Here is a 72089-nt window from a genome sequence, read left to right on the forward strand (position 1 = left end):
GACGTCGTATTCCAAAGTTTTCACAACATTCCATTTCCACAGTACCTACCACCGCGTTGTTGTACTGTGTTTATTGATTTAATGAATTATACAACAAAAAACACAGCACTTCAACTATTCCTTTACTAGTCTCACGTTAAGTGGCATAATACCCGTGGCTTTATGATTCTTAATAATCAGATAAACAAATCGTACGTGTACGAAAACTAAATAGATGCCACGTCTGATGGTATCACTCAAATTTGAGTTTGATGTAATCACTAAAGTTTTAAAAAAAAAGTACCTCCCAATATTGTCTATAAAATGTACGTAGGTCAATCAAACCCAATACCACGAAAACAATTATAAGAAAAAATAAATTCGCGTGCGCATTATACGTTAACTGCAAATTCATCAACAGGTATGCACAGCAGTTGTATCAGTCTACGATAGTTAAAAATATATTACTTACTATATTTTATCTAAATAACAGTAAACAACAATGGTTTTGAGAGCTATCTCATCAGCGTTTCAATATAGAAAACGAGTGCGATAAAATCCCGTCTAGTTAAAAGTCTTTGCCTAATAGCGCTGTCGTCGCTTTGTTTTGGTCCTCTCTCGGATGAACGCAATATTTATAATACTATATAATGTAATACGCACTCATATAATATAATGTTTATACGCTTTTATATTATCCTCGACAAATTAAATCACACAAAGAATAATACATATGATTATAGTATATCATTATAATATGAAATATTATGATATGATTTAAGACCTAATTTAAAAACGATGAAATCACACGCTAATTTTATTCAAAAATTACGATTATATTGAAATTACCACTATCATATTCATAAATTACTCATTAAAAAAGTAATAGTTTCGATGTGAAAGTTTATAGTTGACAATAAATTATTCGTCGGAAATCGGTGCTTATCGTTACGCTAGAAATTAATAAAATAATAAAACTGTTGATTATACCTTTGGTTTCAATATTTACTATACAAAATATTGCTTTGTATATTTTTATGTTGGTACCTACAGGTTTTTTGCTTTAATGAACATATTATACACAATATAAGGATAATATTATATAATATAACGGGATTAAAATAGTAAAAAAAACGTCTCGTTTGAAGTTTAACGTGACAAAGGGACGTGACGTTCGAAAAAGGGACAATTCCGTTTTAAACTTTTAAACGGGACTTATGGTCACCCTACATTTTACTGACCCGGAACCTGTAATAATTATAATTTATATATAATACCTATGTACATATTTTGTGATATTTTCGTACGACAATATGGTTTCCGATTCTGATTCTAAAATCACATATTATTTTATACGATATGATGATCAAACGATAATATTACGTACATCAACGAGGAAAGATTAATTTTAATGCTTTACAAGTTTGCGGAACGATCATTATTAAAATGTATAACATTGAAAAACGACGCGTCTAATTTAGAACTATTTTATTACACCCGTGAAAGCTTCGGCGTACAAAATATAATAAATATTTCGTACCCTACAGTGCACCTAGCTCACTGTAAACGTGTTAGCCGCGCCGCCTCGCTGGTAACCGCAGCTTCATGTCACGTTGTACCTATATAAAATGAATTATTTTGGCCGATTCGACCACCGTCGAGAGGCCCTACTGATTCGCACTGATTATCCGTTTGTACAGATCGGTCGGGTAATGCGTTTTGGCGACGGCGGGAAAAAGGAGAAATTACACACCGGCCGGACGACCGGCGGGAAGTAATAAAAATCGGCCGAGGCGTGTGCGCCCTCGCAATAAATAAGTATACGAAACGACCAGATACGATACATAGCGTGTGTGTGTGTGTGTGTGCGTGTGTCCAAGTCGGGGTCCAGGCCGGTCGGAAACGGACGACAGATTGTCGAAAGCAATATTCGCCGGCGATGACGGCCGCTTACGTCCCCGGCGGGGGTTCGGCAGCGGAGAGGAACCTTGACCTGGCCCGGCGAATACATTGTTCCCGTGGGAAGAGGGGCATATGATGTGCGTTACGTCGGACCGGATAGACGCGGAGGAAGCAATTCGGGAAAATGAATCGTTTCCTAAGTGCACCCCGACCGGACAGATATATTATATATATATACGAGCGCGCGGGCGCGCCATCGGATACGTCGCATCCTCAACCCATCCCCCCCACTGACCCACCGCCACCGCCCGTCAAAGGTCACTTAAAAAATATCGCCTGACCTATGTGGGGAGTGACCGGCGCGCAGTGTACGATATATGTAATATTATATATATATATATATGTATATACGACATATACGTATACTGTATAGCTGCTACAACTCGACCAGACCATTATTTCCGCAAAATATATCTTTTCGAATGTGTTTAGCTAGGTTATATATAGGGTAAATATAGGTATATATTAATAATTTCGTCCTGCTGTCCGTCTAAAGATGTGTCCGGATAACAGGCCGTCAAACTGGTGAAACGGAAAAAAGGACTCGGCGCATACGTCTTCAGGACTGCATCCACAGCTTTTTATTATAATAGTAGGTATAGTAGATATTAGATTTTTATTTTTTTATATCTATTGCGAGAATATTGCTGCTGCACCATGGTTGTGTATTGAAATTTTCGATCGAGGCCCTAAAACGTACACGGACTGCAGAGAAAATAAAATTTTGAATAATCGTTTCACATATTTTTTACAGTTAAAAACGTATTACGCGAAATAGTTAGTGTACATCATCGCAACTACTTACTACGTTTACTCCAAAAATGAAATGTTTGTTACATCATCCAATTTATTTGTGGATTTATATCCAGTCTTTAAGTTCTTAACGCACTGGATACAGCAGCTCGACAACACCGTTTTTTCACCAAATAACCATTTTGCTTTATGTCTATAATTTTCAGTGCATATAGATGTGTAAATATTTTCATCTTACCACCAAATTTACGTGGTATGCCGACAATAGTTTGTTTGTCGTTGGAACATCACAGTCGAGCAAGAGAAAGAATACAATTGTTTATTTTACCCCGTACAGTAATTTTTAGAGAAAAAATAAACTAATTTAATCGACAAAATATAATCAAATTGTAAAATGAACGTAACATAATGTAAATCTCCATAAATAACCATAAATAGTATTAAGAGCCTCTGTGACTAACGGCCCTTGTTGCCGAGTTGTAATATAGAACAATAATAAAAAAAAAAGAATAATCGATTAAAATATTTTATTAGTTTTTTAAAATATGTATTAAACGAAGTAATAGATAACTATGAGATTTAAAATAGCGTTATTCGTCGTTTAATTGTTTGTGTACCTTATAAGTGACAATCGCAAAGAATGAGCGATTTGTTACGTTCGTCCGACAAATTAATATAATGACATGGCTAAGTATAATATACTATTGAAATCCGATAAAAACTTTGTCACTTATGTACGCCGATCGTTTAATTTATTTTATTATAACCGATGAAAAAATAAGAAGAAAAAAAACGGCGCTCTCGAGAATCGTAAACGGATTGTACACTTTTCCCGTGGCTCATTTTCAAAACAATAGTGTACCCACAGGCATCGACAAGATACTTGAAAAGTGCGTATATAGATACATCAATGTTTACCACCATAGCGGCAAGATAAAAGACACAATAGGTACTAGATGGTGCAGTACCTATAAGATCCTATTTCGTTTTAAATAATCATTTATGGTGTTACATATTATATTATGGCGAATGAATTTCAATTACGATTATAAATATTGTCTAGTAAAAAAATTGAATAACAATCGTACACAATATTATAGCTATTATATCGAAAATATTCGATCTATCGCGATAAATTGTTTTTGCGTTGATATGATGTTTAATATCAATGTCGTAGTATTCATTGCCTAATTATACACAGTCGGTATATTTCTTATAGTTGCTCTTTTGTTTTGTTACTATTGTACATTTTCACCCTTCAAAAGTTCAGTTCCGAAACTCACCGAAATTAACAAGACATAGTGTATATAATATAATATTATAACCATCGTATACAGAAACGAGCGTTTCGAATAGCCATTTTGAAGGTGTGTGATAAAACATCTTTTCCGTGCAAATGATTCGATTGACTGTTATTTTTAAAATGGTAATTGCGAGCAGGGTGAGTGCTAATTTATTTTTCATGCGACAGACACCATAAAAATCTGTGATTTCCTATACTTAACACTGTCGGTACTCGCGTTCCGTGTAGATAATTTTGGCAATGTTAGATAGTCGACTTTCTGTCCACAATCTAAAATGTTAAAAATCGTAATAATGACTCTTATGCCCTTATCACACATTTCAATTATAGTACTGAATACAATTAGTATATTATTATAACATGCTACGCGTGTGAGTTGCACAATAGGCAGTAGGCACTCATATATTCATACAGAAATGTATAATACAGAATTGACTTTTCAAACTTTTCGGCGGATTGCTAAATGATATGAGTGGCACTGACGACGAATGAAAAAACAGCACTAACGTTTTTGTAAACAATTTTAAAATTTGACAGTTCCAGTCATTGATTTTTTTTTCTTAAATTTATATAATATAATAGGCGCATACAATCAAAAATGTATAATACTATGCACGCATGCGCATTTAACAATACTGTCCATTGAATCCTCACAATTGTAATATATTATCATATTACTATTATATATTTGAATATAACACGGGACTGAGAATAATTTAACGTAATCATCATAAGTAAGTTATGGTAAAATAAATAAATGAAATATCAACATTTTTTTTTCAAGACGAAAATTATGAAAACAACCTTAGATGATTAATCAAAAACACTTTTATTCTTCGCCCGCCGTACTTCTGTTTCGTACACGACCTTCGTCACTGTTCTGCCCGTTCCACGTCAATCTCTTCGGCCTATACCTCTTGACCCTTTTACCACTCGTACATGTCAGGACGACCTAGTCCGTCTTCAAAACTGACGTTATAATCACATGCGCGCATACAATCACACACTCGCCCGTTTCCCAATTAAACTGTACAATTGATTAATAGCAGACAGTCGAGAATCAACAAGACTACGAGAGTTTTCACTACGGCGTTTTTCAAGAGAGGACGTGAATATTTCATTTGTTTATCTTTACCCCGAGCGGGTGCGTATAACATATAATCACATGATATAATATATACGATTATGTTTTGATAATATGCGTGTATAATTTTTATCTTGTGGGTACGTTTTCGTCGTTCTTCCGTCAATTTGTCATGCTGGAGAATATTCATCGTCACGGGGTTGATATTAGACGGATATCTGAAAATAATCAAAACGAAAGTTAGCCACGAAGGTATTCTTTTGACAACGTCGGTTCATTAGTTCTGAATTGAAAACATATTTTTCAAATAAGTAAAAGTTACTTACATATCAGTTATGCAGTACTTTCTAGTTTTTTTTTAGTTTTCAATAAAGTTCTTATTATGACTTATGTTGCTTATGAGTGGACGGATTATTAAAAAATAAACATCCACTTTAAAAAACTTAAAAAAAAATCGCCATAATATATGTATATTGTCTGCTGTTATCTTGAGCTAACTAACATTGAAAATGCCAGAGCCTCGTGTAGCAATGATACATGAAGTAAACACAAGATAAGCAAAAACCAATTTCATCACTAAAAGACCGAGATATAATACATTTGGTAAACATTTTGAAATAATCGGTATCAAATTATGTAATTAAAAATTAAAATATCATTCTGTATAACAAGTCTTCCAATTAATTTATTCAAAAAAAGCATTTTGCAATGGTTATTGGAATTCCCTGACGATTTAATTTATTATACTAGGTATAGCAATTAGCAACTATATTGCATTAAGTATTGTAATCAATCTTAGATTTTAAATTTCCGTTATTCATACCGGATATTATATCTAATTCGGAATTTATTTTTAAATATCTATTATTTTTGAGATTTTATCAATATAAACAATGTAAGATAACTTTAAGTTTTTATATTATGTATATTGTCATGTTCTTATTAAATATAAGTGTGTTTTTTTTTTATATATAATTTGATTTAGAATTTCTTGGCCCCCATACAAGTCCTCTCAGTAGGGCTCAGTACTCATAATATGTATGAGAAATAAATAAATAGCATGATTGATATACACTCAAAAACTGTGCTGTAAGTTATAATATAGCTTCTTTGTTATTATACACATACGTGAGTCACTCTAGTGGGATGACTGAAGGATCACATATTAGGAGAATGCTACACCCGCAATTGTTGTCTCCGTCTTACAAATGTAAAGCATATCAAAAACTGTTTTGCGCGGGAAAAAAAACGAAAAAATGACAGTCATAACTCATAACTAAAGTAACGAAATGTTCACCACATACAAAGGAGAAATCTGGTTGGAAAATATCTTTTTAATTTTTTCGATATCGAAACTACAAAAATGTGGATCAAAAATAACGGATTTGAAACAATATAAAAACTTTTTTTCGTACAATTGATATCAAAAAATTAAAAACGATATTTCACAGAAAATTTTTTCGACTACCTATATTGTAGGTATATCGATTCGGAGTCCTAACTATCACTACAGCTCGAGTGGTTCTATCTCGCGCAAAACAGTTTTTGCTATGTTTTACATTAATTGCGAGACGGAGACAACACACGCGGGTGCAGCGTCATCTTAAAACTTAAAATTATATACGTCACGCGGATCTGAATAGAAAATCAACGTTTAACATTAAATCGGACGAATGGACGGTGCATTAGGTCTGATTGAAAAAAAAAAGGCAAAAAAGCTCCTCATCGTCGTTGGACTACGCGATATCATCATTATCGTCGAACGGGTACCGGAAATAGCGAGGGGAGGGTGAAACCTCCCCGAGAAAGAGAGAAACAGAGTGTGTATCATTACAACGCGTACACAAAAACACACACACACACATAGATTGAGAACGCGACGTAATTGCAATTTACAATATACGTATTAATGCGGTACTAGTGCTGGCGCAGTATAATAATAATAAGATAAGAGTGACGACTGCACATGTTACACGACGTTTGTACATTTACGAGTATATATATATATATATTAATATGACGCGATGGGGAAAAAATTGTTCCCGTATACGTATTATATATATATCTTTTTTTTTTCATTTTCGCCCGGTGCCCTGGTTTTTATATAGACGCGCTGAGGCTCCCCCGGCCTTTGACGCTGCCGAGCCCGCCGAGCACTGGCGAGCGAAATATTATTCTCTCGTGCGGTCCATTAGCTGATGAATTCAGATCGGATCGCAGCGCGCGCCGCAATCGTCGCCGGACGATCTAACAATGCGTACATTAATCAGAGCAGCACTGCCGTGTTGTGTAAAATAATATATATATATATATGGTTTTTCGTTTTACCCGCTACAGACTCTAATTGCACTTCGCGTGCTCTGCCCGCCCACCCTAACTGCCGGAATAACGGTCCGACGTACACGCCGGTGTATATATAGTGCAGGTCGTAATTAAATTACCACCAAAGTAATTAAATAATATCCTACATGCTAGCGTGTGTGTGTGTGCGTGTGTGTGTGTGTGTGTGTGTGATGGTAATATTATTTATTACATTATTAGTGTAAATTGTAAATCACGCACATTAAACATAAAATTTATTTTATAATATACGTTAATTTAGTCAAAACAAATAGGTTTTTTACGATTAATATTAGACATTAATCCGATATACTTTGTGCAGGGTAACATATATGAACTATACCGGCTGCAGTTATTTCCAACCTTTTTAGTTTTGCGGACTACTGACTTTGAAAAAAAATCTTAGAGGCCAACAAATTTATAAAAGCACACTTATATATATAGAGAGAGAGAAAAAGAGAGAGAGATAATATAATAAAATTATTTTAAATATAAACATTAGTAATGTACTAATGTTAAAATGATGGGTCTTCGGCCCAGTTCCACGCTGCCCGTGGCCCATGGATTGGAAACCGCTAAACCATACTACTAAATTTTAAGTATGCACCATATTAGGTAGCCGACATTATGTGGGTATAAGTCACATCAAATTAAAATATATATTATTATATTGTACGACTACCTATATCTCTTGATATTTATTTATTTAATATTCATTTTATTAAATCGAATATTATATAGAAAATATATCAACTAATAAAGAAAATTATTTTATTTTAAATACAGCTAGTACATTGCGAAGTATTTAATATATTATATATTTATAATATATTAAATTATTTGGATACATTTACTCAAGTATTTTAAAAGACTTCTTGTAGGTTAATTATAATTATTCAACTAAAAATGTCAAAATAAATATTATTATTAAATACCCTGTATGAATTATTTAAAAAGTCTGTTCGTAAAATACTATCGTTTCAATTTATTTAATATATTACTTAAGGATTTATTATGGTAAAAATTGTTAAGTACACACATTTGTTTTAAACAAATGTTATTTTGCAAAAACATAAAAATATGTAAAATTATATTTAAAAAAAAAATTAAAACTTTTTAAAATAACTAATAAGTAATAATTTAAAAATCATCTAAAACGTTTATTTACAATGTTTATTTAATTATTTACATCAATATCCAAAAAAATGATTTATAATAGGTAGGTTGATAGAATTTTATTTTATTATGTTTAAAACATCTATACAAACTGTGTCCAATGGCACATAATAATATAAAAAATATGTGATAATTAAATATCTAAATAATTACATAATTGAAAGCCCCATTCTGCAGTGCTGACTTTCTTATTTTATTTATCTAATACGATATGTTTGATATACTATTGATTTGCAATAACATTAAATATAATATGCTTTTAGTTTAATCTTCAAAGTTTAATGAATGAATATTTCATAAATTCCTTACAGTAGTCACAGCTAGATGTTTAATATTAATTGTACTTGATATTTCAATTTATTTATCTAAAATACTCTTGTGCACGTTGATCGATTAAAAGACTAAAGGTTCCTTCACTCGACTTTGGATCACATGTAGATCGCGTTGCACGCAAGGCGCTGCGTGTTATTGGTTTCATAAGACGAAAACTCCTCGAACTTTAACTTTCACGTGTGCCTTTCTTCGTTGTAAAATGTCTTTTTTAGATCGTTATTAGAATTTGGTTCCTTATGGTATGGTTGGTCTCTTTATGCCGAAGGAGGTGTGTTCATAAAGTCCAGAACCGCTTTATCAACTTTGCAGGTCACTATTGCTCATCCTCCGCACGATTATAGGCCTGTTAACGAGCTTCACATCAGAATTTCTGTTAATATTAACTAGAGTTTAATTTCTTGGAGGTTAGATTGATGCAACGCTTCACAATTGTATCACATGCACACAGCGTTTTGCATATACCTGGACTTTGTATTCCTAAGATAAGCTGTAAAAAAAAAAAAAAACAAATAAAAATTTCAGATTTTTGAAATTGGCTGAAAAATGTTGGTTATTATAATGTAGCTGTGTGGTTATTAATGATAGAAGAATTGAGTGTATTCAATTGACTAGCGAGTGTTACATTTGGATACGCTAATTCACTAGAATCGATGAACAAATCCATTTCAGAATATTGATAGACGATGATTTATATTATTATAGTATATACTTGTATAATATTATTTTATCGATAAAGGTAGGCATAAGACGATCGAATTTCGGACATTGACCTGCAGCACAAATACACGATATAAGTACGTAACACTATGACGTGTACGTATATTATATAATATACGTCCATCGTATTATAGCTACATACATTTGTATCTATAGCGTAACGTGCGAGTTTCGATGAAAAAAAAAATGTTATCTCAAGAAGACGTAGTCGTACTACGACGTATATAGTGTATTGCCTCCGTCTAACTAATACACGACATGGCAAATTTTACCTTCAGATGAATTAATTTTACTTTGTTGTGTTGTATTTATTATTAGAGCGATTTGGTCAGCAGTTATACAATTTAAAGGTAAAAATATTATTTAGGCCTTAGGGCACCGCGTAGGCTTTTGTTTAATATTTAAAAATAGTAAATACTCATAATTAGTTTTAAAATTAAAATATTTTTAAAAAAAAACTTACAAGGGACTCCAAATAATATTTTTGTTTTCAAGGGCAAATACTATTATAAAATTGATTATAATGTGCATAAAAAAGTGTAAAAATGTTTAAATCCTCATAGATGTTTATACACACCACTCAATCATCGTATGACCTTGTATATTTGTTTAACCTTTTCAATCTCCTTTATTTTTGGCTAACCTAAAAGTCTATTACATAATAATATCACATTCGTTCGCCACGAAATAGATAGCAGTCGACAATATTCAACTCGCTTTTACATGTACACGCACATATTATTATTATTGACATGATTCGAACGTAATTTATTTCTATACGATGCAAATGAAAATACTGTATCACATTTTATTATTTCAGGATTATATTATTATAAAAAACGTCTCGTTCGTAGAGCTGTGTTACTATTATTAATGTGCAACGTAGTCTATTGGGGTGATGAACCGTACGAGGTACGCGCGCATATTATTATTACACGTTGACCAGTACAATATAATATTATAATATTTAAATAGTTAAAACATAATTATTGAATGCGAGGTTGCGGTGCTGGATAAATAATATAGATGTTACGCGTCATGTGTGTGTGTGTGTGTGTGTGTGTGTGTGCGTATGTGACGTGTCTCGTTTAATAAGAGCCGGACCGGAGCCTATATATTCGGGCTTTTGTCATTCAATTGAAGGCAAACAGCGGCGGCGGCGGCGGCGGCGGCTGACCGTAAGCCACTAGAACTCGTTTACGTTCCGTCGACGGGATGAATAAAATAGCAATCCCAACACGCACACAATAAGAGACAGACGCAACTGCAATAATTCTATCCTCCGTTATTAATACCATAACACATTCTCGCGTAATACAATCCATATATATATATAACGATAACAATATGTAATAATGTCACATATTATATTATATGTATATATATATAGGTAGACGCTGACACACATTATATAATGTGTTATAAAGAAGATGACGATCGTCCATGAGAAAATGATTATCATTCATTGATATATAATTATATGTGTAAGACTACTGTCGTGTACGTTTACGCGCGCGATACTGCACTGGTTAGTTGGTACGTCTTTATATTATTATATAATATAATAATATTTATTACGCACTTATGTTAATATTATTCTCACAGTTGTCGTTATGTTTCAGAGTTTCAGACACAACGCAGACACCGTCGATACATTATGACGGTGTAACGATTGCGGTCTATCGACATCGTACATTGCAGTACTCCTTGGGCATATAGGACGGGCACGGCTAATATGCTGAGAGTATAAGGAATGGTGAGCGAAGCCGACTGCTGACGTGAGGTTTTCCGCGGCTCGCGGTGTATCGAAATGGCCGATGCGAGCTTGGCGGAATATACGACACGACTGTGGATAGGTACGAAGACGAAATGGTCGTGCCAGCCAGAGGGGCTGAATCAAAGGCTTCTGCGTTTCTAAGAAACTAGCTTTATCCTCGACGGAAGAGGCACTTATTCACTTACTCGACCATGCCCCCCCCCCCATCTATGGTGACACGCGAGAAAGTCACACGTGTCTTGCGCTCCGTCGCCACAAAGTTTCTATATGACCTTACAACGTAAATGGTCCCTTTCATCAGTGATGAAAGATTTATATTGAAAGTAATCGCTATCTGCACTCGACTACTTTGCCGTTATTTATTTATTATATTTAAACTGATATACAATTACTATGATAATATGTCAGCATATATTATCATTACACGATATAATAATATGTACTCTACTTAATGAGTATAATGGAGGTTGAGTCCCAGATACCTCGTTATAATATTATAAATATAACTAAAAAGTTGTGTCGAGAACACGCCGAACGGTAGCGACCGACCATGAGGGATGGCGTTACTGGAATTGTATACAGACGTCACAGTGTAGAACTTTCGAGATATTATATGGGATGGACGTCGATAGTTATAAGTCCTTACTACGATGATGTATTATACAACAATATAACCCACATAATATTATGTACTATCGATGTGTTTAATACCTATTGAATGCGAGTTTATAGTATTCATTTTTTACATCTGTGTTGGCTTAGGTATAACTATATGGTTATGAACGTTATGGAGGCGGTGGTGACGTTTATAGAAATGTTTGCCTTTAGAGTAAACATAGTTCCGAGTTCGTCTAAATCTGGCCCTGCGAGTATACTCGCTCAAAACACTTATACGTCGGTTTGGGTTCGCGGAAAACTGGAAACGACGTCTGAAGACCATTTCGCTAGAGTGCTAGACCGTCATATTGCGTTGTTATAGTGTGAAACGAGGCCATTGGTCTGAGCGACCTGTTTGCACGTCAGTCCAGTATAGCCTATGACGGGCATCGTAAACGGAAATTACAGTCTTAAGCTCTCCAAAACATAAAATATTTTAATATCCATCCGTAAAATTCAAAATTTATGACGTAAAACACTAGTAGTATGATGTTTTTATTGACTTTAACCCATCTTCCCCACAAATTTTACCAAACGCCAACCTATATGGTTTATTGCGTTACAATAGATCTATGTTTTTGTCCAATTAAACGGATTTATTTTTTCGTTATATCAGTTTTGGTATAAATTATTGTTCTACACGGGCGGCAAATGAGCTGGTCGTATTAAATTCTTATAGATTAGTGATGAGCTGCTGTTTTTGTGAATTGTGTTATGTATAGAATGTACTTCAGAATATGGCCGGATACCTTTAAAACAGTACCTACCACCTCATACGTATGGCCATGACATTCATTTAAAACGAATACTTCTCGTCAACAATACTTTCCGTAGCAACTAGATACAGTTGTGTAATGTTTTCTGTGGTTCCGTAGTGGTAAATAGATGGTTTACTGAAACATCAGGACTTGTTCAAGATAAACAGTTTATCTAGTTCACAGGATTTTCCAATATATTGAATATTATTTTATATGATTTAATAATAATTGAGTCACTGCATTACTATTTGTTTTACTATCTTGAATGTTTATTGTTTACAATTTAAAAAAGTAAAATATTTTAAGGTATGTAGATTTTAGTATTTTTAAATTTTTAAAAATATTTAGCTTATTAATGAAAAATTAAAATTAAAAATAAAACGAAATAATTACATTATTTTCAGTTATAAAAATTAAAAACCATCTTCCCAACAGCTCACAGTTCAAATTATTCAAAACTTTCTTTATCTGCATCATTAATTACCTACGTATTAGTGGGTACATTTTTCGTTTTTATTGTTTTATAATTAAAACCGCAACATATTATATACAAATACGAATTCAAAAACGTAAACAATATATTAAACAGCATTTTACAATTTTTAAAATCTATAAAAGTCGTCAAAGAAAACAGAAGACATCTATGGTCTGTCTAGTACCTTTTCGTAGCAAAAGGGGCTATCTCCACAAACATTATTTTTTTTTTATGCTTAATATTCAATGATAGCTTGGGCACAAAAACGTGAAATTTCACTACAGTAGGTTACGAGAGAGTGTTATTTACTGATAATTTCAAAGTGTTTAAATTGTTTCATTTCGGCCTGTTCGCGCGTAGACGTAGACTCTTGGCAATTTTCAACTTGTTGACGTGTCTCGGCTATTACGTCTTGTCAACACGATGTAATACATATAAAGTATAATATGAATTATTATATATTATATACTCGACAGTAGCATGTCAAGACTTCGTGGCGCGATTATTCTCGCAGTATTGTCTGTCGATCGCGCGATCGTCGGATGCGTTTGCGATGCCTCGGGCCGCGGCCAACGCTCAACGCGATGACAATGCAGTGGAGGTCGTGACGTAGGTACCTGTATATATATATATATATATAATATTATAATAATGATAACATATAATATATGTACTTCTAGATGCATATACAGCACAGGAACAACAGTATATAATAATAATAATAATTATATGGTATAGTTAGCTAGAATAATGCTAGATGATGCGTGCCACGCGTGAACAACATTATTTAATAAAACAGAGCAACAATAAATTAAACCTTTCTTTTTATATTTTTTTTTATTAGTGTATTACCTAGCTTGTAAGCTATAACTTATAAGCTTTGTCTACAGTTGTATTTATTTTTTTAAGTGATAAGTAACAATGAGTAGTAATAATATTTTATATATATAATAGAAATAAAATAATTTTAGAATTTTAATAAATGTTACTCAAGTTTTAGAACGTAGGCAAATTATATACTTTGTTATTCTTAAAAATTAAAAATCTAGTGCCTATCCTTAGATTTCAATAATTTGTAGACATATTATTATTGTCCAATAGTAAAATATAAATGTACGTGTCAAAATTTATGTTAAATGGAATGATTTTAATATCTATAGATAATATTGTATTTGTATATTATTTTATCTGATTCCAGATGATTTATAAATGGATTCATTTTTACTTATCTAGTCTCGATAATGGACTAATAACACAGTTATCAACAATTACGTTGATTATGTATTTCAATGTTAACAAGTAGGTTTACACATAACAATTTTGTTAGTATATACATCGTGTCATACCTATACATAATATACGACAATAATTATTGTAATGAGATTTTTTTAAAGGTAAATCTTTATTTTATCAAGAAGTATTAACTTTTTAGAAACAATTTTTTTTTTAATATTATTATATTACAGTCATAAAAAAGTTAAAAAAAAAACACTGTTTTTTTGAATTTATAATTGTTTATATGTTTAAATTTTTGAACGATAGCATTGATTAAATATATTTAATCAATGACGATAGTATAAAAAATATTATATTAATTATATTAGAAGCAGAAAATTTTGAGATGTAAGTATTTAACGTTAAATTAATTTTAAGCATTGGACTAAGTTTTTGCGGTGTGCCTACCCCTGTGTAACTTTATTCCATTTATAGAAACTTTCTATATTTATTACTTATTAACTTTTCGTTTCCTTCTCGATTTTGATGTATTGACATTTTTATAAAAATATTCCAGGGTACGTTAATACTTTTCGAGAAAATGAGTGTTTAAAAGAATCACTTTATATAGGTATGTCGTTAGCACTTGGCGAAATCGATCTTTTCATGAAAACTTATCCATTTAATGAAGTGGAAACGGCTTTTTCACACTTTTTGAAATACGAGAACATTTTACGAGACTGTCACTCCAATTTGACATCGTGTAATTTTTTTCACAATGTGGTCATTCACATTGCGAAAAAATATTTACAACACACAATATTATTATTATTAGTTATAAATAGGATTCCGACTTCTTGTAATTGAATGTCTTTTAGGGACGATTGTAAATTATTCAAGGTAAGATATAATATTCGTCTTAATATGTACACCGAAGTTAAATACAAAGTTAAACTGCATACCTATATGTTTTCGTTAGGTTATATTATTATTTGAAAAAATGGTTATTATTATGACGAAATACATTTTATTATTTTTATAAACGTAATATCATTGGCCATTATCGTGTTTGAGTAACATTTATAAAGTATTTCACAAAATTAATTATTTATTTTTATAAAGTATCTCCATCAATAATAATACGTTGTTATTATTAATATTGTAAGATTATAAACTTAATTATGTGTAATATTAAAAACCAGTACGAGTCTTGTTGTTCAACGATAATTATATTTTGAATCATACATTGTAATGCCTGGCGTCGTGTAATTACCAAGTTATTAATTTATATTTTTTTTACTACGTCTGCATATTTATTATTTATTTTTTTTTGTATAAATATTTTTTTATTTTTATAATATTTGTTTAATAGAATTTATATATTTATAATTATTACTGTGTTATGTTGTAGTAACTTATCTTTATATAAATAAAACTTATATTTATAGATTTTGTAAAATAATCTGGTACTGTATTAAATAAGATATAAATAAAATATAAAATTAATTATCAGTAGTAAATATTTTATTTCACAGTGAATAAACACATTATGAAACATATAACACTAATTGGAGTGTATATTTCATGAAATAAACAATTATTTACGAAAAGATAGATTTTATGAAATTTTTATAACAATATAACATAATATATACCAGTTATTATATACATTATAAGTAGCAAATATCGTTTATTACAAAAAATCAATTTGAGAAATTTCTAGAATTATTACCGATTATTCTCATAAGAAAATATTATTATAGCTAACAAGACGTAACAACTTCCAACACCTAAAATCCTCAAACCACCCAACATTGAGCAGCTATAACTCACTAACGGTTAAATAAAATATAATGATTTTAACGTTAAAATGCATAAAAAAAAAAAATAATAATCCTAATATTTTATGACATTTCAAATATAGGTTACCATTTGAAAATCAAAAGTTGATAGTGGTTTTACTATTAAATAAAAGGGTCAAAAAATAAAAATTTTATACGGTCTGAGAAAAGCATGATACAAAATATTTTGAAAAAAATTCAATACTTGACGAAATAATGTGTATATAATGATAAAAGAATCACCCCGTATATATCACAACTATACAGTTGTGTAGGTATGGAATACATTTCATAAAATTACCTATATAATACGTATTCTAATATATTATATTATATTTAATTTTAATTATAGTAATTAAAAATAATAAGATTAATACTAGTTTGTATGTATAAACATTTCTATAGGACGCGTATTATATGCGTTTTAGGCAAAGTCTTCAACGAAAACAGATGAAAATAGCCTGATAAAATTTGTAAGAAAAATTTTAAGGAGGATATTCATTATTCACTCATAAAAATAAGGAATACGAACAAGGGACTAATGCAGAACTAGGGGAAATATTCAATGAGAATAGGTAATCTAAAAATTCGAAGGCTTAGCTGAGCAGGTACAGAGGATACAGGATAGTAACAACTATCCTTTATCTCGATTAACTGTTAATCCGGTCACAACGTGGAAGATAGATAGAACAAGACCGAGATAACGCCCAAGACAGTATCGGAGTGACCGAGTCAGTGAACATTTTAAGCTGCTATTAATCAGAGATAGAGACGGCCGGTGGTGAGGCTTATTGAGGGCGGCGATAGGTCTGAATGGTCCAGAACCAGCCAAAAAAATAAATACGTCTATATAAACATTAAACACGCGAGTGCGTAATTAAATAACACAAAATCATGCTCGCACGTGCGTGTCTCCAGCCCACCACATATAGACGTCTTCAAAAAAATTGTTTATGGATATTATTGAATATTGTGTCATTATTATATTAAGCGTTTATTAGATAGCAAACATTTTGCTTTTCGTGCCTTTTGCTTAAGCGTGAAACCTAAAATAAAACGAGGTAGGCGATTGTATACTGCAAATGATTCTGATCCCTGCTTGCATATTATCAGGACTGTCAATAGGGGGGGGGGAGAGAGGAAAGGTATTCCTACCGGGCCCGAATGTTATAAGGGGCCCGAAAAAAGAGGTACCGTAATTAATTATATAATTCGAACAATTTTTTTTGCTTATTTACAAATTTTAGCTCACGGTATGTTAACCGAATAATAAAATAATATCAAATCTTTGTGGTGGCTCCTGGAACCCCCACTAATAGGGGCCCTTAAGCATTTTACTCCCGGGCCTGAACTTTTCTCTCTACGGTCGTGCATATAATAATATAATACCTTAACCCTCGACCGGTATGATATTTTGTTCATTGATAAAAACGAATCGGTGAATGTAGGTACGATAATATTATATTTATGCACAACTGATATGGATAACAAATGAGAAAAACGTGATTATTATTATTTCCTTCCCGATGATTTAATAACCAAGTCAAACGTTTACATAAATAATTATTAAAAATAAAATTCAGTTACGCTGTCGGTGCTGCTAAAGCTTAATCCAATGTCAGTGGAAAAATGGTGACGGCAATGTGCGGTGCAACCTCCGAGAAATATTCATGCGTAACAATCATGGTAAAACAATTATTATAATTATATATATATTTAAAAAAAAAAAAAAAACAATTATATTTGATGATATTCATTTCGTGTGACAAAAATCGAAAGGAATCCGATTGCATTGTACAAGAGCCACGGCAATACGGTGCAATTGTGCACTACACAAATGTATATTGTTGTGTTCTACACCCCGACTCCGATGTACTATAGAAATTTAGAAATTTATGGTTTTTGTTCGTACCACGATTATCATAATGTATAGATCAAAATCTTCACTCGACACGTGTCACATTTTGGTGATCATAAACATATATTATTATATTATATTATGCGTGTATGACATATTGTGTGTATATTTCGAGACTGAACGCGTACCTAGTTGAATTCGTGTGGTTCAACACGTATTATTGGATTATATACGATAACGCGTGTATTATATTATAGGTGTATAGAGCGACTTATGCGTCCAGCCGAAAAGTCAGCCGGTCACGTTCAGCACGTATTTTTACTAACGTATTTTTACGTAGGTACTCCGGCGGAGAGAGACTGAGATCTTTTTAACCGCACTCGTCGAGAGGCTCGTCGGTCGGACGCGATCACATCATCATTTTTTTCACGCGTAATTAGTAATAATATCAAATTTCCAGCGGGAAAAAGCGTTCTGGTGTAAAACTTCAATAAAAAAAAAAAAAAAATACATTCATTTTTATATTTTTTATTTTTCATATAACGGATTTAAGTGAAGATTTTCATTCTATACCAACCCTTTATTAATCGACCAAAAAACTAGTAATACGATAAGAAAAATATGAAAACACATATTTTAAATATGAAGTTTACTTGAAGTCGATCGTTCCACCTTTTTGATTTTTTTCAATTCCGTATAATTAATGTTTAAAAACTTTTCAAAACTGATGTCTTAAAATCTAATTAAGGCTAAGAGTTAGAATTTTAAAAAGTAGGATGATTGATCTCGCGTAAACTTTATACATATTCAAATACGTTTTTTGATCTCTTATTGTATATCACTTCTCTAGTTGTATCGATACAATGGAAAAGATAGGTTTGTTTTCGTAATATATTATCAGTAAAAAATTTGCTTAAATTATAACGATTTTTATAAGATTTATAGTTGTAGTTTTATCGGATAAATATATAATATATTTAGATAAAAGCTGTACAGATACGAGTATGGCGTTTAATGTAATATATATATTCAGCTTCAGTCACCGATGTGACACTTTTTGTAGTATAATTTTATATATTTACCACACCGAGGAAAACGAAAAGTCCATGAAAAATTCAAACGGGTTTGAAATAAATTCCATGCTTAATATTTTTGATCAGTTTTATGTACATGTAAATTTCACCACAAATGAGTGGTTTTAAAAATTAAAAGCCATTAGTAATAATAATTAATAAAATCAATACATATTAAATGAATAAATACTAAATAGTAGTGTTAAAAATGTAAATAGTCTAATAATTAAAAATAATATGTAAAACGTTAAAAAAAATATAAATATTCAAAATGAACCTACGTAATTTTTTAACCATTATTTTTAGAAACTGTTATCAAGCTAAATAAAACTGATATCATACAACATACTGATCAATAATGAGATATTAAATCCTATAAATAAGATTATACTGGTGCACGTCGATATCTTTAATACATTTTTATTTTTTAGTATTCAAACCATAAAATATATTATATATAAATAGATAGTATAATATAATAATAATTTTCTAGTGTTTAATATAATTTTTGACAGATTTACTAATACAACTTAATTCTTAAAGTTTCAAATAGTTTAACTTTGTAATTTGTTACTATAACCGCTAATTTTAATTCTGAAAGAAATGTATTGATTTTACAATTATGTATGTTTTTTTTATATTTATATTGTGTACACGTTTTATAGTACTCATAAAAATGCTTCAATCTTTGAAAGCAGTTACGGATAGATAATTGGATCTAAAAGTAAAAAATTCTTGAAAAACTGTAACATAAATTAGGAAAAAAATAAAATTTATACACAAACCCATTGTTTTGAGAAAATCGATTTGGTTTGTTTGTTGTAATCAAAAAATAAACAAACGATGGTTACTTAAAGTATTCTCTAATTCACATACTTTTTATGCTGTTTATAGATATTTGAAATATTATACTTTTTTTCAATTTATGGTTTTTACCGATTTGCTTTTGAGTAAAAGAGCTTGGAAGTGTAATACAAAGATATTTAAAATAAGTGTTGTTAGTTTTTTAAATAAAAAATAATATTAAAAGTGTATAGTCACAATTTATTTTTGTAAGCGTTTAGTTAACATTTTTACAAAAATCATCAAAATCACGAATATTGCAAATTATTTTGTAGTTGAAAATGTATAAACATTTTCAATTTATACAATTATGACTTGAATATTTAATAGAAAATCCTTCATAAATAGTTCTTGCGGAAACTCTGGTCATGGTTATGGTCGTGGGAATGCAGGTGTTTTCAGTCTCAATGAACCACTGAACTACCAAATTCGTACAAATTTCAAGACGACCCAGCACAACCAGCGCGCCAACACTGCTCTGCCAGCTGTCAATGCGATACAGAAAAACGACAGGGTTATGGATTAGATCGATCGCCATCAACGGTGCTTTTGATCTGATTTATGTTCCGAAGGTACTCAGGTAGTGTGTTATTTAGGACGTAGGCTGCATACAACGACTGGTCGTCATTGATAGTGTCCAACATACTGCTGTGCATGGGCGCTTGTACGTAAGTCCTCCAAACGTGCTTTCGAATGTTGTGTCTATTTTGTGGTTTGGTCAGTCATTAACTCTAGTATCCAATCACTTTCAATAAACAGCTGCATTTTTTATTTTATTTTATTCCTCTTTTGGTGTGAAATATTCGCACTATACTTGTACAATAATTAATTATTATTATGCGTATAGGACATATAGGTAGTGTATGAATGAGGCTTGTCGTGATTAATTTCCACGAAGAATGTCGATCCGCAACACACTAATGGAAATGTATTAAATCTCTAATTGTATTTAAATTACACATTAATCGTATTAACCAATAAGAGTTACGACTCGGGATCGACATTCATTAGTATACAAAGACGTCGATTGATTTAAGATGTCGAAAAATTAATTTAATTTAGATATTATTTAGTTGAATTTCGAGTGGTCGATAGATATACTTAAACTACCATAGTAATATACCGTCAAGTCGCGATAACTCGAACCTCTATAACTCAAATTTATCTTATTCCCTTAGAGGCTTAGAAATATAAATTAATATAAATTCGAGTTAAATATCTCGAATAATACATGTTATCTCGAAGAAAATTGTTGTCTTCCTTCAACTTCGAGTTATCGCGATTCCACTGTATTAGTAAATAATGACTGTTATGAATATTATAGATTCTATGCGTTAACAATGTGCTATTGAGCATTGGAATATAAGAATTCGTAGTTAAATTCCGTGGAATAATATATTGTAATAGGACGTTTCGTCGCTTCGTCAAACCGTAACTATTTCTTACAAAATAAATATCGTTTTTAGTCATTTCGATGTAATAAGTGCAAGACATATTATTACAGTATTATTAATACACTTATACAATATGAATCGAAGTTAAACACGATAAAATAAAAAATAATAATAATAAATCATTTTAATAAAATGCACTACTTCTGTTAAACATTATCGAGTGTATGTGCCGCGGTTAACGTATTTGAATAAAGCCATTACAAGTAGTTGAGTAAACACAATTATAAAATAATAAAAGCAATCTATACTCTCATATAATACCTACCTTAGTATAAAGTGTGTTTAATATAATATATCATTCGTCTTGAAACGCGATTTATTATTTCTCACACACACACACACACAATGTATTATATATTCCGTACTACTGTTTAACGGGGGGGGGGGAAATTTGTTTTATTATGCACTATACTTGTATAGCTTCAAACGTACGCGTTTGAACTTGGAGATTGTTGAAATTCGGACCTCATAGTATTATTATTATTATGTTATATTATTATAGGACGTCGTATAGCCGCAGAACAGGACGTTGAAAAATAATAATATTACTGCCTCGCCAACACGACGGCGGCGGTATATTTTTATCGTTATTACTGCGTCGTCGCAGTCTATGTATATATTGTAATAGGTACACACACACACACACACACACATAGTAAAATATATAACATTATGGCCGCGGGGCCGGAGCGTAAAATATTATATGCATTACAATATATATATATATATTATATTATATTATATTATATTATTTTTACGGCGTTCCCGGGCGAGATACAGCGAGACGGCGGGTCGTGGCGACTGGCGGCGCAACGAGTAGATCGAATCATTTTTGATTGGATGTGTGTGCGTGTGTGTGTGTGTGTGTGTGTAATAATATGTACACGTCAAAAAGCTTGAGCCATAGAAAATACGTCGTTGACAACCGCGTCCAATTCTCCGCATTTTTCCTACACACACACGCTCGCGCCCGTCGTAAGTATACAACTATATATATTATACTCGTGTGTGTTTCTCTCGGACCATATTTATTATTATTATTATTATTATTATTATATCGGTCCTCTGTCCGGCAGGTTATTAGCTGCAAACGTTCTACGTACTATTTTTATTATTATTTTTTTTTTCCTCTCTCACTTCTCGTCCGTCCCTGTCCGGGTTCTATATATATATATATATATTTATATACACACACACACACAAGTCTATGTTATATATATATATATATATACGTATTATTTGTATTATATATGATATGCGCACGGTGCTAATTATTATTAATGTTGCGAGGAAACACGTCACGTAGTAGTGGGTACGCGGAGAGAAAAACGAACGAACAGCGGCGGCGGCGGCAGCAGCAGCAGCAGCAACGTAATACACGTTTATTGTGGTATTATTATGTAGGTACCTAACTACCTTACCCGCCTGCGTCACGATCGTTGGAATTTTACATTTTTATTTTCTTCCGCCACACTGCTCCTGCCGCAGACGAGGCAAACGGAATATCATATAGTTCAGTAATATCACTTAATACTTATCGAATAATAACACGCAGGGTAGATACACTGCAGGAATGTGTAATACCAATGACCGCCGCATATGATGCGTTGTTTTCTAGGGTATTAAAAGAAACAGAACTCGACGTAGGTACTGTTGTTATGGCGCTTGTACCTCTATATATTGTATAATAATGAATATAAATTGATAACCGTCGATAACCCTCTTCTCGCCGAAAGCTCTAAGCTCAAAGAGAAGAGTAATCAACTATTGTAATTATAAATATGTACGATTGTAATATGTTATAAGTGTATTGAGTTGAGTTGAAATTCAATCAGATTAAAATAAAACGGTTCAGAACGAATCGATAGTTTATCGGGTCGTCTTGAAGCAGATCGAGACATCGAGTCTCGTGATGCTTAAACTGCTTAAAGTATATTATATTTTATACTATCTGAGTTCGTGATTAAATATACTTAATTAGTTTCATCAGTCGTTGAAAAATATACATTTTCTTTCCCCTTTTTACAGACTTATAGGGTTCTCTATAATAAATAAGCGTCTACTCAATAATCTGTTTTATGGTATCGTACTCGTTATATTATGGTTTTTAGTTTATGGGTAAGTTACTTTATAAGTATTAATGTTGTTATAAGTATTTAAAAATAATAACTGTTCTATTAAATCCAACATAATATACAATATACATTTTAAATCCTTTCGTCTATGTACTCCTCCCGTCTTTGGCATGATTATTATATGCGCGGGGTCCCAAGACTCTTCCTGAATATCTTGTATTTAACTGGTCGTCGCCCCGACCACGTACTCTACGACTGGTACTTATGCACATCTCTGTAATACTAGGGTATATATGTTGGAATGGTTTGATACATTTTATACGTAAATATTATTTATTGATCACGTCAACACGTCCTACAAACTGGTTGAGTCCAGAGGTGATGGTTTCCGCAGACTCGATAAAGGCAGCATGAGTATTCGTTCTCGGAATATCACATATTTTTATACGCGCCCAAAACACACCATCGAAATTGTGTGTGTGCGACCAAGTACGGATAGTCGTGTATAGTCGTGTGTCAAAAACGATGTGATGCGAAGACATTGAACGGACCACGACGCTACAGCGTTGCAAAGTTTGTCGGATGTATACTATCATATCGTTATGGCTCCTATTTATATTGTTCATTATAACAACCTACTGACGGGTGCACAACGGAAATCAGTTTTGACTCCGAGTTTTGCGTTTCATATATATATATATATATATATATATAGTGTAGTACAATTTGCATACTGCGCACATAATAATATAATATATACATATTTAATATATTATTTATGCTTACTGTATTCCTAAATATTTCTTCACATCATTTATAATCCTACGATGACGTTCGTGCGTTTATGATGCCTGTCGGTTTATTTAAATCATACTTCACAGAGATTGAATGATATTCCTTTCAAACACGAAACCTATGATTATTTTATTTTTTTTAAATTTGGTGTTTCTTTCTATTATGAAAATGTATAAATAGAACACTATGTAAATAGGTATTCTTCGTCGTGTTAAAATAGAAAACACAACAAAAATGCGTATTTTCATAAACATTGACAAAGTGTAGCTTTTATAAGCAGAAATTGGAAACCGTGGGTGTAAAATCAAATTGTATTATGTTATGCATATATAGTCTCTGATTACCGCATAACAGTCGTAATATTAATAAACGTAAATATTATGCTATAAAGACGTATCCACATGTTTAATGTCATATTATAATACGATATAGTTATAAATCACAATATTCATGTTTTGAAAAAAAAAAAAACATTAACAGCTTATTAACACAATCTACGAAAATATTTTTACCGACGCAATTATTCATCTATATAATATGTATATTGTACGTATAAATTGCATTATATTTCTTCAAGAACGGAAAGAAGTTTTGAATAATTAAAAACTAGTTAACAGTTATACGGTAATCGATATAAATTCTTGAATGAATGTATTGTAGAATTTGTAATAATACAATATTTATGTAACAGTGGTTGCACACAATAGCACCTTTACTCCTATTGTTATCGAAATCTTTGTTAAATAAGTGCTTTTAGGAAGTTTTTTTTTATCATTATTTGTTTATAATAATATATAGAACATAAAAACATCAATTTATTGGAGGGTTTTTAAATATAATTGTCTATCACGTCTTAATAGTTATCACACTAGCTTCAAAAATATGTATCTTAATTAATATATTTATGGTTATACGTATACATTGAAAACATTTTTAAAAGAATTTGTCGAAAATTATTAATTTTTTTTTTGCACAATACCCACGTGATTTTTTGTTTTTATAGAAAATATTAGACAAGTATTGTTTATAGAACTTTATATATTTATTTAAAACCTATCGTGTTGTTTACCATTTTATTATTATCAAAAGATATTTAAATGTATTTAATAGTTGTAGATATTTTATCAAATTATTGTATTTATATATTATTATTACTTTATGCTTTACAAACGTGTAGGCGATTACTGTAAAATATTTTGTACACACGAGCATAATAGTATTAGTGACTATGACATAAATATTAAATATTAAATAATATGTATATAATTTATTATCAGACGGTAGTTATGTGACATTCTAATAAGTGTATACACACTACACAGATATCTATACAGAAACGAAAATGTTTATTTTGTATGCGCCTCTACTGAGTTAATCGCGGTGCTTCGGACCTAGATAGTTTATTATAATATTTTGTTGTTCTTTTGTACAAACCAGCGTAGGCTTAAATTCGTGTTGAGGGCGAGAACAAATTTTATTGAAAAAGACAATAGATACATTTTTATAATATATATTATAAACACCGAACAGTTACGTCACAACATACACCGTTCTTCGAACGCATTCCTATTTCAAATGGATAACGAAATTGTGTCTAAAAATCGAAAATTTGTCCCTATATATATATAGAATTTTAAATTTGCATAAACGATGCAGTCCGTAGAATTTTTAACGCCTTTTTCGTGGTAGGTGGATTTACGAGTACATCACTGCATAATAAGGTATTAACTATCCGCGGTATATGATTGTTGTAGCATTTTGTTAGGTATTACTCGTATGTGCAACATGATTCCACAGTCTTTCGCCATAAACACTTCAATGTCTCGTATAATAATACAGGTACATGAAAATCCCTGCAGCGCTTACTATATAATAGAAAATACATAAATATAATATATCGTTATGTTATGAAAATAATAAAATATAACAGCCGATAGAATTGACTTCATGCCGTGTGCAATACATGCAGGTTTCAAGTGTATCTTGCCATCGAGGTAATTGCGTAATATTGTTAATCTAAAAAGTTAATGTTGCATAAATATTCCGTTGTTTTTTATAGTCTTTCTCTATTTTAGAGCCCTTAAGCACCAACTAGATTTTTGTTCAATCAGATCGATAAATTCACTATCAGAAACAACCTTCAATGTTGAAAATTGGAATAAACTACATTTTATTCTAAACGTAAAACACTAAAGCAATATAATATATTTTACATAATTTTATTTTGATAGTTTAATCTTTAAATGTATTATAATAAAAAAAATATAATAATGGAACATCTATCATGATGTATGTTAACTATCTCGCATAAGAGATGAGTATAAAATATTGAGTTAAAATGAGTTAAGAAATAAAAACTCATAATTAATTATTCATAACCGCCGTCCGTCACGATAAATTAGAATATATCTACTTGGAGCTTATATTGTAGTGGTTATACCACAAAATGAAAGTTATTCTGTGGTTATACAGTGAAAAATGTTTGTAGTTACCAAATGCATTAACAGTTAAATAGCTAAGAGTTTAAGAATACTCGGTTTAACAATAATAATTAAATAGTTATAGTACAATATTGAAACTTTTACTTGATTTACTGACTAAAATATTTAGTTGAGAACAAATACTGTCACTCTGTATAATAGAATAATATTTTAAAATTAAAATTAGTCGAAAATCATGAATTACCTACCTATTATTAAAATGAAAATATACCCTTAAAAAAATGTAAATTTTAATTGTTTTTTTCATATTTCACGGAACAATGTCATTCCCATGACCATCTAGGAATTTCCGGGAATACTCCCATTATTGAGATATTACGGTTTACGGGAAGTGACGTTCACGGGAAATACCGGAAGTGCCAATCCGACATCGCCGTTGTAAAACCAATACATCACTTGCAGACACTAGCTCCGGTCATAATCTAAAATCACACGAATAGCACTCTCGGGGGAGGGCAATTATTGGTTTTTGAACGTCGATCAGAGATCATTCTCCGGAGAAAAAACAACGAGCAAATAATGCCATTATAATATATTATAATAATATAATATGACGTCTTTGATTTCCTATTATGTACAATACAATCGCAATTGTATATGTTTATTACAACGGTTCAATGGGGAGATACCCGTGTAAATGTGTAATGATAATAATATATATATATGTATATGTATACATTACACACACAGGTATTGAAAAGAACACAACGAACGTTACAAGTGCACAACAGTATAACACACTCACACGCGTATACGACACAATGAAAACTACACAAACGACATTTAAGTGCACATATTATGTGCGTCGAGCGCCAGCTATATATCGACTCGATCGTCTATATAATATAATGTACACGTCGTCACTGTATACGGCGGAGATAGCGTTTATTATTTGCCGGTGCTAATCGCTCCTCCGTGTGCAGACCAATATTATTATAATATTGTCTACGTCAATCGGCGGGCAAGTGTTGACGGAACAGAAACGCACAGGTAATAACAATATTATCTCGCTGTATGTACACCGGTCGGTGCTGACGGTGCGGGTCCGACAATAACTGGCATCGGTCTGCTCCGACTTTCGCCGATAAATCGTATTTGGATATTCGCACGCCGTCAGTGGCGATTTCCGTTTTGGAGCGAGTTAAATGCGATTGACGCCGCTTCGCTTTCGGGCCTATGTAGTACAATAGTATATAATTGGACATCAGTATGTCGTGCGCGATATGAGTTAGCATGGACCTTCTCCCATATCGAGTCAAATACATTTTTTTTAATTTAATAATAACCGCCCGAAATAAGAATATTGTGATATTGTATGGTTGCAAAAAACATATTTTCTGACTGCAAGTGTCGAAATCTGTGTCTGGATTTTAAAGAAAACATCAGCGGACTCTAAGACACTGTCCTCCAAGCGGACGAACCGGCGCCGATAGGCATCTTATCACTGTTTGTATAGTTCCTCTCGAATGCGCTATCGTAGGCCGGAAAACATTCTATACAATATAATCGATGAAAACGTGGTTGAAAACGCTGTAGTATAAACTAATAAGTGTTTTTTAATTCGATAATTTTCAAAATGTTATCCACATAACCAGTGGTGGCTGTCCTACAGTATTAGGGGTGGTTTGTCTATATAATTTTTCGTAAGCAAATAATACAATAATACTTTGGAATATTTTAATAGTATAATAGTAACTATTTGTTTTAAACACGTTGAATAAACTATATATTCAGTAGATGGGATGTTATATGGATGAATATTATTGAGGGTGGGTGGTTACTTCTTGTGTTTCGCTACACCTATATTTTTAAGGATAGCCGCCACTGCACATAACACTATGAATCATTAATATTTTTTTTTATCGACTCGACAATACAATTAATTCCGCAAACAACCGTTTTTTAAACCGTTTAACACGACGCTCTCCCTTCCCACAGTCGCCGATTATACGAGTACGATATGCATGATGATGTATTATATAGTATAGGTGCACGCAGCAATAGAGCTCGTCGTCGTTGTTCGGAAAACCCCGCGATACCACACCGCGCGGCCACAGCAGCTGTCGTCGCGGTCGCCGGTCCGCCGAAAATCATTTAATACATTATTACGATGTTATCTGCACCTACATCGGACGTGCACGTCTCATCGGTCGCACAGATCCGCTGCGCCCGCGTGTTCTGGTGAATGTTTTATTCGCTCGTATAGACGATGAGCTATAGCGGCGACGCTCATGCCGGCGGACTATACTCCCCTCGTCGCGTGCGTGACTGATGCGTCGCGCACATGATATCCCTTCGGAAATAAAAAAAAACCCCTCCCCCCGATTACGATAATAATAATAATAATAATACCGCACGGAAAAAATGTAGACGAGACGAAAAAAACCTGAGCCTGCAGGAGTTCGACGATCGCGCGTACATAATCATCATCTGCAGTGTGCGGCGCGTTGTACGTACAAGAGGGATGACAGGATATACGCAGATAAGATCGAACGGCTGACGAGTGCGCGCGGCCCCGCCGGGGAGGTGCAGCGGCGGTGACAGTCGTGTCTGTATGATATATATTATATATATATAATATATATACATATTGTAAACGTGACTGTTGCGCTGTGCGATGACGATGGACGGACGCGATACGTCGAACGAGGGAAGTCCCCCGCTCGCGACGACTCTTTTCGGCGAGGAGATCGTTCGTAGCGATTATATATACATATATAGATGCCGCCGCACCGCGACTCCGCTGCTGTGCCGATGCTGCTGCGACGGTACACAATATATTTTGATTATGATTATGCCATCCGCGGCGGTGGGAAAAACAGTTTTCTGGCGATATCGTCTGCTGCGGGGTTGGAAAAGGGCGGGGGGGGGCTCGGTCGGGATACCGCGAGAAAGTAATTTTCGTGTTTAAAAAAAAAAAAATAAATAAACCGGATTTATAATCATGATTTCGACGACGGGGCGGATATACATATAGGACGATTTTCTGACATTACTCGTATCACGAAATGTGTTAAATATAATATACAGTTCCGTATAATAATATTGTGCGTCGTAAATACAACGTGCTAAATGCGAATTTCGAATGTGATTATGACGTCGTGAGTATTATAATATGAAATGAATAATATTTATTTGTTTAGAACACTGCAGCCGTCTATCTGCTGCAATCGTTCCGGCACATCGTCCTGTCTACATGTATTCCATCACCGTGATAGGAGTATATACTGTTATATGTATATTTTAATAACCATTAATTTATCGACCGTTCGTGGAGATTTTTCGAAAATAATTATTAATACGTTGCACGACGCCGCGCCCTCGTCGTTGTTTTCAAGTTCACGATTCACGAAGAAAAACAATTTTATTCACGAAAGTATTGTAGAAAATAATATTATAAATCAAAAACAACCACCACGCGTGCAGGGCATGTGCGAAGTTTTCGTATCCGACAATGGGCAGGGCACTCCCTCATTTATGGCTGGAATGCTGTGTGAAGTCGACAGTTTTGCGTGAAAGGGTTAAGCGATTGTTTTTTAGATGGTTTTTTAATCTGGATTAATTGAGTGGATAATTCAAAGTTCTTTGTTTAAACATTGTTAAATGGAGCAAACGCGAATATGTATAAAAATTACTCGATTGGCCAACATTTTACACGCACTTGGCCAAATGAAAATCGTATTTTAATTGGATGTCAGTTTAATTCGCTAAATTTCAGTATATAATCGCCATAAACCGATCGTACCGAAATTGGAACCTGTGACAAAGTGCGTGGTGCTGCGATGAATAATACGATAAGACCGTGGACATTATATAATATTATTATATATTATCGCCGTGTTATTATTTCTAAGTACCTTATTATTTCGTTCTAATATTATACTGTAATAATATGTACGTTATATTATTATTATTATTATTATTGTACGCACTATTGTTGAATTTCGTTCCATAAGCATGATGTTAAGGTTTATATGTTGTTTCAATATAGTAATATCCACACATGTTAATATTTTTTTAATTGTTCATGAAAGGACCACCAACTGTTCGAAACGACTAAGATCGGGTTTTAGAAACGATTTGAAACCAACGTAAAAAATATCATTATTGCTTTGACTGACCGCATTTATCGAGGCGAAAAATAATAATTTTGAGTTATCTATTGTATCGTTACATAACAATGGGATATTAATACGAACAAAGAAAAAAAAACCATACGTTTAATTAATACGTAAAATAAAGCATATAATATTATTGTCCAATATACATACAATAATAATTGTTGTAAGTTCTTGGGCTATCTTCCTGTATACAGTCTACTAAAAAAAAAAAAAAAAAAAATACGTTGTCTACAATAAAGATTTCATTAAACTCAGAGGTTTTAAACAATATAAACAATATTACTAAAACGAAATAATAAAAATAAAATAATAATATTGAGTATGAGTTACATATTATTACCTTATCTACCAATTATTATATAAATAAAAAAAATTAAAACATTTATATAATAACTATTTTTATTTTTCACTTATCAAACCTACTCATTGTACAAAATATTATGTATAGATTGTAAATATATTTTAATAAAATAAAAAAAAATGATATTCATTGTTCATAATAATTGTGAAATTTAATTATGGGCTCTTTAGATAAAAATAAACTTTAAAATGTTTGTAAAATAGTTTTAAGTTTCAAGTTTCACAAACATTTTAAAACATTGATGTATTAATATATTTTAACCTATTTTACTAGGTACATATTTCCTAGTCGGAGTTATTCGCTAATCACTAAAATATAGCACAAATAACAAGTAACAGAACTAAACAAATTAAGCTATTGTTACCTATGTCATTGATTTTATAATATAAACATTGAGAGATATAAAGATAAAATGTTTACAAAGTTGTTTAAAGAAATAAATAATACGATAATCATAATAAATTATGTAAATACCCTCACCATATAGCTATAGTAGAACACAGAACTACGGTTTTTTTGTATCTATTTAAGTCCTGAGAATATTAATTTATATTATAATATTATATAGATTGAAAAATATTTATATTTTTTTTTTAAATATTGAATTAATACACATGTAATATAAGAAGACTTACTGTCTATTATACTAACTATGAACGAGTCTAAGGGCTAAATATATATAATTTAATATTAAAATCATATTTGTTTTTATAAAATACATAATTTTACTTTATATAAGTGTTGCAACATTTAAGTTTTTAACAAAAGTGTCGAAAAATGTTATAACCCATAAAAAATAATGCTTACTTGACAATTATACGCACGTTTTATTTTTTCACATTTCAGTATTTTGCCATCATAGGTATTTGTAATATCATGTGTAATAAAGCAACATTTTTAATCAGCACTGACAAAAAAAAAAAATAAATTTATTGTTATTCCGAGTTTGATAATCTTTTTGTAAAATTAACTAACGTCGAGTTTGTAAAGTTGTTAATTTATTTTTGTTGATAAACGAATAATATATCATTTAAACGCTCAGTATATGTATACGATTTTTAATACTAATTGCAATATAATAAAATGTGTTCCAAGTACTGCTGCAACATTAAAACTATTTGAATATTAGTGGCAGACATTAATAATTGAAATTCAAAAATGTAATTTAGTTTGTGTACAATAATATCGTTCTTATTATTGTGTTACATACTTATATGCTTACGACCTGCATACTGTTATTCATTTTTCGTAAATTAAGTGTGCCATCGGTAAATAAAGTTTATAGAAGTAAGAGGTACTTATGGTAAGTATAATATAATGATATAAGTTTGACTTCTACTTGGTGTTTACGTTTGTAAGAATGAAACACACTCGCTCATCGTCAGAGATTCTCTTCGAGAGACGACTTCGGTACCGCTGTACTTACAGTTAAGAAAGAAAACTGAAATATATTTAAAAATCTTGTTCAGACGATACCTATAAATAATAAAAGGTGGGGCATTGAAGTGTCTTATATTTATTTAAAACGTGTTGAGTATTCACAAAATTTATCTTTATACAAATGCACCTCTTGTACGTTATTAACTTTGGCGACCAGAATAAAGTCACAAGGTGTTCCTAATTGGAGTAACGTTTTCATACAAAAATGAACGTTTCTCGTTTTTCACAAAGTGTGAAAAGCCGCGCGTTCGCACCCAGAGTGCCGGTTAATTTATTAATTATAACTAATGCGCCGAAGTGGGACGCATATTAAGTTCAAATATATAAACATACTGATTTTGCATTAACGATTAATTTACACGACGAGAGCATAAAATGATAACGATATAGCAGTGCGGTATATTCTCCTCGAAGAGTAAAAAACAAAAATCGCGAGTCCCGGAAAGGGACGGAAATCGAAAGACTTCAGAAAAACGGTCACAGGTCATATGACGATACACGTTACTAATATATATATATTGTACGAGGTGAAATGCGCTTTTCGGCCGCGGTGCAGTGGCCGCTGCACGTAAGTCCGCGTGTACGCATCGACATACGGAAGTGCACGCACACACACACACCACTACGCACGCTGCAAACAGATCGCATTCGCACACGTAATAAATGCCGGATAACACGTGCACGTTATATTATTGTTGTACACGCACACATCGGACGATCCCGACCGTCCGTACATAATATATTATATTATAATTATCATATAATATCTACATATATATACATGTGTGTGCTTGCGTGCGTATGTATGTGTGTGTGTACGTTGTAATGGCGTGCACAACGCGCATTTTCATCATCCCCGAGCACGCGGTTATAGTACAGTAACCGGGACATATCACGCACCCTTTCACCCGGCGGCAGCGTCGTCGTCGTCGAGCTCGGGGATCGGACGCGGGCGAACCCGCGACCGCGTGTATAATACGCGCGCGCATCAATTAGCAATTAATTAAATTACAGTTTTATAACATAAATCAATTTCTTCACGTATCATTAATAATCTGTTGTGCTGCTGACCCCTCGGGCGGCGGCGGCGGTCCTCATCCCTTCCATGCGCCACCCTTAGCGCGCGCCGACCACCAGCCCCCTCTCCGCGCCACCATCCGCCACGGTGATCCGGATATAAAGCTCGAGCTCTCCCCCACTCCTCTCGCCCATCGACACATCCGCATCCGTACATATCCGTGCACGGCCTGTCGTGCGTATATATGTATATATATATAACATTACAGCGGTCGACGGACAGACGCTGCAGCCACGAAGGCCGCAGCATCATCATCGCCGCCCGCGCGTGTGAATCCGAACACTTGCTCATCGTTTCTTCTTTACACATTCGCGCCGCCAGACCAGTGGATATAACAATATATATATATATGCGCGTGTTTATTTGATTCGCTCTTCTTCCCTTTCGATTATTTCATTTCGTTGTTATTATTATCATTTTTTTTTTCACTTTATTATTTATGTGCCTACACGACCGCACACAGGCACTCCGTGTATACGCGAAGCACGCACGCCGCTTAGGAAGCGCATCTGTCGTATCCACTGCCACTTATATACCTACCCGACAGACATTATATTATATACGTTGGACATGCACGTGCGGTCTCGGAGATTCCGCGCAACACCACGCGTGTTAGTGTACGGTATATAGTCGCCGGTCGTACTGCAGTCGTAGGAACAGCGAGTGTTTGAAAACGCTTTGACGACGTGCGCACCTACGTTATACACTACGTATTCGGACGACACACTTCAGACAAATCGTTCAACTCCGCGACATCACCGAACTGCATCATAATTGCAGTGGTCTGAGAGTCATCGTGACCGGGTATTGGGAACTTCTAAGCTATTTAGTTTCCGAGGAAAATGTTCATGTTTAATTTTCTAGAGTCAGATATTTACTAAAGACCTGGTTAATTGGTTTATTAGTTTACAGTTTATTATGTCAGAGCAGCCCTAGGTAGAACCTTTCGTGTCTTAGTGAAGTATCACTAAACATATTCACGTGTCTCTTTTCGCGCAAAATTATTATTTTTTTCTGAGCAGTACACATATTCATACACACAGACACACAAACCGGGTAATCCGTTTAACGAGAAACACTCATTATTTCAAAAATTGGTTTTAAAAGTTTTTCTGTTTTTCTTTTAAAACATATTGTAAGTGCATAACTTCATGTATGAAGATTTTAAGTAATAGAAGTCCCGAGTCCTTGTTATTAAAATTCTAATTGTCGTCGGTCCTCTTTCGAAAACTGATTGCAACAGCCGTCGACGACGAGACCGCAAGTCGGCACGTGCGGCTCACTTGTACACCGACCGATAACGGTTTTGCTCGCGCACTCGATACAATATGCACACTGGACGTCGTACAGACGAATAGTAAACCTCACGTGTGACACGCATGCATGAGATATCACGAGTATTCTGTTAAAAGGCACGGGGCACGGAGTGAAGTTTTGTTTTCAAAATGCAGTCTGTAGTGCGCGCAATACGTTAGCGAAAATGTTGTTTCGGTGTTCTGTAATGGTATAATACATATTATTTTCTACGTGACCTTACGCCAACTCCGCAAATGTTTAAATTCAAAAAACAAATAACCGATATAATCAATGTACCATTGTTGATAACTACGTACATCGTGGCAGATATCAAATCAACGGTAATACGTCCCACAGATTATCTACTACGGTGTCTGTAATGTACCTAGTATATAGTTATAGATTTATATTTATTCATCGATTTTTATAGCGAAACTTGTAAAAAGTTAATATATAGCAGTTATAATGGCATATTTGTATAATATTGTATTAACCACTATGTATGAGACCCGCGTAAATATACTATGTATTACCTTAATAATAGCCATCGAAAATCTATGCAATCGTATAAAGTTGTCAGGCATGGGTATATTTACATTAAATTCGATACAAATGTGAGTTTAAAAATAAATTTAATTTAATTTATTTTATTTTATTTTATTTTTTATTTCATTGAATAATGCAGGACATAAACGAGTTAATTAGTTTTTTTTAATTAGGTTTAATTTGTTTTATACAATTAAACATAATTGAATTTTATGGATGTTAAATTCATAAATATATTGATGAGATGTTTTAGAATTAAATTTATTATAATTTACATTTATTTATAAATAATTAAATAATAAATATAATACAATGATTATCGATGATACAATTATTTTAATGGTCGATTAAAAATGTAGTTCTCAGATTTACTGCTCGTTATTTCCATTATCCATTAATTTTCAATGAAAATTTTTTAATTTTAATAGCGTATCGTATTTGGGAATTTATGAATAATACCACAATTAATAACGCATGTTAATAAAAATAAAAACTAATAGCAAAACGATATTCTTAAAACAAAAAAAAATAATAATATATTTTAGTCTAAATTATGATATAAAAATACATTAAGTCGTTACTTAATAGGTATTACTGTAATAATAAATGCATTGCCTGCGCCCAACGATATGTATTGTTTTTGTGATCATAAGCTATAATATATTGGCAATTTATACAATTTAAAAAAACTTAACATATGTTAATTATAGTTAAATTGTATTGTTTCTATTTATCTATTATCTTGACTCAGTTAACAAAATCAATATATATATATATAGTTATATAAACTTCAAACTTTTTTTAAAACATTTTTTATTAGCTTCCGAGTTAGAATAGCATGTACGTATAGGAAACTGGTAGAACACTACGTAATATTTTGTTGTATATTTTTCTTTCATAGAGTTGTTTCCCTCGAGATCTCCTGCAGAGTCCAGACCGGCGTGTTGAGGTCACGTCGTTGACAGCTAAGATCGAATAAAATTATTATATTTAATATAATATTTATTATTATATAGACGTCATAAAAATATAAAATATTCTACGCCTCGGTGACTGATTGATTAACTCCGATAAAACCAAAGTTTGGAACTTGAAACTTTTCAAAAGCACCATCAGCCGATTTCCTTGAAACTTTCTGTTTTATTTCTCTAGGGTGTTGGACCCAATAGATTAAAAAAAAAAAACTTATCACGTGACAAGATTTGTTCAGCTGTGTGATGGAAAGGGCGGGGCGTGGTATAGTGTACGGTTCGAAATTGAAAGAGCTTCATGCATCCCGTACAATACATTATATTTATTTATTTTATAAATATAAATATTTATAAACGACTAAACCACTTGTATACAAACAGCTTTTTTAAAAAAAAAATAATTATTTTATTTTTTCACTGTTTCCACTTTGTTTGCTGGTTACACGCGAATTATTTTTTCGCTTTGCAAATATTACAGTTACATTTAATAATATTTTGAATTGTGATAGCGTTGAATTTTTAACGATATGATTAATAGATATAAATTGCACGAAGACAAAAAAAAATTATTAAAATTTAATAGTTATAAAACGAGTGTAACGCATATGTAACGACAAATATAAGATCTCTGGAACAAACACACAATTTGATTTTAAATCACGAAATGTCTCTAAATATTTTTTATATGAAATTCAAGTAGTATTAATAAGTATAATAAGTCATCTTTATTGTACGTGCTGAGTTTGGTGATCCGATGGTAAAATCAATTATTATTTTATATTTGTGAAAATAATAAAATTTATCGCTTGTGATGCTAATATAATCATGTCAAAACCCCGTCCATTTAGAACTCGTTTAATGTATATGCGAAAATAGGGTTGTATACTATATATATATGTATACATTACGAAACACGGTATAGCTATTTGCATGGTGTAATCGCTATTATTTTCCATTAGTCTATCATCAGTTTGAATACATTAAAAACAGAAACGAACACGTAAAAATAAAAACCGTGTTTAATAATTTATAAAAAAAATATTAGTGGCCGACGTGCTGTTAATCACGAATTTCATTGGGAGTCCATCTGTATAAGGTAAATATAAAATAATATATCGGAATAAATACATCTAATAAAGTGTAACTATTATAGACGTTATAATAATGCATAACAATATTATGATTTATTTGACCGATTTTACGTAATAATATAATGAATAATATATATATACTCGAATTATTACTCTCGTCGTATACGTACAGTGTGTACCTACACGGTACTTATCAAATAGGTACTTCACCAGAATCGCTATCAATTTCACGGCTATAAAAACCAAAAAGCTTGCAGATTGTCTTCGTCGCGAATAAAGTATCCCTGCAGCTAGACGACCACGATAACGGGCATGGGAAATATAGGATGTACTTCCGGCATCGTAATATATCTAAATATTATTTACCAATACCTTTATCTAAAAGACCGCGATAACAAACACGGAGGCAGAATAGACGCCTGTGGCATGAGATATACAAGAACAATATCTAGTAGTAGGAGGAGTAGAGTAGGACAATCAATTCACTCCGAGTTTAAGGAGTTTACAAGAAACACGAATTAACGTTGACTCTCGCGTCAATGCACGTCGTGTAAAATTAACTCACCGGTTGATCGACACACGCGTACTGCGTAACCTGCACTTGCGATTTATCGTAGTCATCGGAGGTCAGGGCGAAATAAATTTAAAAGCATAAAATCTAATTGGCAAAAAAAAAAAAGAGAAAAAAAATGGGGAAATAACGCACAGCTAATACTATATTTTGTGAATAGAAATCTGGAGAACTCAATGATGTGGAGATGATTCTTTTGGACTTGTATCGATCTAAATCGGTTGAAATATTACATATTATTATGTGCATCGCGGTATACCATTACACGTAACTTTGATCCCAGTGTTACGCTGTTGCGCGATTGCTTCTGAGGAAACCCCGTATCGTCCACTGCGTACACACAGATCAATAAATACCTTTCATAAACACTCATCCCGTATAATACACGTAATGTGTATTTTTTATGTTATACATCATAATACATCTATATAGAACTGCGCGAATGGCAGACAGACGTCTGCTGTAACGTCGTTATAATAACACGTAATACGTGCAAGTGTGTAGCGTGTACATATATAATATATTATTATATATAGAGCCTAACCCGTCGGACTCTTGAGCTTTCGTATAAACATATGTTGGCGAGCGAGCGAAACCGAGACGGAGAGGAATGAAGAGTTGAGGTATACCGTTAACGTTACGCGTGTGTAATACGTATATTATATATCAATATACTATAGGTAGATCGTTATTATAATATTATATAGTCGCTATACTATTTCCATCTCTAGGGAATTCGGATACGAGTGGTCCATCTGCACTGCCCGGTCATTTTCGCGGAACACGGCCTATATAATATAATATCGATTTGTATCACGGCTTTATGCACCGCGAGTATTAACATTTATAATAAAATATTATTTTATAATATACATAATATAGCAGCTCGCACTAAAGCTTTGTTCCACAAGTTGTACAGCTTGTATACGCATATGTATGAAACGAATGTGCAGCCAACACGCGAGTATCACTTTTCCCGAGTATTTTTTTTTTTAAATATTTAAAACATTATGCACTTGAAAAGTGTTTAAAATCTGTTACTCGAGTACCATGTACAAGACCGATTAAAAGATATGAATTTTTACAGAAAATTACAGACAATATTCCGAACAAAAAAACTATTTAACTCGTACACGATTAATTGTATAGTATGATAACAGTATAGATACTCATAGCATTACTTGTGTATGCCTTACCTTCAATATACTTAATATTATGATATCAGTTTATTATACATTATTATAACTCGTATTGATGCATGGTGACGACATGTCCCTTGTAATTATTCTGATCAATGTAACCAAGTACCTAAAACAACCATTACCTATATCGAACAACAAAACTATGATAATTATTATTATAGTTAGGTACCATACTACCACGAGGGTTTTATTTTCTTTTGTGAGAACTTTATTAGTAAAAATTCTTGGAATAAAAATAATTAAAGGAAAAAAACCATCTTGTGTGTGGCGATGAATATTTAAAAATTCAAGCAACTAAATTTGATAGAAGTGCAGAATTCTTAGCGTGTAAAATAATTAAAAAAAATTTTTTTTTATATGCAGTCAATTTCAGGAGAGCAAAGATTGTTGTTTGCTCAAATAAGGCAAAAACGTCACGACAATCAACTAGCCTGCAATAGGTAGCAGTATATATGTTTAAAAAAAAAAAACCATGCGATGTAATATATTCAATATTCAGTGTCATAAACAATCTTCATGCAAAAATAAATAAAAACTGCTGATGGGTAAGATAAAAAAAAAAAGAAGATATATACCTGTATAAATAAACACGTCGACATTATACAATTTCTTATAACCTCAAAACGAATTCATAATTTATTTCTAATTAATTATCTCGTTTAAAAACGATACGTTTATCAAATATATAATATGACAATATAGTATATCGTCGTTATATGCTTTTGTTCGTGAAACAATACGAAAAAGTATAGTCGAAATAACTTACAATGGATATATAAATATAGTGGCCAACGTCTGGACATCGAATTCGCGAAAAGATCGATTTCACTGTAATAAGTGAGTGCGACGTATAATATAATGTGTAATGCGTATTTACGTACACTGTCCATATCGTTTGTATCGGTTACACGATATTGTATTATCGTACGGACGCGCGTGTGCGGCGAAAAGGGACGCGGTTTTCGGAGTCGTGTAAAATAAAATATATATAAACATGAGGCGTCGACCGCGGTCTGTCTGGCCGGTAAGGGTTTTCGGTGCGGAAAAAAATTATCACGACAACAAAATATTCATCATCCGCGATTCACAAGTGTACCCGGTTAACATGAACCCTGTAAAGTTTTTTTTATATTTTTTTTTTTATGGTTAATAACTCGCAGCAGATATGAAAACAACGGTCTCCGCGTGTTGATATAGGAACAGGGGAAAAATTAAAAAAAAAAAAAAAAGTTTCGTGTCAATTAATTATATTACGTCCGCCGCCCCCGTCAGCGGTCGGTCCGCACCGCCTCCGCGGCGTACATATTATTATAATATAGCGCGTAGTATTATTGTGGAAAATAAAAATAATAATTCCACATAAGCACTATATTGCTGTTGAAAAAAAATAATAAAAATACACGACGCGAACAGACGTCGTTGCCGCCGCCGTCGCAGCTACGCAACATTACGCCGCTGTCGTTCACGTTTCCTCGACGGCATTCGGTATGCGATCCGTTTGCTCCCGTCGCACACTATATACGTATACGTTAGTGATGGGTCGAACTGTTCGAATCTCGAACCGAACCGAACCTAACCCTTGATGTTCGGTTCGATTCGAAATTTGAACTCGGCACGAAAAAAATTCGAACCGAACTATCAAACATCTTTTACTGTTCAAAAATCGAACTTGAAAATATTTGTCGAACCTGACTTACTGACCACGATAGTTCAGAGACCAAATATTTGTACAATTCTTCAAAATTTATTTAAAAAAAATAAAAATTGATAATCATTTTTTAGAAATAATTAGACTATTGGCGATAGAAAGTTATAAACTGTAACAGGCACCTTATGTGTCATTTATAATAAAAATGATAAAAAATATTGAGATCGAGTTCGAGTTCGACTTAAAATGATTCTAGGTTCGTTTCGGTTCGGTTCGGTAGAAAATATGAAGGTTCGGTTCGGTTCGAGTTCGAAAAAATAATTTAAAGTTCGATTCAAGTTCGGTTCGATTTAAAAAATCAGAGTTCGACCCATCACTAGTATACGTATGATGTATATACAGGGTGGGGCAGTGGGTTCTGATGATTTATTAAGTACTGCGGTTAGGTACCAAAGTAGATAAGATAAACTAATTTGTCGCCAGATTAAAGTTAACGATGTTTAGTTTTACTTAGCCGTACAGCGCGTATTTCATTGGCTGTTCTTAGACAAATGTTTCCGAATCGTGTGATTTCGCGGAATGGTGATATTGCCTGGCCACCACGTTCTCCAGATTTGACTCCACCTGATTTCTTTTTGTGGGGTTGTTTGAAATCTAAAGTATTCACTAATAAGCCACATACACTACTAGAGTTAAAAGAAAACATTAGACGGGAAATTACAGCCACCGATGTGCATATCCTACAGAGAGTTATGGACAGTATGAAAAAACGGATAACCGACTGTATACAAAATGGAGGCGGCCACTTAAGTAATGTAATTTTTAAAAATTAAGATTTTTGTGTATAACAATTAAAAATAATCTTTATTTTGAATAAAATACAATTTGTTTCATTAATTTGTTTTTAATACTTTACCAATAAACTACAATTAAAATTCGTCAGAACCCACTGCCCCACCCTGTACATATTATAATAAATCGCGTGTAATTATTACGCGGACTCGCTCGGTACCGTTTTTCATTCGAATTCAAAGCACTGCTGCTAAGTGTGTGTGTGTGTGTGTGTGTGTGTGCGTCCGCGTGCGTGAGTGCTTCATTTTCATTAGACCTAAAACAAGTGTTGCGTATCGAAATTTAAACTGCATGGCCGGACATTGTTTGTACGTCCCATACTCGTGTGTATGTAGTGCGTGTACTATATAATAATAATACGCGTATATGATATCATCGTCGTGATAACGTATAGCAGTTCTGTGCGTCGTAATATATTTATAACGCGCGATGTGTACGAATGAAAAACCCGTACGCGTTGAAATTGTCGTTAATTTATTACACGCGTGTTACACGTATATGCCGTATAACATTGTTTTTGTTGTTGTTATTATTATTGTTATAAACGCGTACCTACGTAACAGCTACACCGCGGCAGCTGTCATCTACTGTGTTATAGGTATACACCGTTGTAGTGCGACTATGCGCGCGCTGAACATATGGCGCGGATTTCATAACAGCGGACGCCTATAACATAATAATATTATAGTCGTGTAACAGGTACAATACTTTTCGACGACTTCGACAGCAGCTTTGATGGCCCTCGATCGCGGCACATTTTCGTGCGATTTTAACACTAGGTCGGGATGATAGTGTTACAACCGCGGTACTCGAATAGTTTAAAAAATATAGTGTGAGCAAAATACATTTGGTTTGAACGGTCACATTTTTCTATTTTTTTTTATATAAAACTTTTTGATTTCAAAATAATATTGATCTTTCGATTTATACCAAGGAGCAGTTGGGTTCCAGTCGCGGTCTTTACGATATCGTTGATATTCAGTTAGATAATGCGTTCTGTTGTTTGCCTGATGACATCACACTACAGGCTTAACAATTTAGCCAAAAATGTATCCCATAAGGTATTAAAAATTAAGTTTGATTTTTGTTTAAGATACCAATTTATGATATTTTATAGGTACTATAAAAAAATTGAAAACGGTGTGCGTTGTTCGGTATGGTAATACTTTATTAAGAAGTATAAATTGTAAAAAAACTTAAAGTAAAATACAGATAATGAATTATTGCGGTTATCCGCTAGTCACCAGTAGTGGACAGCTTGGATACAAGTATATAGGAACAGTTCCGCTAAAAACGAAATTATACTTATTACTGTAAAAGAGAAATTATATTTAAAGCTACCTCCTTAGGTAAGCATACCGAATGGTCGACAATACTTTAAAATGAATCTCGTTAGCCAAACGGCCATTAAAAAAGTTCGTTCAGGAGACATTTACTCAATCATGTCCCTGAATAACTATAGGGCTTTCTCAATTATTCAACCACAGAACATGAATCCAACCTGATAGTTTACTTTCTCACAGAAGAATAAAATAATGAAGAAAACAATCAAATATTTAACTTTTCGACAGTCTTTTTTTAAAAACAAATAGCTGGACTGTCAAAGTTCAGAAGTTATAGTTTATTATAAATATTCAATTTTATTATATTTTGTTGTTAGCTATATATGCAATTATTAGGAAAAAAACTCAATGGATATCAAAATTATAACTTATTTTTTTAAATTATTTATTAAATTTTATAAGTGAAAATAATATTTTTTTTTTTTCATTACATAAGTATTGTTTAATAATATATAAATTTTTATGTAATTAAATTAGTACAGCGATAACACTTCGATGTCTGCAGGATAACCGTATCGTAGAAAACCTATAAACATACAAACACATCATAAATATGCACATCTGATATCTCATTTTAAAGCTAACGAAGCTAAGCGTGAACAACTGAATGTATACATTTGCTATACTGCCCATTTATATGGCGGAGGCAACCCATCATGAATGATTTATATAGGGTACTATTTTATCGAATTAAATATTCTCTAGTGATATTATTAATGTGCGCATAGTATAGGATGACTTACCATAATTGAATATACAATAAATATTATTATCTGCAGTATATTATTATCTATTGGTAGTCATTTTATACGTGCAGTAGTCATACATCCCAAAGGAGTCCGCAAGAACAAAAATATGTACCTACGTCCTACACATTACCGCGCGTATTATATTAAATTATGTGAACTTAGATTATGAATTATATACGAAAGTAAAGAATGCTAAGTTAATTTTAGCGGCAGTACTATTATATAGTTACCTATATACTGTAAGTAATTGATACATAATATGGACCTTCTGTACTTGATGATTTTAAAATAAAATAAAATATTTAAAATAGTTTATCTGCTGTACACACTGTTTTTTGTGAAAAGATTTTGTAAGTGTTTCACGAGTGAGTCGTATATTATTATGATTGTTTGAAACGAGCAACTTGTGCGGTGGACGGTGGTTAGAACGCGGTGGGACTGTCTGTATAGACGTTGCATTCGTCTAATGGTGTAGGTACAATAGGTACATATTATATGAAATTAATACAGAAAATACAATTATGAGAAAAAAAATTTTCTTCTCGGGAACGCGGGACATGTGTTTGTCGGAGCGTTATGCAAATATATCACCATTCGAAGACGAATGACGTTTCACGTTTAATAAACCGTCGGTACCGCAAATTTTTCAGGTTAATATACGTATATTATTATTATGCGAAAACGTCGACGAGATCGGAGAGAACTCTAAATTAATATCATCATATTTGGATAATTTTTTTTTTTCGGCCGGTTTGGGAGCAACGGAAAAAAAGGTGTATTAAACAGGACGTACCTACTACCTACCCACCCACACACACACACACACACACACATATTATTATTCTTGTACGGTACGCAGTAGTATAGTTCAGCGATCCCGTGTAATAGCTCCGGATACGATGTGAAAACAACACCGTTTGCTCGCTGGCGAATAAAAATATGAGGTAATAATATATATATATATATATATGTATAAAAAGGGAAAGAAGAAAAAAACAAACACGGCCGCCTTTCAGCCTTTGTTAACAAATAATATTATTGGGGACCGAGAAAAAAAGGTATAATATTCCGGTAAATAAATTATCACCGAACCCAAATATTATATTATCCGTGTATACACAAAATAATATGCGCGAAACACGGTCACCGTCGTCGTCGTCGTACTGGAAAACTCAGTTACCCCCAAAATCATTACGTGTCGTACAATAATATTATTATATTGTAAATTCGTAATTATCGTATTATAATGAGCACCCCCTACGCATTATTAATTATTATCATAGTGAATAGTGAGATTATGGTGTATCGTTATTAACATTATTATTTTATTTATTATTGCCCGCGCAAAGACGAGTATAATAATATAATGTAAATGGGTATGGTGTTATTTCGGTGTACTGCGAAACGATTTGGAATTAATTTTAGTGCGACATACCGAGACACGAAGTACAATAATATTATTATAAATTATTATCATATTCCTACGATTACTGCAATGACAACGATATTATTTTAAAATAAATACCAACAACGTTATTATTGTTTCCGTTTTTCCAAAATCGGAATAATAACCGATGACAGGGAAACCGTGCACAAGACACATGGCGGTTCCACTATATTATGCATATAATACGATAATACTACCACATTACTTAGATTCACCAAAACTAATGCGCATACGCGTACCACGCACGTCACTCTCTGCATCAGACTGGCGTGTATATGGTCGAAGCAGCAACCTTTTAAGACATCGACACCGCCGAGGCGCTGACCCCGAATCGAAAATCCATCGGCCGCCGGAACTTCCGCGCCTCGACATTTGCGTATAGAAATCGCGCGTAACGGAAATAGCCACGATTCGATTCCCAAAAAACCTTTGCTCGGCGGACTTGACGACATACGCTTGTCCGAAAAATGCCAATGTCGCGGCATCTTATACAATATTTGGTCGTTTCTTCCCGCACCGCGCGTATAGAGAGGTCTTGTGCACGGGATACGCAGATATTATTAGCAATATAGCGATGATGAGCAATACTGATCCGTTTTTCACCGACCTTTATTTATACCGAGTTTATTCGGTGTTCGATGATGCGATGGCCAAATACCATTTGAACACACGATAACGGGACGTCATTATAAACGACGACGACGACGACGACGATGATAATGATGATGATAATAATAACAGTCTATCTGACGGTCAGCGCTGCATTGGCGAGGTTAGCGCGTCATCGTCATCGGAGTAATACACAGCTAGTGTGTTGTTGGCAGTGTATTAAATTTTTTTTTCGGACGTAAGCGAAATAACGAAAAAATATTATATATATATACATATTGTTGCGTACAAAAGCTCCGGCGTACGGCGGCGGGAGAAACTCGTACAGATCCCGCGCCGCCGCTCCGTAATAACACGCCGAGCCGGAAAGACACTCTAATGGGTTTTTGATTGCATTTTTATACTCGAATATTAGAATATCAGAAGAGTGTATACGATACATGTGTGTGAAGTTTGCAGCACTACGTGTGTAAATGACGACGGCTCCGTCAGACGGGAGGAGTTATGGTTGGTTTTATTTTTTTGATATTGACATTCCAAAATCGGTACAGACTGGAAGGCCGTAATATATAATTTTTTTTTCTCTTAAACGTCCACGAAAGTGTAATATCATAATATGGTCGGCAAACAAGAAAACAAGAGAATTAATTATTAATGTCTGCGAGAATATATAAAACGTACCTATATACAAGTATAATATATGTGACTATATACAACGGCGAGGAAAACCGTTTGTACGAATTCAATCACTCTGCCGTTATTTTATAACGATTATTGTGTCTCGGTAAATAATTTACAATCTCGGTGTATCTGTTCAAAATGATGATGCACTATTTCATATTTAGTCTCACTCATCATATGACCTTAAAACTGGAAATAAACGTTTACGAAAGATATCAATAAGGTGCACAAGTTATCGCTTTGACTTAGTTTTTCTTGATTAACAACCCTCTATGTTTTTTTTTTCGTATTATCAACTATACTGTTCATTTTTTAGTATATCGATAATCATTATATCATATGGGTTTATCGATATCATTATGTTAAATTAATTATTGCCACGCAACTATAGTCGTGCTGTTGAACTTAGACGACCGTCGGTTTTCCGACACCTAAAAAATTCGTATATTCGTTTTCGATCTGTGAAAGTCGTATTCTCTAGGCCCTAGAGTTTTCTGTTTTTTTTTCACTGATAGATTATGACTGCGTTATGGATACTGCAGCGTTTTACAAACAAAAACGATTTCTTCGAGTGAGCGACCCACATATTATCGCGCATATATTTAACTACACAATAGATATCCATTAACATTAATATATAATCGATTTCTATTATATAAAAGATAATACTATACATATACATATATAATAGTATAGTATTATATATTATATTATACTGAACAACGACCGACACTATATATATATAAATCGGTCTCGTATCAATATCGTTAAAAAAAGTATATATATATATATATAATATTTTACATTATTTTATAGCAACACGGTGATGGCTAAAATGACGACGACGATGATGACTATGATTACGATGATGACGATGACGATGATGATAGATCGATTGGGAAAATTAATTCACTATATGTATATATGTGCACGTAATCGCATAATACATCTTGGCGTGACGAAAGCACTAGGTATATTATAGAAAACCTATATATATATGACCATAAAAATAATACATAATATATGTGTAATTTCAACTGTGAATTTCAGTTTTATAGACTTAACGCATAGTATCCATATATTTATAGAAACCTAAAATGGATTCATGTCGATGAAAAACGATTATTATTTATTATATATGTATGTCTGTACTCTGTCGTATTATATATATATATATATATATATATATATATATATATATAAGGTACCTTTAGCGGATAGATTTTGCGTTATTTTTACCGTTCGACGGACAGTGCCTTTCACGCGATTCAACATTTGTTTTAAACATGTAGACAGCAGGAAGGTACGACCTAATTAATAATAAAGTTATTTTGAATTTCAGCTTATATAGTTAATATTCTATCCGTGCACGATATAGCTATAATAGTCAATGCAAAATAATGGACAGCTGTTTAAGAGATCGGCACACCGCTGATATAAACAATTAGATTTTATTCGTCTTAATCGTTCTAAATGTTATGCTGTAGTGTAAATAATAATATCACGAGTATAATTTATGTATATACGGTTTTAATATTATCATTGTTGAAAACAAACTGCGGTGGTAGCGGTGGCGGCGGCGGCGCGTTGGCAGTAGGTGCCTACTGTAAATAGTTATCTATTGACTTCGTGTTGTTGATATTGTATTCATTCAAACAAAGTAAGTACCCACTCGACTGTCAACTAAATTTTTAATCACAATACAATGTTACTTATACAAAACAAAACCGAAAAAAAAATACAAATACAAATAAAAACAAACAAAACGTATATAAATATGAGCGCGACAAACTCGTAAATTAATAAACATTATTATTACTATCATTATATTATCATAATATGTAACCGCAACGATTGTTTTAATGCACTACACGATATTGAGCTAATTTCGATACCTATAATTTGAAATCGATCGTATACCTAAAATATAAATGTGTGTAATTATCAACATGTGTATACGACTGTATACAATGTGTAGGTGATATAAAAATGTATCTAAAAGACCTGTTTCAACGTTTCGGACATCGGCTAACTGTGGAGAATAATTTTTAGGGCAGTTTACCAATTGCGCTCAAAATATTTTACAATTAAAACCTATTGATTAGTTAGTTATAATAATTATTATAAAATTAATGAAAACACAAACTGATTTTTTTTTGTGATTATTAATGCATAATATAATATAAAAAAATAAATAAATAATTTTTTTTATGTATTTTACAAGTTATTTTTTATTATCAATTATTCAAATTTAAATAAAATTAAATACCAGTTACATTACATTATAATTCGTTTCATAATATTTCGGATACTATTATATTATGCCTACTCACTTTAAGCAGTTTTCAATTGGTCAATAAATAAGTTCTAATTTTCGAGCATTTTAGTATTTTAAAGCGAAATTTCTATACTTATCCTAAAATACAAGGAGTGCAATTGGTATACTGGCCCTAAACGAAAATTATATGTTAGGTGCAATTAATTGGTCCATGCCAAATTTTTCAAATGGCAGAGATTAAAGATTAGATTCCATTCAACAAGATAATGAACATAATCATTTTTAATTATACAAACAGCTGTAAAAGTGAGTGAAGACATTATAGGTACATTATTTCTTATTGCCTTCGTTTAAATACGACACAGGTGATTTTCAAAGTTGAAAGTACCTATACGATTATTGATAATAGAAAGTGTCTTAAATAAGGTTTTTAATGGCACAATGACTATAGATACTTTAGTTATATATTATTATATATTTACGACGTAGATTAATTATATAAAAGTCATAAACGAGATCAACCAACTCGATGCTATAGATATCTAAGAATTTGAAATATACAGATCCATATATTGTACATAAATTATTAGTATTTATCAAAAACGATGTAAAAATGTATACGACCGGTGGGTGGTTTCTCTTGTCGGACAAATTTCAACAATAAATCTGGAATCTAAATAATCCAATAACGCATGCGACTTTTCATTGTCAAGTTTTCATCAGCTCTACCCCGTAGGTGTCGATAAGGGTACGTTATAATCGGCTAAGATCATAGAAAAAGTAATGTACCAGTGTAGTCTCGACGAGTCTTTATTCAGTATAATCCATTATATTCAGCTATGGTGGCATTTGGCGAATAATACACACTATTAACACGTATTAGGTCAATTATTAAAATCTACCAGAAACCGGCATCTAACGTGCCAGATGCATCCACTGCAGCTATATAGCTGGACATAAATACGGCCCACTCTGCCTGACACAACCTGACTCTAAACTTTACAAAGTTGTTCTAGTATTTCTATATTATATGATCGTTTTGTTTAATAAATATTAAATACAAAGAAATAGTGAAAAATTGCCTCGGTTATAGATCAAACCGCCCTCTTCTGCAAAAAAAAAATGTTCCTCGGATTAATCATATTATATCATCTACTACAACCACTACCGAAACTATAATTAATTCTGACTGTAATCTTAATAAAAAGTAGATATGTACTTGTAAAATGTTTAATACTACTACGTCAAATAAAAGAGTTCATTTAAAAAAAAAAAAATATTTAGTTATTATTTAAAACATAAAAAAGTGACACAATCAGTAGATTTGACCACACATTGTAACTTAAAACGATTTACTAACTTTTATTTAAATCAACTACCCAAATCAAGTAAATTTATTACCTTTTCAATATACCTCTGGTTGTACTACAATATGAAAACAAATATTTCATAATAAACATTGTTATATTTTAATGACTAGTCGGTGTACGGTTCTTAGAACTGATGTCCGGTACATGACTTGCGAACACTAAAAATGTATTTAAAATTTTAAAATAATAAAAAAATAATCGAGAAGGTCCATAAAAACTCATTAACCGCATATAAACACTTGACCTCAACGCCAACTTTATGCCACCCAATGTATACAGTAACCGACAATTATATAACTTGGAATTTGCTTATAATATGGAATATAACTCATAATATATACATTAGTATTATACGACTTGATTAGGGTTTGGAAATTTCCGGGAGCGTAACTTGGCAACAATACCCAAGAATAACCGGAAATATCGAACAACTCGTGATAATCAATTGCTATTTATTAATCATAATTTTGTTAATTATTAATGGTGGATTATAGTTAGATATTTAATTTGTTTAACCATACACAGCAAATAAATACTTATAAACAATTGAAAAACAAATTAAGTTGCAGTTATAATTTTCATCTAAACGATTAATAATAAATTAATATAACAAAATATAAAGAAAAACATTCAATGGAAAAATAAAACTGACATTATTGCTAATTTGTGCACATATTATTATTATTTGAATACTATATATTATCTAGTAAAACTATTTATGATATAAGTAAAGTTGTTAAATTGTAATTGAATTATGTCATATCTACATCAACTATGATGGTGGATATGAAAATGTTTATACGCCGCACCTCCGATGCGGACATCTACCAAGCTACCTATGAGTAAGTATAGGCATTTATAATTTATTTACTATATTATGCTAAGTAAAATATTTTTATAAAAAAATATGCCATTAAATGAAAGTGTTTTAGTCAAACACACTGTTTCAATTAAGTCATTAATAAATAATTATGTTCTAGTATGAAAATCCGTCTGAATAAAAAACTTAATTTAAATAATAAAATTAATCACCATTACTATATATTATGTTAAAATAAAGTTTTAAAAATACCATTTAAACTTAAAATTATTAATTATAAGAAAAGAAAATGCTTATAAAAAATTGATTTTAGGAATGATTCCAAACCCATGAGTCATGACCCTATGGAAATTATCAGGAGCGTTTTCTTTCCCAGATTTTTCTACAGCCGTCGCCCTATTTACGTGTACTGAATAAATAATAAAAAATAATAATACAAGTTATTAGTTAGATATTACTTATTAGGAATAGTATGCACTAAAAACGTACGAAATATGCATGCATTAATGCACTGATTATCATTCAAAAATATGCAAACAAAAATGCATGTTGATTAAATTTATTTATATAGTTTAAAAATGTATATAATTTATTAAATAATTAATATTGACAAAAAACGCGTTAAATAGTTGAAATAATTGAACTGTTTGTTGTATGATTTAGCTAAATAAATATAGTCGTAAAAGAAAATCAATTTAAAAATAAATGTAGTAGATTTTTATAATGTTTCTTTAAGTTTACCTGGAGTGATAAATTATCACAGTATTACCTATATCTATATTATACTTGTACAATAATATTACATCATTCACTTTAAATTCATCGACAATATTGTATTGTTTATAAATCGATTGTTTGTAATAAAATATAATAATATTATGATACGAGTACAATAAATAATTGATTAGTATCTCGATAATTCGACGAAAATATACATATTTCAAGTGCGGTATGCAGCAGACTCTCGTTTCCGAATGTTTGTTTAATCGGAATTTCATTTCCTATGAGTATTATTAAAATCCACGCAGCACACGCCCCACGTCAACTATATAACAACAACACAATTAATAACATTACTGTTATTATAATATTATATACTACGACATTCGCGATACGTGCAATACAAAATAATGATATTTGGCCGTATTGCGTATTTGCACCGAATCTGTAGCCGGTTAAGGTTTTACAAATACGTGGTGATTAACCGAGGATGCTCGACCCCATTTTTTCCTTTAATAACGCATTTATTCAAATTCTGTTCTTTGAAATTTCAAATACACTCAAGGGCCATATTTTAAAATACTTGAATTGTTTATGCCATTTAAACATTTTAAACAGTGTCCTGCAGCGTACTTCTGTGGCGATTTAAACTTTTTTCTTTAAACACCGTCCTTTTTATTCTCTAATTTGTCAAGTAGATGATGTTTTTGAAATTATATTATGACGTATCTGAATTATAATTTTATTGAGTAGTCTTTAAATTATTAAAGTTTGAACATTAAAGAGAATACCCTATTATTGTATTTTTATCCTCAGAGTACCTACATAAAGTCGAAAAGCTCTCAAACTGCTCGTCTGAATTTCGATTTAAACTTTTAGATTTTTATCAGTAACGAGAGTAACAAATTCACACGGTAATAATAATGATCTTATACATAATATTATGTTTGATAAAAACAAGTTTTTTATCAGTACTTTCCTCGGTTCGTGTAAAAACTATAAGAATTCAAAACTACATGACGGTTTTTGACTTTTTGTAATGTAAAAATCCCAACAATCAGGATTCAAATAAACGCGTTTTACAAAATGTTACGACGGAGGGGTGAGTTGCCTGGTGAATCATCGCCCTGTACGCATAGCACGTCATCATAGATAGGCGTACATAATATGAGTGTAGTCAGTGTATGTTATGTATTATAGAATATTTGAATGTAAAATACTATGTCACATAGGAACATATATTATACGATAATATCATTTAAGTCCACACACAGCGAATATACGTCGTCTTTTCGTTAGACTTCGGATTCACACTATACATAGGAGCCATTACGTTTCGTATATAGTGCCGTCTATCCATAAGCCATACGCTTTGGTAACGAATTAATATATTATTTATTTATTTATTGCGTTATACGCGTCTATACGGTTCTCCGATAATCGGCCGCACGTCGAAACTTCGGTGTCATCGGTGCGCACCCCATCGCCCGGACGTTCGCGCCTTGTCATCATAATATTATTATGCACAATAATAGTCGCATACGTATAGGTAATAATAATAATAATAATAATAACAATAATAACAATAAAAATATTTGAGCGGGACTGCCGTCAAAAACAAATCGATTGCTACGGCGAATGGATTTTTATTTATTATTATTATTATTATTATAATATTTTTCTTCACTTATTATTCTGGTATTACTATATATGTATATATATATATTATATACACGCGCACACCCCTTGACCACACATCATGTCGTGCGATGTATGAGTAATATTATAATATTTCACGCGAGCCCTGTTGTATGCGCGACCGACCGACCGACTTATGTATACACGCTCGGGCACATTTGTCAATGTGTATTACATCATTTATGGCTCGATTGTCATTTATACAGTATGTGGTTTACCAAAAGCGATGATTAAAGTCGAGTATGCGTTTTGAGTATCATTTTATTTTTCTAATACTTAACCTATATAATATATAATAATAAGTATATATTATTACCGATTTGTAAGCATATAATATTTTATAATGTAAATCGTACAAAACAAAAACTATATAATACACGAGTGATTCACAAAATATGCTCATCCCCCCTCGAAAACTGTTTCTATTTAATTAAATGCGTTTATTGAAATTATGGTTTTTTTTAATTTTTAAGTACTTGAAGACCATGTATAGTATTATATTATAATATTAATAAATACTTACATTTGTATACCGTTTAACCAGCATTCTGAGGTAATACAAGCTTATTAGTATTGTTACTTTCAAACAATAACCTCCATTATTCACTATAAACTATTAAGTACATAATATGTATGAGAACACTTTTATGTCTATGTACTATTTATGTGTGAATCAAAATTTCCGAGTTATTAAACTTAATATAAAAATGGGCTATTGTGCAATTTTATTTGATTGAATCAATGTCAGCTGGACATTGATTGTTTAAAAATGATCTTATTACAACTTTATGAATTTTTTTAAATGTATTACGTACATTTTATGTAAAACTATATCATAGTTTCATCTATGTGATGTTATCATTCATAACTGCAGGTATCTATAATACTACGATGTATTATCTTATACAAATATAACTATACTTATTAATAATAAAATTATATTTTATAATATATAATTTATACGATCCAACCTACTTCAGTTACCGAATCCATGACTTATTGTAAATTATTTTTCGTTTTTTATCGTAGTTAGTACTTTTTTATCATATTTTTATATAATTATATTATATAAAACATAAACCAAGAAATATTTTGATGGACTGCATACTAAAGGATATAGCATTATATAAATAATAAATATTACATGAAATATTCACGCGTACGTCGTCCTGTTAGAATATAAGACTCGATTTTGTGTGTATATTATATAATATACCAATTAACTATTATAGTAAATTTCGTTCGTTGACTGTTTGAAAAAAAATTATATTGTGTAAGTTGTATGTCAAACTATAGATCTTGTGCAACGATTTAATGAAGTTTAACCGTTATAACTTGATTCTCGAGAACTAATTATTGAGGTAGAATTTGCGGTATATAACAATTATTGATAGCATTTATATTTACGACTAAATTTAATGTAGCTAGTACAGACTTTACGATAATCGTAGTACCAAACTTTACCTGTAGTATTATCGTATTACACCTTTTCCTCACAAACATCCAATTTCGGCGAAGATTTATTAAGAAATATGTACCTACCTATTTATAATTGAACTGAAAGTCTTATGGTAGGAATTATTAATCTTAGGCGGAATAATGATTTTATACACTTTCATACCAGAAAAATGAATGAGTTGGGTGCTGAATGTTTAAATTAAATTAGATTTAACACTCGAATCAATTAATATTTTCTTATAGCACGATATAATGAAAAAAAAAATTGTACGTTTAAAATGTTTAAATGCATTAAAAAACGTTGAACAGATACAATATGTTTGTAAAAACAATAATAATATTATTATGTATATAAATGCACTTAGATACCTATAATTACCTATAATAGTATAATCTAAGTCTTTACGAAGTGACAAATAAAAAACATAAACATAAATATATTATATACACCTAATTTTTTATTTTGCGCTTTGTTTCGTAAACGTCATCAAATAATAATAAGTCCATTACGCCGACAACAAAGCGCGATTTCATTGAATTTTAACTTTTACTTTGTTATGCAACGAGAAGGATGGTTTCGATGAATATAAGGATATGCACACGCAGCCACGCAGGACGTAGACAATAGAACGCGCACACTTTTTGAACAAAACACGCCCCCTCCCGTCTACGCACGAGTATATTGACGAACTCCGCCAAAGCACATAAAACAATATTATTTTGAGTAATCAAGTTCAACGACGTTGTTATTGCTGCGTCGTTATCTCATGTCAAATAAATCGTGATTTTCTGTTTAAAATATCGCTATCAAGATAATTATTACAATATTATACTATAATCGTACAAATATAATGTCGATTACTGCAGACATAAATATCTATAAATGTTAATTTAATTTTTTCGCAAAACAATAATTTACGAACCAAAATTATATGTTCACATATTTTTATAACTGTCAAAAGACTTCTCCACAAAAACTACATCGCTATAATACAGCCTGCAAAGCTCTATGGAAAACGCGATACAATATATTATTCAAGGTATGGTGCATATTATGCCGTGAAACTAGACTATTATTTAAATGGACTGACGTTCTTGGTCCCGGAAAATGGTGTTTGTAAAAAAAAAAATCCTGTCTCTTTCCACACACGGTTTTGTCTCGTCGTTTATTTGATATATCTAATCCCGCAAAATGTGGTGTAATGAATGTTATCACTCTATTTGCGAACAGGTACTTACCATATATTTTGTGATGTTTATAACCGAGCTTACCTCATAGCAGTGACGTGTTTAAGAGGGTGATAGATGAAATCCCCTTGGGACGGTACCTTTTTCCATATCTGTAATACTAAAACTGTCAGGTTAGCATTGAATAAATTAAAAAAAAAATGAATATTAATTAAATTCAATAAGTCTATTGATGTCGACGCGGAGTGGACTCGGGAATTCCGTCGTATCAAACCCCCCCCTCCACACACACACACACACCATGACCGAGTTTTAGTTACGAAACTTATACGTAGTACGTATAGATAGGTATAGTTATAGTGCATTATAATAATAAAATATTATAGTAATCTTTGTACCGTCGCGGGACATTGACGGCGACAAAAACGATATCCCATATGGTAAACGTATAATATATTCTATTCGCGTATTAAAAATTGTTTCAATATGGTTATATATACTGTAGACGCGTGACTTGTTGATTCGCCTACAACCTGCGTAATAATAACATAATAATCCATCATGTGCGTATTACTATATCGTGATTATTCGCGTATCTTATGATATCGGCGCGCGATAAACAATAGACTCCGGAACGTGCGTATAATAGAGCTTGCCGCCTGTGTACATAATATAATACAAGCACTATTGCGCGTTTTTGCTGGCCGCGCGTGTGTGTAAACAATTTTTATAGAGATTTTTATTATTTATTTCAAAACGGCCGCGGGAGAGGACCTGTGCGACGGCGTCTGCATGTATACACGGTCGCTGGCGGGAGACGGTGAAGGGGTTATATTAGAAAACGTTGAAAAGCCAATCTCTTGCGGGAAGGCGATCGTGCGGTGAGAGGACGAAGCTGCGTGTACCGCGCCGCTGCTACAGTTACCTTATATATATATATATATATAGGTACACCACTATACGGACGCGATCGGACGCCAATATGGACGGTATACTAAATTATATATAATATTATATTTTACGTGTGTGTGTGTGTGTGTGTGTGTGTGTACACTCATTTTAAACCCAAAGCGGTGTATGTGTATATATATATATAATGAGTCGGTCGGAGTGACGGAGAGGGAATGAGCAGAATATATATATAGACAGAGAGAGAGTGAAAAAGAGAGAGAGAGATAAAATATTATATATTACAGACGGAGCGTACGAGATGATGATGGTGTGTGATGGTTAAGGGAAGAGGGGAGGAGTGAACATTGGCGGCGGTACACGCCATCTTGGTTTTATCATTGATTAATTGAAGTCTCATGACAAGCATACGGCGGCGGTGGCGGTGGTGGTGGCGACGTCGTAACGCGCGCGGAGAGAGAAAGAGCGAGCGAGACAGAGAACGGGTGTAAGCGAGTGAGTGAATGAGCGAGTGAGAGAGAAAACAGGCCTCAGCCACCGCCGCCGCCGCCGCCGCGTTTCTTGGACCACCGACCGCCACCGCCGCCGCAGTCGCTTCGCACGATTTGCCGTCAGCAGCGTTTGTCGTAGTGTATATACGTGTGCGTATAATATATAATAATATATTATAATAAATATAATATGTGTGTGCGTATAGTAGGCCTTTAAGGAAGAGAGAGAGAGAGAGAATGTGTGTGTGTGTGTGTGAGAGAGAGAAAAAATAAAATTACTCGCGGCGTAATTAAAATTTATCAGCACTCCGTGATTAATGACCCACATCTGTCTTCCGCCGGATAGCTCAGCAGCGCACGGCGGCAGTCGGCTTGCGACTACTACAGCAGCAGCTACCATAATAATAATATTATACGCGTATACCTGCCCATTATTATATTATTATGATTATACACACACACTGCATACACGTGTACATATATATATATATATATATATATATATTATTATTATTTTTATACGCCCAACGAATGCGCGCACTGCACATTATTTGTATATTGTTATTATATTATTATTATTATGGTTAAATGTGTATATACATGCGTATAATATGCACTCGAATATACGAATATTATTACGTCCGAACATATATAATTATTATATTATTCCTTACTACAAAACGCGGGGCATAACTCGACCGTTTTTACGCGAAGACTCGAGACGCGTTACACGTACGCAATACGATGTACATATATATATATATATATATATATGGATAGTATATACGTGTGTATATACATATTATGTATATAACAATACACGGGTACCTCCTAACCGCACGAAACACGCATAGGTATATACATGTATATATATATATAAAGTGTAGTATAATCGTATATATATATATATAAAAATACGTTATATACAGCCGTATATGCGCGCTGGAGCGGACTACGTTATGACTTGACTTATATATGTTATATTTTCGCTCGCCAAATAGTGCCATTACTTTGTAACCATACTTTCTATACCACGGCGTGTATGTGTTATATCGCGACACGGCCGACGACCTACGACGGTCTCGTAGTGTTTTTTAGTTTTTAAATATAAAGTCTTTTATACTTATAGTAGCCAATAGGAATTAAGGGCACTGCGTGTAGTTATTGGTCATTGTCGTCGAGATCCGATTTCAGCACATAATTACGGCAATGGGTATTGTATTATCATATTTGATGGCTAAACGTTTATTTTGTCTGCAATTGCTTGATCCGTTATGGTGTGGTAACTGGTAGTGTGGTACACTCTGGTGTCCCAGGATTTCGCTTTATAGCGGATGATAACGGGATGAATTCTACTATTTCATACGATAGGTTCGATTGCATGATAGAGTTGTTTTCATACATCACAATATATTTACAAGTATGAGTAGACCTCCCAGCAGTATATAAAATTACAATACCCGATAGGTATATTATTAGATGTGAATATTGAACTGTAATATTACTAAATTCGACAAGCCCCATCGGATATACACATATTATGTTATGACGTAAGCGCCACATATATTATTGAGTATATACCTATATATATATATAAATACAGTGGCGTAGCCAGGGGGGGTTTTGGGTGTTAACCCCCTCCCCCTTTGGCCGTATTTTTATCAAAAATATAATGTTTATAATATAGGAATATAATCATTTATTCGTGGTGAAATGTATTCTGTTATACCGCATTCACGTTATCGACTGCACTGGTGATAATAATCATTATCATTCGTGATAAGTATATAATAATAATAATAATATATCATATAGTATATTAAATGACTAAATATATAATACATCAACACGATTCTTGTACGAAATCCCCACCATTTGTGTAGCTTGCTTTTCTGGCCACTAATCATGTAGGCATATTATTATAATATACGTGTGTGTGTGTGTGTGTGTGTGTATGTTAATAAGTTACATGTCATTCACGTCGTTCGCGTCATCACAATGCATCACAATGCGTACGTCTACATTATATATTTACGAATAATCTGTTTGGAATTTTTCAACACTTCTCAGTGTTGAGACGGTGGTTATTGAACAGTACCTACCTCACATCGTACGTGTAATAATGTTTAATAAATTATTTTTATTTACTTATTTTTTTAGTTTTATTTATTTCGTCATATTGATAATTTCATTGGAACTAATATAATATATATTATTAATATAAATTAACTATAATGCATTTTATTATCAAACAAACTGTATAGTAATAAAACGCGTTTAGTGTTTTAAATTCTACCACAGTAGTACAATAAACAACTTTTTGTTCATTTTGAATTTGAATGATTGCAATACAATAGAGCAGGAAAAGTCTCACAGTCACTTTGGGATGCCTGCACGTCGTAGACAACTATAAGTTATAACTAGCAGCTATAGGCACTTATAAATGTCAAATTCAAAATACGTGTGTAATATCTTAAAGGGTTTCCGGTATAGTTTAGACGTCGGTAATCACTAAACCCGAATGGTCGGAAATTGGCAATAAAAATAGGTGCATATACGAATCACGTGAAGCGTTATTATGGGACACTATATGCGTGAAAGTATAATATTATTAAACGTAATTTTATGTTATCTGCGTCGTATAAATGTATAATGCCTACTAATAATATATATGTGAAAATGTATAAACTAATCAAGATATTATAGATCAAATGATCAATCACAATTCACGGTGTAAAAATCATTACAATTAAAGTTGTTTCTGATTAATCGCAGTGAATGTTAAACTTACGCATCATGTTGTATGATATTACGATTATAATGTACAACCATTAGATTTTTTTTAAATGATATGTTATTGTATGATTGTAGAGCTGCGACTATTTAACTATTATTTTTAAGAATACCTAATGCATACACCACTCAATCGTTTTATGAAATATTCAAATATCACGCAATCTTTAAACAACAATTTTTCGATAACATATATAAACACATTATTGCCATGTGTTAAATTTTATTTGTTCGACACTGTTAATACTTAAAGTTAAAAAAAAACCCCAATCAGTTGACTCTTAATTAATAAAAAGTAAGCTTACGTCAAATATTTTTTGTGCAACTGATAAATGTATGATAAGGAGTAGGCAGTAGATATATAGTCAATATTTTTTAGCGTGAGATAAAATATCGCCCACCAAAGATTCCCTTTATTATTTACATGATAAAATAAAGACGATTAATTGGAGTATTGTTGGTCTAATATGGTGTGATTACCTCGCTGAAAAATGAAAACATAAAACATACTATATGCAATATATTGAACATACAAATATAAAATAATATTGTACAAGTATTTTCAAACAGTTCCAATTGTTTTTTTTTTTTTTATATAATTGCCCGTTTAATTTATAATTATTAATAGTATTATTATAATATAATCATTCACATCACGGCAGTATTATTAGGATACTTTTTGAATCTAATTACTACTGGTTTACAAAAAAGTAAATTAGTAGCACTTTTTCTTTGAGTAAACAAGTGAACTATAAATTAATATATATTGCTGTATATTGCCCGATTTAAGAAAATGTATTGTTACATTATGGTATATACCAAATTAATATATATTGAGGTAGATAATTTATTTAAGTGTTGACACTCGTTATTTCAAATAATTTCACCTTATTTTAAATCATTACTTTTACATATTATTTTGATGTCAAAAAATAGTTTTAAAAAAAAAAATCATAAGTTCATAATTTTTTATTTATGGTTGTAGTTTTTTAATCACAACATACATTTTAATTTAATATTTCGAAGCATATTTTTTTTTGGAATACATAACAATAAACATTATATAAGTACACCACATACATTTTTAATTAATTAATTATAAGTTATATCTAAGTATTTAACCTTTAGTGAAGTTATATAAGAATAATATTTTAAGAAAGATAACCATTCTCAAACTTATGAGTGTAGAAACTAAATCAAGTTATATTATATTATAAATGGATTATTCAATCAGTGCGGTGTACGTATATTGTCACAGTGGTCACTTATAAGAGTTTTTACTGAATGTTAATGAAATAGCGCGCGTACAGAATATTTTTTTTTTTTTAATTTTGCTCTTTACTTCCTAATAAGTTGCAGAGAGCCAGAGAAATTACAAACTGCAAAGTTGTTAATAAATTTATTTTAAATATCTAATGGGAAAATAGTGTAATTATAGATCGGATTTATAGTAAAATAGATATTACCTACACTTCTACACTTTAAAAACGGGTTACTAATTTTTTATTACTATTTTTTTTTTTTAATGCTATTCCATTATATAATTTGGAATAAATAAAAACAAACATATCTACAATAACTTAATATTTTGAAACAGTTTTCGAACAGAGTTTAAAATTATATATATACTTATAATATTATATACACACTATCGCAGTACAAATTTGTAAATGTTTAGAATAAATTTGACACAACTGCGCTATTACAGAAGGCTCTACTGCGTAGTAGCCAATCACCGCGCAGTAGGTATGTATAATATTATATTAATAAGTATATGCGGAAGAGGTGACGACGAGTGAAAAAAAAAATGTTAAATGAAAAACCGTTTAAAAACGCTACGTGCGGGTTAATCATCTACACACGCCTCGTGTACATATATTATAATAACATGTAAGCGGTTAACGTGCTCTAAAAAAAATAATAATAATAATACTGTATATATGTATTATACGGCGTGTATGTCGTGGAATAAGAACTCGCGAGAAAATAGAAAGGCGTTTATCATCATTAACATCACCATCCTCGTCGCCATCATCATTATCGTCGTCGTCGTCGTCGTCGTTGGAGAGAAGAGCGACATTAGAAGCTGGTTGACGAGGAGTATATATAACGAACGATAACGGGTGGCGGAAGAGTGGGAAGAGAAAAAAATCGTTTTGCGCTCTCAGTCGTCCGGCACACGAGTATAACATTATATATATAACACTATATGTATTTCACGAATAACGTATAGTATAGTGGTCGTCGCCACGAGTCCGCCGACGTCGGACGGGGCGATTTTTCGTTTTTGCTCTCTTTCATAATAATAATAATAATAATATACGTCCTTTTTATTATTATTACTTCCGGCCAGCAGCCCCGAGTCGCCGATAAAACGCCCACACGCACGTCGCGCGCACCCGCACACACCACACGCATACGCACACGTATATGTCTATATAATAATATACGCGTCTCGTTAATCCGCCGAACAATTTAGCTTTGATTGCAAACGCGCAATCAAAATCGAATCAACGACCCGGGCCAAAGTTAATAATAATAATAATAGTAATAATAACAAGGAGGACTCGCGGGTAATTGATTCGGTAACGGATTTATTCCCTCCGGACGGACGCCCGAGTATATAATATTATATATGTATACGTATAACCGTATATCTGGTCGGAAGCGTAGTATATATATATACACACGTTCGCGCATATGTGTAACCGTGTAAGTGCGCGTTCGGCGAGGGGAGAAAGCCCCGCGAACACGGTACATGGGCGCCCGCGCTAATCTGTTTATCGCGAGTCAAACATACGCGCGCGAAGACTACTTGCAGCTCGCCGAGGCTGTGTTGACGTATACCGCGTGATTTAATTTTCTGACCCCACACCACGAACCCCCTTACCCGCCGCCACCACCCGCCCACTGCACGCTGTTAAAATAATATACCTATACATATATATATATATTATGTTAATGTATATTATATTATTATTATTATTATTATGTCGTATTATCGTTCGTTTATGCGTATACTATATAGGCATATGCGACCATAACGCCGCTGTTGCTGTAGCGATATAATATTATATCAGTAGACGTTGTGGCGGCATCGGGGAGGTGTACAAAAAGTGATTACCTTTGCATGAACCTCCAGCTCCCCCCCCCCACCGACTCGAGAGCGGTATTTTCGACACGGCCGCGTTGCATGTGTGACGTGCCTATATATATCTATACCGTGATTATGGTGTAGGTACACTTTAAACGTCGAATGTGTATACCTATAAATTATATAGTTGTACATAATAGATCTTCGACGTTTCACCGTCCATCGGACGTTTCTGTAGTCGAATACACGCGCCCAAAGGTCGTGGCTATAAATTAAAGCTTTTTAATGATTTATGCGCGGGGAAGGGTATATAGCTGGAAGTCGGAGAACGAAAAACGTGCTATTATTCTCTCGTGATGTTCTTTTTCATACCGAAACGTCCGAAACACTTAAAAATGTAATTCCATACAATGATGCCGTATATAATATAACTATGTATAAGAGAGAACATGCAGAAAGTGTGGGTTGTACCCGGGCCGGTTCGCTTGAGGGGCCTGAAGTAATAATACAATGTTTTTCTCTTTTAATAATTTATAATAAATTATTTAACTATTAATTTCCTATCTTAAAAATTTAAAATTATTATACAATTTTTATTAGACATGCCATAATATTTTTAAAAAAAATGTATTAACTAATTTTAATTAGTCGAATGCAATCTCGGGACCTTCCCCCCTCAGACCACTCTATATAATAACTGGATGAGAAAGAGGTATTGACAATTTCGTTCCTGGACCCAAATTCTGTAGTTATGCCTCTGATTGTACACAAATCTATTTCAAAATATATGGGTTAGCTTTCTACCCCACGCTCGTCAGGTAAGTACCTAAATAGTCTTATTGGGTGATTACTTAAATCGTGTGCAGGTCGTTATATACATACAAGTACTATAAGGAACACTTTTTTTAAATTAGCTAAAAAAACATTTTATTTTTCAAAAAATACAAAAAAAGATTTGTACAGTTTAAGTATAATATATAAATATAATATCCCGTTTATGTATGAAAAATAATATTATTCGATTGTCCTTCACTAGCCTGTTGACAAGCCGAAGTGCGGTCGAGAAGATTAACAATAACTACCTCTCAGTTCTCTCTGCCCTCTGGTGAGTTTCACAAGGCCACCTTAACTTAATCGAGGCTTTTGAGATCAATAATTGCACCAGTTTTTTTTTCGAATTTTTTATTGTTTTTAACTTATTGTTTTTTATACTCAAGTGTTCATATAATATGTTTGTAGTTTATTAAGTCAAAATCATCACTACTATTTCTAACAAAAGTTTTAGAGATTATTATTAGAAATATTAAATCAAGTTAAAACATATTATACAACTACAAAGTCTATAATATATCCAATCCACACCACAGGTACATCGCAGATTTTGGTCGAATTCGTTCACAAAGCGATGACGTATGCCTATTTGGCCGTGAACTGTGATGCACACTAAACTGAGGTACCTACACGTACATACATCCTCGTATTATATATTTGTTCATTATTTTCACGGGAGAAATCAGATTATACAGCTGAAAGCTAACCTTTGCGATAATGGGCACAACGATAGCCACAAACGACTAACCTAACCACTCGATAGCAACGAAAGCTTATAATGCATATAATGAATATCTGATGAACATCGACTATTATTATACTAAAACCCACGTCAGCTTTTGGAAACTGGTAAGTGGTAAGTACAAATCAAAATGTTTTTTTTGCAATGATCGAAGTCGAGTGATGAATCTCATATCTATACCAATAATGTATATTTTGTTATTTTTTTGTGTTCACTAAACATTGCGATAAAGTTTTGAAATACGTATTTCAATAACAAAATAATTGGAAAACATAGTATGGTATTATTTGTTTTGTATTTTACTTTTTTAGTTTATAATAATATATAACGATTAATACGTCGTCGCCTTCTTGTAACCGACATAATATTATAATAGAATATGTGAATAATTTGTTACCTATAGTCGGCCTAATTGATTTTGCGATTGTCGAAGTAAGGTTATATATAATACCAATATAATATATCTACATATCTACGTTATGACTATACTGAGTACTGAGACAGGAGTCCATTTATCATATTTATCAATATATTACGTGCATTGTATATTATAATATAGGTACTAGACCTAAACCTGTGTAATATATATAGTGTAATTTACCAAGCAAAACTATATTTTGAAATACTTGGATATTTAAATATTTTATAACGTGTAAGGATTTATACGGATTTTATTTTTTTATTAAAATAATAACCTGCATTATTTTTATTGTAAATTGTTTTTTCTTTTTTTAAATATCGATTCTCATCTTAATAAAATGATGAAAATGCGTGGTTTCTTTGTTATTAAACTTTATTACTAATTATATCTAAGCAACGTGTAAAAGTTATACAATTCAGATATATTAATATCAATTATTATACCTTAAATGTTTTTATAATCATCGTTATCCTCATTATAATACGTCGAACCCTAGTGGACTATTGATCCAAAGAGTATAATATACCTATATTTTTCAAGTTCAATGTCGGCAATAAAAAAATAACTGTTTACTGCGATTATTTTAATATATATATATAAATTAAAGCGGTTCCTATATATATTAATTGAAAACAAAAATTTGTATTACCTCCACAGTACGGCACTGAAATATTGAGTGTCATTATACGTACCCGTCTAAGTGGATATAAAAAAAAAATTCCAAAACTCCAGAGAACAAAATTTAAGTAAGATATTTATTATTGGAAATGAAAAAAAAAAACGGGGGTTAGCTTGCCCTCGGCGAATCACCCTGCGAGGTTTCGAAGGGTCGGCGGGGGTGGCGTGCCCGACGGCTGACTGCGGCGCATGTACCTACAGTGCTCGCGACACCTATATATTATATATATACATAGGTATATACAGTACGGTATATATACATACATAATATGTATAGAGCTGGCAAGTACTATCTATACCTTTCAGAACGACGTCGGCGTGAAAAATGGTGTGCAACGCGCCGTCGACCACCGGGGCGCACTGGACGCGTCGGCGGTGAAGGGGTTGTCGGCGGGTATTCCGTGTTGCCAGCGTGTGTGTGTGTGTGTATACGAGAATCCTGTACGCACACACACACACACACACACTTAGGTATAATATATACGTGTACGTCGTGTATATCGCGCAGGGGTGGTAGGTACACCTATATACGTGTACAATATACATATATATATTATGTATATGGCGTTATAGCTGTTTATATATATATACGTCGCGGACGGACGTACGTTCACGGTCAACGCGCGACGTCGGCGGCCACGGCCTAGGGACCGACATTCACGCTTATATATATATGTATATATATACCCACATTCGTGTGTGTGTGTATGAATATTATATATATATATATATAACGCGTACATGTGGGAACGCCGAGCGCGTGTATTGACGGCCGAACAACGGCGCGACGGGTCCCGTGTGCGTACCTATATATCATTTGTCACGCGGGCGCGACGCTCGGGAATTTCACCTGTCACACGCCGCCGCCGTCGCCTCGGCGTTCGCGCTCCGGCCGAGGGAAACCTAAATAATATATATATATATATAACGTACAGGTATGGTAGCCGTAACGCGGTCGTGTGTGTGTGCGGCGTTTGACGGGTCTCGGACGTGTATATGATATTATTATATATATACGATAATAATATAGACGCGTTATACGCGCGTATACTGCGCGCGATACACGACGGAACGGTAAACGGGTAGGTGCGCGGGGCCGGGGAAATTTTTTTCGATTTTTCGCGATTCGGCGGTTTAAAAAACAACAAAAAGCAGAATAACGACAGCAGCCGCAGGCGGACGGCGCACCGCGTTTCGCTGGTGACACGATACACGACAATATAATAATATATTATGATGATGTATACCTATATATTATAACATGACGTAGTCCGATAGTGATAAATAATAATCGTCGTGCTAAACCATTATGTGCGCGGTACATACCTGTGTGTGTATATAGCAGTACCATAACGATATTGTTTTAGCGTTGGGGTTTTGACGCGTTCGTGATGGTATTTACATAATTTTTTTAATTTTTTTTTTTTTTGTGTTTTTTCTCATAACTGTAGTTAACAACTCGTTTGTACACCAATCCATTCATCGTTAGCGTGGAAAACGCTTTTCACTGATATATATATATATATATATATATATATGTGTTCAAAAACCAACTCCATAAATACTCAACGTCATAATAATATATTACCTGCACCGGTTAGTCCACTGAATGTTATTTTCGTTTTGAGTTTTATATTGAACTCTCCGGATCGTGTTTCACAAATAATATCTCGCGACGATCACAATGCCGAGAACCTTTACTTGAATGTGATCCGTAAACGAATCTTGTAGGCAGTATATAGTATTTCAAAAAGCGTCCGTGTATATTGTATACCAATGAGTTCCCACTTCCTCGGATGTCACAGTAATGAGAACAATAATTTACACCTGGCCCTTTATACGGTCCATATAATATATATTAGAGTTTATAATCATTTCAATACCGCATAAATATATTATAATAATATACAGTTAATATTGCGGTACCTACGAGTTATAGTTAATTTTTAGTTTATTAGGTCATGCCTAAAACGGCTAAATCAACAGAATATTATAGTAAAACATAAACATTTCAAATTATTATTAGTTAAATTTTATCAGACAATCAATGACGTCGAACAATACGATATTCAAAATATATTATATTAATTATTACCACCTTATTCATAAAGATGATGGTTGATATTTGTATACAAATTATTATTACATTTTTATGTCATCGCATTTGAAATTTTCCTGTGCACCAAGTGTCTGCCGATTTTCGTTTAAATATATAATATGTACATGTACGGCATTTAGTGTGTGCTCCTTATAATATAATACATTATACAATTCGTTTGGTAGTAAATTGACTCCCAATATTGAACCTAAAATGACGACCACAACAATAAATTCAATTTTCAATATAAGGTATAAGAGACTCTCTCAAATATTCAATGTGGGTAAATAATGATACATTTCATAAATCAGTATTTTTCAATAACAACGATAATCAATTATATGAGCAAACACAATAATATAATAAAAAAAAAAATACTCTTTATCGTTACTTCTTTGTGGTTGGCAGCTTACTGTAGTGCGATATTTATATATAAGTATATAACAGTATTGAGTTTACGTGATATTATCTTGTGCATTGTGTACCTATACAATATAAACGGATTTTTGACAATTTGAAAAAATACGATTTAATGATAATATTTTATCAAATTAAAAAATCGCCTTGGGCTTATACATTGAATGTACCTATAATGCATGCTTGGTATAAATATAATTACTATAGATACGACTGATAACGGATAACCTGGATAGAACATGGACGTTCGATTGTAAATCAATTATTGGTGATGTATTATACTAGTAGGTACATCAGTGTTATGATATTGGTTATAATCATACATCCATCATATTTTTGTCAGAAATAACATTAAAATAAAAAAATGAACAACCTTACTGTACCTAGTATACCAATAAAAATATACTAACAATGTCAACGTTTTTATTAATTATTATTAAAAAAAAGCACAAAATACCAAAATACTACAGAACTACAAGGAAGTTTAATCTAGATTAAAATCTAAACACTGGACTGATTAGAGAATATTTTGATATATATATATATAAATTTATAATACGAGTACGTTGTGATGTAATTACAATCACTAGTGTCTAGTATCTTTAACTACTTCTAATACTTTAGATATTATTTATTAGTAAGCTATCGTAGTCAAGGTATGTTTATCATACATATAAATACACCTTGATCATAGTATTTTTTTTATTTATTTGTTTTTTTTTCGGCATCAATAAATTACTTTTCTAACTACGTATAATAATTTTACTATTGCCTTTAATCTAAGTTATGCATTTTAATTAATTCCTACCTAGTAATATATGTGCATTAAGCATAATTTACTCGCGAACTCGTGCATAACATATTAACATATAATTATTGGCTTAAGTAATATTATAAATAACGCATAAATATGATTAAAAGAGGTGGTAAATCGATAAGAAAAATGTATAATGCGTATATATATTTATATATATATGTATGTGTGTGTGTGTATGTGTACTTTAGAGCACATGTATAATATCATTGAACTATATACATAATATATCGTCAAAACAATGTCGTTTTAATTAAGTATCAACGGTGATCATTCGAGTCCTTTTCCTTTTATTATTTTTCCTCTTTCCTACCATAGGTTCTTTATAAAAATAATAATAATAATAATAAATAAATAAACAACATCAAACAAACAATAACTGCAAACAAGACGTACACACAAAGCATATCCGAGACATACATTTAAAAGATGTCTTTTTAAAACGTTTCAGCCCTTTGTATAAACAATATATATACATATATATATATATATACCGTTGCAAAGGGGAGAGCTTTCGAGCGTTACGCCGTTCAAGAAATGACCGAGTAATCGTAGTTTTCGACGATTTGTTCAATTGCCATGCACTCAAGGAAAAAAGTCACCCTCCGCCTATGTAATTTGAGGAAAATAATAATTTAGGACGTTATTACGGTTTTGATATTCGATATTTGAACGCCTGCAAACTGTTTTTAGCGCGGTGCAAATGAACCGATGACGATCATCGGTGTTCTACCAAACACTATTATCATAATGCTCATATATCAGGTGATCAATTTAATATAATGTACGAATTATTTCAATAGCTATTAACATTTTTGAAAATATTTTTTTATAATATTTAAATAATATTCTAAGTTATGAAAAACAACACATTTCTAAAAAAATTATATTTTATATCGTTATAATGACGACATGCATTTTTAATTTCTTATTTGAGATCAGAATATTTTTTCGAGTATTTTTTTGACGTAGAAAAATTGAAATTCGGACAATTAGTTTATGAATTATTATAAGTATATTTTATAGCATTGATGAACGGATATGGGTGGTAAAAGGGTACGAAATGTTGGTCCACTACTCCGCTCATTTTATCTTTAAATGCTTATACAGTTATGACTAATAAGCTATTCGCTCGAAATGTAATCATTATAGATTAAAATACCAAGTGATAAACAGTGAAATGTATATTATAACGTGTCAACGCATCGGAACTTAAAATCGTATTGACGCTTAAATATAGGTAGTGCCGTGTACAAGATTTGAAGACATCGTCAAGACTCTATAAGAGCGTTATTATTGTAATCTTATAAATAATCATTGTCGTAATATCGATCACGCACTCGTGCACACTGTACAGGAATATAATAATAATATATTATACACCTGCGAGTATAATACATTATAATTTTTCATTATATCGGATCGTTGCAGTTGTATAATCGTCGAGAAACGAAAGAACGGATACCTATATGTACGATAGTTGACAACTGTTGTCTCTGCGTCTGTATACAATAATAATTTTGTTATAGGGCTCAACTTTTTAATATAACATACTAATATCATTTAAGCCATTTTTTTGTGTTTGTGTGTGTTAAACGGTTTAGTGCGTTATATCTTACGTCGTACTTATATTGTAAATTATTGTATTAACTTCGCGTCATCGAAACAATGAATGTGGCACACGTTATAGACAAGGTATATATATGTAATATCGTTATAAAACCTATGTGGTATGTATGTGTGCAAGCATTTATTTTATCAAACGCTACGGTATTTATTAATTAATTTCGAGAGAATATATTAATAATATATGCGTCCGACTTTTATTTCTCGGATCCATTCTAAATTCTAATTACTATTGTGCTAGTCGATCAACGGGTCCCGCGAACGTAATTAATTATCTCAATTATATATCTCTGTGTGTATTATATATATACACTCACCTATAACGTTAGGACAGCGTCGTGTAATACGCCAACGACGGTATATAAAATATATTATAAGTCATATTATTATTATTACTATTATATAGTCATTCGTATTATATAGTAGTAATCTAATTGATACCTATTGATCTAATTGAAATCTCACGTTTGTAATGATGATAATAATAATAACTGATCCATCGGAATAATAATTATTGGTAAATGGATCCATTGAATTCGTCGATAAAGAGATGACAATGTCATCGAGCACCACCCATACCTATAGCTATATCATCCTTATTCCGGATTTCAGATTAAAACCGATTTCGCCGTTTATTTTTCCCGGAAATCGGCTTTACCCTTCGTCCG

The sequence above is a fragment of the Rhopalosiphum padi genome, chromosome 3, assembly GCF_020882245.1.
Source record: "Rhopalosiphum padi isolate XX-2018 chromosome 3, ASM2088224v1, whole genome shotgun sequence".
Taxonomy (NCBI): domain Eukaryota; kingdom Metazoa; phylum Arthropoda; class Insecta; order Hemiptera; family Aphididae; genus Rhopalosiphum; species Rhopalosiphum padi.